The sequence below is a fragment of the Hetaerina americana genome, unplaced genomic scaffold, assembly GCF_022747635.1.
Source record: "Hetaerina americana unplaced genomic scaffold, ioHetAmer1.1.p SCAF_7, whole genome shotgun sequence".
NCBI classification, from domain to species: Eukaryota; Metazoa; Arthropoda; class Insecta; order Odonata; family Calopterygidae; genus Hetaerina; species Hetaerina americana.
This window is the reverse complement of record NW_027287316.1, coordinates 15,960,096-16,021,043: the sequence shown is the minus strand read 5'-3', so window position 1 is coordinate 16,021,043 and position 60,948 is coordinate 15,960,096. Positions and strand designations below refer to the sequence as shown.

The following is a 60,948-nucleotide window of genomic DNA, read 5'->3' as shown; positions in this document are numbered from 1 at the left end:
GAGTAAAGGGAAGGAACAGGATAGGGATGTTGGACGGGATGAAGGGAGGAAGGAAGTACTCAGAGATGAAGAGGGACCTGACGTAGAGTATACTGTGGGATTGTGTTATGCGAGGAGTCACAAAATATTTTTTTGGTAGTTTTGTCCATCCAAAACCTACCCTAACTGATAGATTATTTCATAATAATCTTATATTATACTAATGTAAAATAACGAAATGAAATAATAACAAATTAGTCAATATGTCTTCTTAAACATCTCTCTCTCACTTGCAGCAGTGAAGGCTTTACAATTTGTAAAAGGCTTCACTGCTGCTGCAGAGACCATTTAGGAATGTTAAGACCTGGGTAACTGCAAAAGATAGGGGCACAGAAAGCCAAGCCTGCATGTAATGAGCCACCATAAATATGCAATACTCATTATTAACATCCTCTTTAAGCTTTGAGAGGTAGATTTGACTCTTAAATATCATGATTTATGATCATCTGTGTGGCGGCTACCTTTCAATGGGTCTCATTAACTGCTCCTTCTGTTCTCGTAATCATTATACATTAGGTGTAGTTAAATACTCTACCTCAGACCTTTCATTTACACTTGTTTTGTTTCTGAAAAAATCATATATTATTTTTAAATCTCTTCTTTGCTCTCCTATTATTTTAGTTTGGTCAATATGTCTAATCCAAGTTCAACCATCATTAAATTTTATTTCACATTGCACAAATTCCCACCTTCTCTTAGATGTAACAAATTTCCATTTACATTATTCTGTGTACATGTTTCTTAGCTTCTACTTATGAATCTTGCTCCAAAATTTAAAGAAATAATTTGTAATCATTTAGGGTACCCTTTTTATTTGGTAACATTAACCCTTATGCTCTCTCTGCTACTTACTGCAATTGCTGCTTCTGAGGGCAAAAGTAAAGAAAAAGTACCTAGGCATTAATAGGGTCTTCCTTTTGCTTTGAAGAAAGGGATGCTCTCTGTCACCTTGCTTCCACACACATTTGCAAGCAAAACATCAGGGTGCTGCAGCTCAAGAAAAGGGTCAAATGGAAATTTACATGCACAGTTTAAAGAAACCTGAATATTGAAAGGGACATTTTTGAATGGATGTGGGGTAATCATGAATAAAATTGTATGAACTAAAAAATGTTTAATTCATAGGGTAACTCCCTATGAATACAATGCCCAACTTCTGGAATTTTTAGATGATATCCGAAGAAAACTCAATTAAAAATGTAGTTTTCCTCAATTTACATCACCCTAGTCCAAATATGATTCAATATAACTTCCAAATCAGCAAATTACAGTTTTTTGCTACCACCAAGGCATTTAAGCCAAAAGCTGGGAACGAAACACTCAAAAACAAATTTTGCAAAAATTACAAAGTTCATTTGTAATCATTAATCATAATTTAGTCAGTTCTTACCTTGGATGGAGATTAATTCTGATATTTTATTCTGATAATCTTGAGCTTCCTTTTTCAGAATTGCAAGCTGAATAGTTTCTTGCTTAAGTTTTACTTGTCTTTTATTCAACTCAAAAACCAAAGGAAATTTCTGATAGATAACCTGAAATGATCAATTCAAATATGTTAGTGCAGAAAGAGGTTCTAAAATTATAAAGCGGAATCTATTAAAATTGGATGATACTCAAAGAACATCATGAATGAGTAGCACAAATATTTCATAGCATTAAGGTTAATGCCAAAAGCAGATACCTCAAACTAAACTCATCTACAGTAATTTCATTGATGCATTTTGACCTATTCTTCATTAATGATTAGGCTATGTCAGAACATATTTTTCGGGTCCATTTTTGGCCTTTAATGCTTAGTAAAATTATCAATATTTATGGACTGCAATTTCATCATCACCACAATGCTATGTATTACTCAATATGACTTATGAGCTCATATAAATATCCATCTTGTCAGGTTACATGGAACATCCCAAAGCGAACAATTGACAAAAGGAGTTTGGGAGACCTTGATAAATTATCTTGGCCAGCACTTCAAAAATGAACCTAGTAGCACTCAATTTTTTTTCCTTGGTCTTAATGATACTGAACCTCCCTAGTATCGAGTCAAATTATGGAAAACCTTTTCTCATTAACATTTTCTCAAGGTTATCTTTCGCCAGGCCTAATTAAAAATGGATGCTGGCAGTAATTCACAAGTGTAAATATGAACATTTATATCGTAAATCCCATTGCTATCAATTAGGGAACATAAGGAATGAGAAATTAACTCGGGAAAAGAGTATTTCCTCTGAGGGAGAAAACAATTCCTCTGAACATATTAATTCCCCCCACCCAAAATACAACATGATGATATGATACAACCAAAACAGGGAAGAAAATATTTGAAATAATGAAAGTTTTACAGCAATATCATAACATAATGATCATAAATTAGCAGGGTGTTTGAACGTGCAATTGCTAATTGAAAGTGTCACACTAGGAAGGTTATACTTATATGAACATAAAATGCTTCCAAAATGAATTAATTTTCTGGGTTGTGACTTTGTTTTCAAATTTTAACAATGCAATGTCTCTTAAGCATTTGTCAGAAATATTTCCTGAGAGTGATTTCAAATGTGAAAGTTTGAGAGTTGGTGAAATACATGCAGGTAGTTCTTTCAAATTCAGTGCACCAATTAGCTTAAAACAGCATCTTCTTTCAGATGATATTTGGCCAGTTGAAGTGAAGGTGTGCAAATTTTACCCCTCCAAACCTTGGAAACTGACTCTTCTTACTCATGAAGAGTATATTCCAGACTGTGCAGCTGCGGCAATAAATCGGGGTAACTCAGATTTGAAAAATTGTGATGCACCGGTATCCAATTCAGCAATGACAACACAATAGAAAAGTGTTCATTAGTTCAGTATGTTACCCACCTCCAAACGGGAATATCAAAACCAAAGTCCTTCTGAGTAGGTAGTGACATTAATTTATATGAAATTTCTACAAAATAAGATATCTGAGATAGAAGCAGTTGTCAAACATGGTGGCTACAATGTACTATGTCTCAATGAACATTAGCTTACAAAAAATGAAGTTTATGTGTAAAGCAATTGTGATTTTAGCTTGACGCCATTCTATTGCCGATCTGTATCAAAAAATTGCGGTACCAGTACTTATGTCTTGAAAGGCATGCCCTTCAAAGTAATTGCCTTGGACGAATTCTGTATGGAATTGCACTTTGAAATATCTGTAATCATGTTGAAGGACCTAAATCTAGTAATTGCTTGTGTGTATTGCTCCCCTAATGATATATTTAAGCATTTCTGTAATCAACTGAAAATAGTACTATCCCTTTTCTTGACTCTGAAAGCAAATATCATTATTTGTGGAGATCTTAGCATTGATATGACATTAAAAACTAGCAATTGTCAGGTTCCTACTTGATTTTCTGCCTGTCTAGATAATGTAACTACCAATTGTGGTCCTGAACTGTATAAGTGTCATTGACTATCTCCTATCTGACCATCAATGTATATAAGCTTCACTTTTAAGGCTCAAATAACACCAAAGATATTCTCAAATAGAGGTAAAACCATAATCATTAGGCCCATAACAATAGAAGGTTTAGAGAGTTTCAAACTGCTTTTAACTTTTATCAATTGGCATAGTATTTGCACAGACTGCAAACTTTATTTAGGGATGGAATCATGACAGTATTTTGTTTATATCTTCAAAGCTCTGATTCACATGTACATGTGGCTATCTATTACTTCATCTTAAGAGCCTTTTTGAATACATTCATTCATACATGACTTTCTCTTCATCTAAAAACCATGTTCTCTTTCCTCATACACCCATTTGGTGATTTGTCTCTCATTCTCTTAATGCGAGCAAACTGGTGAAGCACACTTCTTCATATGTACTCGTTTTTTATTGGCATATTCAGTCCACATTCTCTTACCATTTCTTACCCAACCTCTACAGCAAATACTCCTCAGGTACTACTGCCCACTGTTACCCACCATACATATTTGGAATTTATCCTTAGTCTGGCATACTCAAATTTGGTTTTAATAAAATAATTTGGGAAAGGTGATGCATTTATATGCTATAATTTCAATTTGATTTGGGCCAACTTCTCTGGATGCAATATCACCACCTAATGCATTTGCCTAGCAATTACACTCCACACTATTATCATACTACAAGGTATTGTTGCTCGGAGACAGTCCCATTTAACCTCAAGGTTAGTCATATCGCAAAAGAGGTCCGTGAGGATTTTGGTTAATGCTAACAAATTTACCCACTGTAGAGTTTTTTTTAAAGAACTGTATATTCTGGATCTTATACAGTGTATGAGAACAGCATCTGAATATTGGTTAGACTTTGAACAAGGATATACATATATGCTTACATCACTTGGAGGAGTAGTAGTGCCGTCCGTCGGATGGGACGTTAAGCCGCGGACCCCTTGGCGCCTTTCGTAAAGAGTAGGCTAATGCCGACGCCGGGTTTCTCTCCACCCTTCATCCTTTCCTGTCCTTCCCCTATGGCGCAAATGACCTTAGCTGTCGGTCGCCTCCCCTCAAAACTACTACTACTAGGAGTAGTAGTATTTAGGGGAGGCGACCGACAGCTGAGGTCATTTGCGCCATAGCGAATAGACAGGAAAGGATGAAGGGTGGAGAGAAACCTGGCGTCGGCATTAGCCTACTCTTTAAGAAAGGCGCCAAGGGGTCCGCAGCTTAATGTCCCTTCCGACGGACAGTGTACTCTCTCAAAGTGCCCTCCACAAAGCACCTCAAGTAGGGATCGAGATACCTCTGAAAAATATTCAACACTGCTGGGATTTGAACTCGAGCCTTCTGGGCAGGAAGCCAGTACAATAGCCACCACACCAATCCCGATCCCCATCACTTGGGAGGAAGAACAATTTTAGGATAGTGTCCCATAATCTTTTATCTAGCCGACAGTCCATCATGTTGGCTGCACATTCTAAAGTCACCTTTCAACTGACTTCAAATGTGTTCATTGCTTTCTATCTTTAAAAAAAATTAAAAAATTTTTATAGTTAAATGCTTTCTACTTGGTGGAAGAATTTTTATGCCATTAATGCTAGTTCTTTGGCATGTTTCCCTTTTCAATGAGATTTTTTCTGTGTCTTTTTGATGTCCTGGGACCAATAAAATAATGACTACAAATTATTTATATACTTCTTCTCACAGACTATCAACAAGATTATTCTTTATTGCATTTACCCATTTGCCATTCACTTGTCCTATTTTTTTACCCTTTTCTAGCCCTTTTGTCTTCTCTCACTATTTAATTTCTTTGAATAACACAAGCATGAAATACCTGTATCATTTTTTTTTTCACCTTATACACTGCTTGCTATATGCTATGCTTCCTGCCTGCAGCTACTGTCATCATCTTTTGTTCTCCTTTCTTTGCAGCCAAAGAATCTTTCACTTCCTCATTCCACCTTTCAGTCTTCTAACCACACCTTTTCCAGGTACTCTTTCAGCAAATTCAACATTGATTCCTTTCACACATTATCTACACTTCCCTTGTTTATGCATATTTCCCAATCTACCAGATTCAAGTTCAGCCTATCCTCTAGCATGCATTAATAAACATAACAATACCCTATCAATATCCTCTATTTATGGATAGCATATTTTCAAATTTTATTCTGTTTCTTTTGCACTCCAATCTTCCTCGTTACCAAATTCCTGTTCAAATCTACTTTTGAAATAACTAAATAGTGACATTTATCAATATAAATTTTTATTAAACTACCATATTTTTCCATCGATAACGCACGCGTAATCTATACAAAAATGTTCAGATGATCGAAAAAATGACAATACACGTTATGTAATGAAAATTGAAAAAATCCCAACATAAGTATTTTTACACACACACATACGATATAGAAGATGCGCGGCATCTATACACGTTCAAGATAACTATGAAGCCCTGGGTGCACAGTATCTATACAAATTCATGACAACTACGACAAGTTCTGGGTGAGCGTTACACATAAGGTGAGCGTTTTCGATGGGAAAATACGGTAATTAATAAGTGACATTCTTTTGCCAGGATCTCACTCATTTTCCCACAAAGTTCTTAAGAACTCATCCTTTATTCAGCCTCACCAATTACAACTGCTAAACAAGCTACATGTAACATCATGTTGGAATAATCATAATCTCTTGATGAGTTAATTATATAATCCATACTGCACATTTCCAGTGGCCTTGGTCATCTGAGGCTTTTGCTCAACTCAATTGAGTGATAAAAGATTTGAGTAGATAAGGTTACTAGCCATTGCAGTGCCTGCACCAACTACGCTACACTAACAGTCAGTATTTTTTCAAATTTGCCATGACTTAAACCAAAGTCTAATAATACTTCAGACCAGCTTCAATTTCCTAAGGAAATACTGTGATAGTAATTATTCTGTTATTAATGCACCGTCACTAGATAGTATACACAGTGTACATTACAGATTCAGGTGTGATGAGGTGGAACTGTACAAACCTGGCCGTGAATAAATTTTTATTCAGTGAAAAATTGTAATAGTCTTCATTTCTGTTGCTATACACAGTGTGTCCACTTACCAGAATGCCACAAAATTATAAATATGGATAAAATGCTGGGCAACTATCAATTTCCAAGCATTTATAATCTCTATAGGATGTCTAAAAAAATAAGACAGTGTTAGTGCATAACAATCATATTAACTAAACACAACTAAAATCAATTTAGTTCATACATTAAAACTACCTTTTTAAACGTTAAAAGTTTATTTCTTCCATCTAAATTACTAAAAGACAGCAAACTATTTCCCTACCCATCTACACCATGCATTTCATTGGAGAAGCTGTCTTTATAGGCATGAATTATCAAGGACTCATTATTCTTGCTAATCTAATTTATGGTCTCCCTAATCTGATCAATCCGAATTGCTTGAGAAATTTTTCAGTGCAACACATGTAATAATAGATATTGAAAATGCACTGCTTTACTTTATTGTCAGGGCAATATAACAGTATAGACTGTCATGTGGCTAAATAGAATTGTTAATTTTAGTGATTTAAATAAAAAATGAAGTACCCTACCTTATAATTTTCCCATATTTCTTCATATTTCCTAAGTGTGGCATCAAATTTAATACTTTGTTCGGTGGTTTTGATTGTCTCCAGTTTTAACTGCTTTAAGAGGTCTCCCTTCAATAACTCTACCATGGTGTGGGAACTTTTCAGACTGATAAATGGAAATATCATCAAAAATTAATCCTATACATTCAAATTAATAATATAAGTAATTCTACAACATTGAGACTATTTGACAATAACCTCTATAGCACTATTATACTAAAGGATACCACAAGTTAACTGTTGTCCTTAATTTAACATGCATACTATTGTTGCAACAGAGTTATTATACATTTTGTAATCTCGATGACACGTTATCAAAATATGGTATGTGTACTAGGGTGAAAATTGACATGCATTATTCTCTTAGTTTAATAGAAATCAAATATCTTCACCAAGTGACGCTCGAAACACTATCCTTTGCATACAAAACTGATCATTTGGAAACTATAATGAAGTACTAAGGTTGCAAGGATTGTAAGTATAATGCTTTACACCTATTATGACACTATAAAATTTTTTAAACTTTATTTACATAAAAAATCAGGGCACATGCAATGGCAATAATTATGAAAATACCACCACATAATAATTACAACGTTACTAATGCAGTGTGTATTCATTTAAAATATATCGTCAGTATACTGCACTGGAGATAATACTAGTTATTCCTTTGGAACCGATAATGAATAAATAATAACTACCTTTCCAGGCTAGACTTAAGTAATGATCCTTGGTTAATGATGCTGTCAAGTTTGCTTTTAGTGTTGGACGTTTCATTTTCCAAAGATGAGATTTCCTCGTCAGATGACATAATTAAAGTTTCTAATGCTGAAATTAAGAAATTGACATCGATTAAACAGAGAAACTTTGTTTAGACATTCATATTTTAATACTCACTGGAGCAGTACTCTTTTTCTTTGGTTATTAGCCTTTGAATATTAATTGCTTCCAGAGTCACATTGTCTATAACTCTAAATTCTTCTCCCATCGACAGAGCCAACTTTTTCAAAGTACCGTAATCCATTTTTCGGATAATCTGAGGCCAATCTTATAGAAAAATTAAGCAATATTCTAACTAGATTGAGTCTGCAGCAATATATTTAACTGTATCTAGGTTCGTACCCTATCAGATACAATTTCAAATATCGATAGGAGCGATTACGAAAATAACGATATATTCAACAGCCACTGAAGAACTCATTTGTTTTCATGTGGCATATCATGGTATTACTTTGCCCATTGATACATAAATATTCGTGTTAACTTCGTCTCAGCGAGAAAGTAACTCTAACAATTATTCTCAGGGCGCCTAACAAGATTAGTGTATTTTTAAAGTGTCATTCGACAGGGTTTTCATGAGATGCTGCCTTGGATGCTATGAAAGTATGCCACAGACCCGCGAAAAGCGTAAAATTATTAATTTGAATGACCGAGCGATTGCTTTTGGTCTATTATCTTAGATTAAGGAGATTTATAACCTGTATTAGACTATGAATATATATTTTTATTTTTCGTGTATAGTATTTCAACTTATAATAATTCTTGAATACATTTTATTAAGAAAGAGGAAATGTAACTCTACCTCTTCCTTAATAAAATTTCTGCATTTTTTGCTTTGTATGGTACTCAGAGGTTTCTTTGGGTGGAAATATACCATATGATCCGACGTTTGTTTGAATCTAAAAGTAAGGACCTAAAATTGAATACGTAGAATATTTTCCCCAAGATTAGTAAATGGAAATATTGTAAGCCAAAAATTCACGAGTGACCATTATTGAAGTCCTACTGAGAAATAATTACCAAATGATTAATATAAGACTATCATTTTCCGGCTATCATTAATTTTTCTCGAAGCGATATCCAAGACTTTACCATCCACTTATTGTACTTCATTAGGAGTCAATTTTACTAGTGATAGAAAAATATGTCACATTCTGATGCATTGGAAAGCATAATTGAACTACAACAGCTATTTCAAACCATGAGGCATTTAATGTGCCCAAAATAGTGACAACAGTTCTCAGTGCAATTGGTTTTCCTACCACCCTTATCTATGCTGCTTTCGACCACGTACCCAACAATGGTATATAAATTATTGTGAACAATGCCGAACTAGCAGGGGACATTTCAATATTAGAGTTTGTAACAATGAGTAATATTATTGACCTGAAAATCGTCGAGCCAGCGACTTCCTTATAGCCTAACAATGTACCCACTCATTTGCGCACAAATATGTTAATTCAAATGAAAACAAACTCGCGCAAAAATTGAGTCTCATATTCCGTCATGCTATCGATTACTTTTTTCAAACGGAAGTGGAGGATTATGGGATATTTCCTTCTGCAACTTCTACTGCTGGTTGCTCGTCGGTGATCTGAGATACCAGAATTTATAATACTATTGGCCATTTCGCATATATTTTAGCGTCATGATGCTTTCCAGGGTTGTGCAACCGACGCTAAGAAGAGCTCTGGGTGCCAGTTGTAAGTAATTTCTTTAAAACTTTTGTATTTTTAACCCCGGTATGTTTATACGCTGGTCCGTGCAACGAATCTTACTTACCAGGCTTTGAAAATTGTTTTACAGGTGGAGTTAGGTCTTATCACCCTCCTAGTGATTTTAAAGAGTCAACTTATAATGACTTACCAGTACCCGAAGGTAGCTGGCAAATGGCTTATGATGCCAAGCAGAGGAAATACAACATGCATTTGCTAATGGGCATAGGATTTTTTACGGTCACCTTGATTTCAGTAAGTGTAAAGGTTTTGAAATGTTACCACTATTTTCGTACTTTCCATAATACGAATTTTTATCTTTCAGTGCAAAATGTCCGGACTGATTGACTTTAACTGGGCGCCAGAAATGAAGAATAAGTGATCCGACAGCATTTAAAGTTGAATTTGTAGATAATAATTTGTGGAATGGTAATATGTGGTCCATTACTTACATTCAAGATTTATTTTGATCATTTTCACGCCAGTTACAACAGGGATTTTGATGCTTTAATGGACTCAGAAAAAGTTGTCACGGACGAAAATAGTAACCATTTATTTGTCGTGTAGTTAATGTACAGTTGTAACACAATAAATAATATTGGAATGAATTATTTGGTTGTTTATTTTACGGTGAACTTATTTTATCAGTGAGATCTGGCAATTTCAGAAAAAAATTCAAGTATGTCACTAATTGTGAAATCCAAAGTGATCATCGATCCAGGGTAACACCGTTGTATAAGTTCCTCTATCGACTTGTATTGCTGTATAAATTCTTCTTGCATTGCTCGCCACACCACCTGCAAAATTATTAAGACATTTTAGAAACTTCTCGCTCAAGTGCGCTTGTTTTAAGTATTGTGCCTTCATTTAAACTGTAGGATTAAATGTTTTGATCACTGGCAAAGAATAGCCATTTCAAAATAGAACATTGTTTAAAACGGCAGAACACTAAAATCATTGCAATTACTTAATAGTTAATTTGGAGAAGGGAAAATCCACAAGTCGCAAGTAGTTTTGCCCGTTTCTTGTCCTGGCCAGTTGTTTGTAATGAAGTCCTAGATTCAATTTCTTTCTCAGATTTTAAATACATTCCTAAGGTATTAACCCAGGATTTGAACCCTAATACTTAGTCAGTATCTAACTGCTCCATCCACTAGATACCATTAAGAATGTATAGAATTAAACATTGGTATGAAATTTACTGAGTAGCAACATTAACAAATTTGTCCATAAATTAGTAAATTAGATCAATGTTTCAACAATATAACAATTGTCTTTCAGTTAACTGGGTTTATGCTTTAATAACTTCATAGCAAATATTTGCCCCAGGAATAGTTGTAACACGAACAGTTGTTGGAATCATTTAATTCCCTAACATCGAAAAACAAGAACTTAGAATTGTTACTTGAGAAACCAGCCATAACTTCGTGTTCACTATTCAATACTATGGTAGGTATTTTTCCAATTAAAAACTACTCAAGATATAGCAGATAATTTCTCTCATGTTAATGATAAGAATCTCTCTGACAAAGTATATCAATTCTACCCAAAAGCATCAAAACTTCAACCTTGGGAACCAATTTATGATTAAATCTGACAATCAATAAGCTCATGTAACTAAGTATTAAAAATGCAATCCAGATGATATTTTCCTGGAATAGTATACAGTACTGTTGTTATCCAATTCTTATGCTTCACATGTTGGCACCAAAGATTGGATCAATTACAATTGGTAGCTAGCTGTCCGGCAACAAAAAGTTCCTCTACTAACAATTAGGTAGCAGTTGAATAACATCTTGCTCTACAGTTATGAGGTAATAACCACTTTGGATACAAATCCTCATTTTAGTTTCAATACAGCAAAGCCTTGTTTAGTAAACAACTTAACTCTAAGTCGAAGTTATCAACCAGAGGGCTAGTTTGATATGCGAGGGTTGAGTTCCTTTCTCTGCACCACCTGTGATTTCCCATGAATATCTGGTACCTGAAAAATTGCATAGCTGAGGGTGCCAGAGGTGTCACTCAGACCCCTCCATTCAGTAGCCCAGCACTCTACCCACTGGACTGCCACTTGCCCTAACTATAGAATGATAATATTTTTCCTTTTCAAAAAGTTTTATTTATTTTGAAAACTATTAATCTCTAGTGACTTAACCAATAATTACAAGAGATATACATTAAAGGAAATTTCAATAAACTGATACTTGAAATAAATGCTAACTTATGACTGTGACAAAGCCCAATTTTAATTCAGATTACTCTATTAATAATAATTCCACAAATGAAAGTAACTAGCTGCTTCAATGTTATTTGTAAGGCAAAGGTTACAGAATTTCTTTATTATGTCTATTTAATATTTATCTACTAATCTACCATCCCCTCTCATAAAGAATATCACAACTAGACAAACTTGCTATGTATCCTTATCACAGAGTTGAACAATGGTAAAGCAAAGTTGTAAGTTTTGAAGTGCTAACACACAAATTATGCATTTGAATAGAACTAAGTGAAGTAAGTTATTTTTTATTAGTTTAAAGTAAAACAAAGGCCAAAATAATGACCAAGTTTTTCAGTTAATCTTTTACTCCTACTAATAATATTCTATCACTCACCTTCTCCTGTTTACTACACTTCTTCCTACCTTTTTGTTCCATACCACTGCTACCCCTCATTGGGTCTCTTTACTTCTATTGTATTTCACTCTACAACCACCACTATCTCTCCACTACACCATGTGCAACCCTAAATTATACACACTCCCTCTTTCCATCTCCCACTTTCATTTTATAAATCTCCCTGTCCTTAACATCGATCTATCATTCCAAGTGCTCCATATCCTAACTGCTCTTCTTCAATTTTTCCCATTGATTTCACTTTTACAAGGATTTTGCAAGACGATAATCACAGAAGCCTTGCCTATACCACAGCAGGGCACGACATACTGCCTGGTCAGTTGGGTTCTGTAGTTACCAGGACTCATCTCCATTATGTGTGATAAGTAACTTAGGTGGTTTCTTGGTGCCTTCCTTTTAGAGCATATTTAATGTGACACTACAACTAGCACTATACAGGGTGTGGCTACATAACTTCCTTTTTTAAATGAGTTTTATTTATAAAAGAGGAAGTTATGTTGCCACACCCTGCAGATAACAACAGTAATCAATCAGAGGGTTAGTTTGATGGGCAAAACTAGAGGTCACCAAGAACTAAGGCTTGCACTATGTGGAATTCACAGATAAGGGTATGGGGTCAGCTTCCTTTCCTTGTACGCCCCAAAATATCACAGCTTGGGCTACGCTGAGGGTGCTCAAAGGTGTACTTGGTAATCGAACCCAAGCCGTCTGGTCAGTAGTCCAGTGTTTTACAGCTAGACTGCAACTTCCCACAAGTAAAAAGGTAACTTAAACAATAATTTCAATTTGCCTGTTTCTCCAGTTTTCTATTTTTATAAAAGGTGCAAACTCATTTTACCATCTACAACTGGAGCAAAATAATTTTTTCATCCTCAATCTCTAATGGGTTAATGTTGACTGTAACAAGATGTACAGGTCTGTAGTTCAACACCTAAATATCTCTTCTATGATGGCCTTAATAATACAAATTGATGAAAAAATTTGCTTTCCATAAATGAAATATTAAATAACTTAAAATTATATATTGGAGTGTTTTTTTTTCCAATTGATTAGAATATTAAACAGTGTATTTCTTTTTGTATTATTTTTTTCAACACCAGAAGTGCTACCAATTCTATTATATCTGCCATTTAGTTTTGGCATCCCTGGAATGACCATGGTCTTCTCATTATATGTAACAGCTGATAACAGCCTTCTTCACTTCCAACCAAAATACTTTGTGCCACCCTAATTCTAATGCATATTGAATACAGTTATGTGAACCATGAACAGTACCTTCCCTCCTTCCTCTCATCAACCTTGGCCTTCGCATGAACCAGGGGCATGGTGGACCTAACTACTGAGCTCGATGAACTGGTCAGGTAGAATATTCATCCTGTGTATAGTATATTCATACTGATAAAGGGATAGAGACACACATGAAGGACAAACACAGTAGTCCAGTCAAGGAAACTTCTGCTGGGTATCCACACCCTTCAACCTTCCCCTCAGCTTCGTGTTTGCTTTTTATGTGTGTTTTCATCCCTTTCCCTTATATCTATAACCTTTTGAATATGTGAGGATGGGGATGGTGGATACTATCCATGGCTTGAAGAAAATCAGGGACAGAAATAAATAATAACATGCAACAGTAAGCGCTGCTGAAAAAACCAGAGTATCCTGAATCCTATTGATTTCAAGAACCAGGTATCTTGGCCTTCTTGAACAAATTTCATTGCTTTTTTTCATTGATTAAAATACATTTAATATGCTTGAATATTCAATGGGTGGAGAGGAAGAAGGGTAAAGTGATGTAGAGAGAAGGGTAACAAACCTAGGTTTCTAAATACCTGTGGACCTGGATATTTTAAAACCAACCCACCCAAATTTTCAAAAAGCCCACAACTAATAAAAAAATATTTATCTGTTTTGCAAAAACTAAGCGAGTTAATTCAATGGCATTAAAAATGAATCTTTTATGGACACAAATTTGGCATTTTCTAGCAAACTTCCCCAAATGCAGTGTTCTTTAGTTGTGTTAAATAGAATTGATTATCTTTGGAACCAAAACTAAGTTATATCAGATTGCTCTTCTACACAATTACATTGAATACTTCATTACACTAAATTACTATAACGTAACTTTACAGTTATACATAAGAACTCAGCCGCAATCACCTGGGAATACCTGGACAGGTTTAGAAAACAAAATGATTTTGCGTAATGCGCTATGCAAATCTAGGGGACCAGATTATTTCACAGTAACTCTAATCAAAAATATTATGTACATATTATAAAGTGCCCTCCTAAAACTAACCAACCTGCAGCAAATTTTCCTCTTCACAGAGATGCTTCTCCACCTTACGGTAAAGACTTTCTAGTCCACGCTTAACTTCTCTAGCAGGATATTCTCTTATCACTCGCCTCAATTCTTGTTTGCTAAATGCCATTTGAAAACTAATTTCAGATTCTTTGACACCTTGAGAAACTTTAGCTTGAACTCCCTCAAAGAATTGCTGAAAATAAAAAAAGCATTAAATTTATTGGTATTTTTTAAATAGATTCACCCTGAGTTATTAAAATGGCCAAAGTGTTAAATATTATGTTAGAAAAATTGTCTTTGAAAACATAACTAGCAAAAAACAACCCAATATTTGCATGGTCATATTTTATCAACATAGCTTTTCATTACTAGGAGCTGAAGAGGCCAGAAATTTCTATCATTACAAGTGAAGTTCTTTGGTTCCAATGGGAAACAACATTGAGAATAGGCTTGATAAATGTGACTAGATCAGAAATGACCTTGAATATGACTTATTATTGGTCCTAATCAACAGCTGTCTAATTTTGCTATCACAGCTATAGCAATTAGGCAAAAGTGCAGTCTATCATCAGAAGTTTGTTTTGAAAGGTGAGGGTACAGTTCACTAAGTACATACAAAATTACACCTAGTAACCTTGCATATGAAATTCATACTTTCAGGTTAAGGAGGTTTTTTTCATAGCACCACAACCATATTTTTCAAGGAAGTTATGGTGCTCATAAAATAAAAATGCTTGAATTGAGCTGGTGGTGCCCTAAAGACAAATAACCTAAATTTGAAACCAGCACCCTCTGTCTGTAAGCGAACACTGTAAACACTTGGCGACCATGCTGCCCTAGTGCCAAAGTGATGGAATAAAAAAATAAAAGAAACTAATTCTAGGTTTATATTCATGAGTAGAAATTTGAAATAAGCTCACATTTAGCTTTTCCAATGGTCTTCCAAAGTATTGAGTTACATAAGCTTTCAGTGCTTCGCTGTATTTTTGCTTAGCATCCTTGCGAAGAGTATCCAAAACAGCAATTTTCAGTTGAGAAAGGAGGGCATATAAATGATGGAAATTCTCTAAAAAAAAGAATGATTATAGCATTAAAACATAAAAAATTACTCTTTTCAATAATAAATTGAAAACATTTTCAAATACTTTCAAATATTCAAAATTTCACAAGGAAATATATTCCACCCTTAAAAAATCAGGAAAATAAAGACAAGATTTTTGGAATCAATTACTCTGAATCCAATGAAATAAAGTTGACCAAATATATCACTGCTAAAAGTATTTATATCAAATTCAAATAGAAATTCTAGTTCTACCTACACATTATTTCAATAAATGTATTAAGAAGACCTTAACAATTACACCACCCTCTTGTGGCTACCTGGTGTGTTTATTTATGAGTGGAGATACCTATCTGACCATAAAAATAAAGTTTATTTCCAAATATTTCCTCTTGATAATGCACATAATTAAGAATTTTGTGTATTGTCAAGCTTTGTGTACATATTATCAATCAGCCTCTTGAGCTACCAAAAAAACTTCTTCATACAAAAATATACATTTAGCTTCATTTTACTTTGTCAAAAGCAATGTGAGACATATTATCGAATATGATATGAATGAAAGCAGCATTTCAACCCTGAAATGTTAGCCCTACCTATTATGGATTTCTGATTATAGCTTAAGGTTGTTTTGCCATCAGTCATTCAACTGAATGCATGGCTTGCTGAAGAAGAATGGAAGAGCTTCTCGAACCCATATTGATTGATGAATATTCCATCCAGATGCATGCATTGAGCACAGGAGGAGTAAACACTGAAATCATTTACGATGCCAAGTTCCCAAGCTCATACTGAAGCCCTGAGAATATAACATAAATGCTACAAGCATAATTACCAACTGTAAGTGTTAGCAACTTTTTATTCAAGTTCCCCACATCCTCTAATATGAAGTTGTGGATTGGAGAGGGAGAGAGCAGCACTACATTGAATTCTGTCTCAAGCACAACACCTACCCTTCTCTCATGTCTGAGAACGAATACATCAAATTACTTTATTTATTAAATTCCGTGGCATTCATGATTATTAAATATTGAAATATGTAGACAATATTTATTAATGCTCTTTTTCAACTGTACATTGATGCCTTCCCGTAAAAGGATTGGTTATATCCATGGCAACGGCCACATTTTATAAGCAGATGATACAAATGTTATGCTCAGGGCTTCTTCAGTTACAGACTTGATGACAGGCTGCAGTGCAGCCATTACTTACTCAGTGCTAAGAGAACTCATTATATCTCAATGCTGGTTCAAAATCCCAGCTGAGTTACTTTGGTAATTAAAAGAAATGAAGCACAAAATTTCAAGAACACCCTGGAAGGAAATGGATCCCATAGATATCTTCTAAAAAATTTCTAGGAATTATAGTTGATAATCAATTTTAATGATTGGAACACAAAAGGACCCAAAGTAATTAACTCAACTATATTTTTTATCTTCTAAGGACCATTAAGGCAACATCATTGGCTTTCACTTTATTTTGAAGACTTTAATCTCAAAGTAAATTTTATAATTTGATACTTCTACCCAGTCAGGAAAATTTTGCAATTACAAACAATGGCCAACAGACTAATTGCCACACTGTTGCCCTCTGTTTAAAATTTTAACATACCACCTATGCCTTACATATATATGTGTTCACTGCACTTTAAAAACAGTTATCATCTCGAGTGAAAAACCCAAAAGGTACATTTCAGTGATATGAAAGCTCAGATTAATTTCCACTTACTATATGTACATACTCATGCTACTGCAATGGGACCAAAAGTGCTCCTTCAAATATTATTGAGTGATGCACTGAAAATTATTCACAACATTTTACTTTTCAAAAGCAAACTCAGGAAACTCATTATGTAATTTCCTTCTCTATTCAATCCAGGAGCTAATGGAGAGTCAGATGTAATGTTTGCATACACTCTTGTTGATTATATTGATTGCCTCTTTATTGCCATTTTTGAACTTCTTATACCCTCTTGACTTAGTTTTAGCGAATCCACAACCAATGGCGATCTGTGCCATCAAGACTTTTCACAAATTCAAGTCAATTCTATGGTTTAACATACTGTTTAAGGAGTAAGCCACATCATTGAGCTTCACTTATTTATAATAAACTGCCAATGACCATAAAAAATAACTCCACTGTGGTTACTTCTAAAATTGAACCAAAGAAGTTATTACTCCTCACCTCAAGTGTCACTACAGTAGAGAGGAATTTTGGGTGACAAGTTGTAATTAAAATGTTTTCTGTTGTGTGATTCTTTGTACCATGTATTAATATTATTTTATTCCTTTTCCTCACAATACTGACCATGTTTAATGTCATGTATTTGACCAAGAGATTATTAAAGTATTATTATTATTAAAATATATTTTAAGGATTTACACCAATAAATTACAATTCCTCACCCATTTTCACAACTTCAGCAGGAGTACGATGCTGTTCAAGAGCAGTTCTGGGAATGGCTTCAAACATTGCACCAACAAGTTTTGTATACCATTTGTCCAGATCTGCTCTTCTTTCTGACCCCTTGAATATGGATTCGGCAGTCTTGGCAAAATCCTGGAAATGAGATCAAAAGTTTCAGCATAATTCTACATTTGAACTTTTGAATACCAGATTTTCTTGTCATATTTCATGCTTCAGGCAAAAATATTGTTCAAAGTTGAAATTTGAGTGCCCACTGAGATCAATTAGGAAATATTCTATTTTTGATGAATGAAAATAAAATCTAAACATCACTTTTTAGCCGAGGACTTTGAACTCAAAAGATACATTAAACCAAAATTCAAATGCATTGCTGTAGAAGAGACAATGTGGATGAAAAGCCCCTTTGTGTTTTTCAGAGCGCCCAGCGAATATGATACATTGATCAAATTAATGATGAGTATGTGCTCTGGAATATGACCATTGCCACGTTTCTACTTTTAAACAAAAACAAATTTGGAACAGAAATAGAACAATGAGACAAAAAACATGTGGTGGAATAAAACCCATCTTTAAGTTCAGTGATAAGGAGCAGAAAATGTACCATGAGAAATGAAGCACATGATTGAAACTCTTAATAATATCACATAATTATTTAATAATTTAGTAGGAAATGGAAGATGGATTTTCTTGTAGAAGTTTTGAGCAATCAGTTTTACAGGGAGTATACAGTAGACCATTGATTTACTCCAGTTAATACTGAGCAGTAAACATAAGGACTACTGTAACTTTAACTCATTTGACAAAGATGGTATTAAGAACCATATATACATATTTGGAGAATAAGAAAAGTAGCTACATATATAAGTGAGATCACTTTGGGTTTATAAAGGAAAGATGAATGAGTATGACCCAGCAGTAATGAGATCATGAGGTTCATGAAGCTACTAATTCTGTTTCCAACTTCCCATCATACATAAGAGAAGCCAGTCTTCAAGCATCTTTACTTCTCCTTTAACTAAATAATACATTATTATCCTAAAATTTAAGGGAAGGATAAAATGCTTGCGCCCAGACAGTAAGTTATGCGATGGGCATGAGCCTAGCCATGGATTCAAATTTCCTTTACTTGAGGGAGGAGTCCTAACTTAGTTGACCAACTGCAATATTTAATAAAAAATGAACAAAAATATTTGTAATAGATCTAAGCATTCAAGCTTCACATGCTGCATTAGCTTGTAATATATCTATGATCCTTTAGTGGTAACAATTGATTGAACAAAAAGTTGTTCGTTTCAAGGTCAGTCATGTGTTCTTGGATGAAAGAAATTTTGGAAAAACAATACTTTCATCACATATACAGAAAAATTTGTGCAATTAGAAATTTTGTGGAATTTCACGTTGGTGAAAAAAATTCCAAGAAACTGCAGGAGATGCCGTGACAGACACATGAATTGGTATTGCTACATGCATTCATATTATTACATGTATTCCTATTATTAAGCATTATTATTCGTATTCATACATACAATGTCACTGGCACTGACATTGTCTGCATGATGTTTCATTAGAACATCTTGTTCCTTTAAAGCCCCCCAAATTTCATACTGTACGAGGACACTTTGGTAGCTCAACTGACTAAAGCACTAGGCGGGACATCGAGGATTGTTCAAATCCCAGTCAAGGCAAATGATTTTTACACTCTGAAATTGTTGCATTGCAATGGTGAAAAAAATTTGTGGAATATCACAATGGCGAGCAATAATGCTACAAATCATCAATATGCACAACATTTCATACCTCAAAGTTTGCAACAAAAGGAAGTATTCCAGTAGTACGATTTGAAGAGCGTCTCATTGCACTTGCCCCTCCCCCTGGTGGTCGAGCCTCCTGAATGGAACGTAACTGTGCTTGCATCAGGCGGTCAAAGCTACGCTTTGCATGCACAAGAGCTGTGCCAAAAGTAACAGTGAGGAAAGACCCAGCATCTTGAGCTGACATCACATGCTGCCCCAGACGAACTAGAACTGACATGCAGTAACTGAAGAAAAGAAATAGAAACAAATAAGTGTTGTGTGATGAACATTTATACGAAATAAAAACTAGGACTTGAAAGACAAAAGGTTTGACCTTCTATTCCATTCCATTTCAAGGAAATGGAAAGATTAATCTAATGCTAGATGTGAATGGACCGTAAGTCAAAGGGATGAGAAAAAATATAATTCAGATAGTTTAGAGACCACAAAGTGCTCATTTAGAAGAAATTTGTAATCCTCTTCATATTTCTGAGAAATTACAAGATATCTTTGGCTGACTGAATACCTTAAATTGCAGCTTGAGATTTTTCACTTTGAGGACTACACACACAATAGTAAATGACTAGTCAAATCCCGGCGGTGTTGAATATTTTTCAGAGGTATCTCGATCCCTGCTTGAGGTGCTTTGTGGAGGGCACTTTGAGTGAGTACGCCGTCCGTCGGATGGGACGTTAAGCCGCGGACCCCTTGGCGCCTTTCGTAAAGAGTAGGCTAATGCCGACGCCGGGTTTCTCTCCACCCTTCATCCTTTCCTATCCATCCCCTATGGCGCAAATGACCTCAGCTGTCGGTCGCCTCCCCTCAAAACTACTACTACTAGTAAATGACTAGATTTTCTTCAGTACAGGAAATAAATTCATTTATAAAACTCTCATGCAGAAAATGTACAAAGAGATTCAATGAGAAATTGATCTTAATCACAGATTTAGGCTTGAAAATAAGATATGCACCACATTTTTAGATGGTGAATTTTGGGAATAAAGGTGAATGAATCGCACATAACATACATATAATTGTAATGAACAGGGACATTTTCTCTCATGAAGATTCTTTTCCCTTGAAGTTCAAAATTATCAACTTCACTTTATTATTTTATGATACTTTACATATTTTACAATTACATTATTTTACAAGTTACATATTTTAAATTTATTTTTGTCGGTTTTTTTAAGGCAGGGAGAGAGATTTTACTGGAAATAAAATTTCATTAGAACAAAATTTTACATCAACAGGTCCACATTGAATTCAACTTAATTTTTATCATTAAGAGGGCAGTTTCCTGGAAATATGTATTAAACGTCAATTATACTTACAAACTATCCACTTTTTCATAGTGAGCCACAAAGGATATTAGTTCCTGCTCAAGGGATGCAAACAGTTCACCCATCATTTTCCGCACCTCCTCATTCATTAGCTTCTCTGCTCTCTTCTGAGGGAGAGGAAGTGGATTTGGGCTTGAAGAAACATCTTCCAATGCTTCAGATGATGGTGCATCCAGCGTTGTTTGAGTATTCTATTTTGTGCAGAAATAAAGAGAGAAAATTAATTGGAATCTTTCTGGAATACCATATTATGTACAGGCTGATTGATACCTATTCACTCTCTTAAAAATGGAGAATCATTGAAACACAAGTTACTTTTCAAGGATTTAGTCTACTTTTTGCTTGTTTGTTTGAATGTTTCACATTAAAAATAGGGATAAAATTCAGACATAAATTCATGGAACCCCAGAGAGTTTACGATAAACTTCACTAATGCTTTTCTTTGCGACAATATTTATCGAAGTAAAACTCAACTGATCCATCCTTGTTTTAGAATTAACAATGAAACTGGTAACTAACAATCTTATGGTTATAAAGTTGAATTCTGATACACTAATGGCTCTAAGCAGAGGTGTGTTCATCATACCTTGAGTACTATGCTTTGGGAAAATTCATAATTTACCTTCTCATTTGGGAGAGAGATATGTGAAGCAATAATTAATGTTTTAACTCCTGGTAAGACTACGTAAATTTTAATTCTGCCTTTGGTGCATATCTTCATTTTTTTCCCGTCCCCAGGGGATTGGATTGATGATGGATGGCTAATATACCATCCATTACATGGGGGTCCAGGCTCAAATCCAGATGTTGGCAGAACTTTTCAGAGATATTCTAATCTCTGCATGGGTGCAAATTAATGACAGAATTTTACCAGAGTTTAGAAAAGAATTTGAGTGACTAAATACGGAACAAATATTAAACTAATTTAGACCTAAAATTTTACACTTGGAAAATAAGGGACTCAAGCTCGACTGTTTAGAGAAATTTGAAATATTAAGAAATGTGTCCGGGTCAAATATTCTCCTTAACGATGTTATAGACTCTTCCCATTCCCCCCTCCTTAACTTAGGTAAGTACCTAGGTGCTTTACCACCTGTGGTGCCTCCCCTCCCCTCTCCGTTAACCGCCGTACCTTCCCAAGTTGGACACTCATCTCCACACCCTAACCCTTTCTCCCTCTCATCCCAATCACCTCCTAACGATTTTTCAAACCTCCCTCACCCCCTCCAGCCCCCCCCCCCCTCTCACAGTTTGAAAAATGTATTTAAACCTAGACTGGGAATATTCTGTACCTGATGATGTCGATCTTCGACGAAACCCGGGTCGTACAATAAAGCTCTTCTGTGGGATAACATAGTGTATTTCATTTTGATTTGAAATATTAAACTAATGGGTTATTTAATAGCTTATTCTATGTAAATGGTTTACCTTGTCATTATCAGGAGTGGCCACATCTAGATGGAAGAATCGGACACAGAACTTCTGTTCTGAGAGGCAAACCGGCTCCAGGGCTGCAAGGGCCCTGTCAAGAACTTCATCAAAACGACGCCGGTCAGTGACACCCCCTCCAGAACTGCCATGGGCTGCTGATGACCCATCGCCGGCCCATGTCTCCCTGTCTGATCCCAAGAGGGGACCTCCACCAGCAGACATGTGTCCAGGGGTGGCTGCGGATGCTGTGGATGAGGCAGAAGAGGCGGAAGAGGAGGAAGGGGAGGGACTTGGGGCAGATGTGCTGCCACCTGTTGTCCCCCCACTACTCCCTTTGCCCCCCACTACCATCCCTAGCTGCTGTGTGGTTTGCTTCAATTTGCTGCTAATGTCTTGAGCTGATGGGATGACCTTTACTGGGGTGAGTGGCAAAGGAAGGTGTTCAAATTATGTATTTCCATAACTGTAGAGATTGATTTGCTGTCAACCCAAATTAGTACCATGCTATTAGGATTAAATAATACAAAATCAACTATAATATTTCAAAATCAAGTTTCTTTGATTAAATTCTATTGTGCATGGGGGAATGGCATGACAAACTAACTAAACATGGATTTTATGAATCCCATTAATTCATTTGCAAACAACATGTATTTAATGAAGGATCTCATCTTAACATGTATTTATTTTGGACTTATCTTCAGGCAAATATTATCACAAAGACCCTTCTTACCCACCTAAGTATTCATAATTAAAGAGAGGGAGGAGTTTTGGGTTGGATATGATTATCTATCGAAGCCAAATCAGGGATTCCGAGGAATGGATGAACAATCATTTTGGTTTTAATTACAATTAATTGTATGATTTATCCTGGCTTACAATGGCACCTAACTGAGATTGAATTAATCTTTCTCCTTGATCAAAATTGTTTTCCACTATTGATAATGGGAAGTTGTTGATGATATAATACAAACCTTCATTTGAACAATACCTTTACTGAGAGCCACAAAATCAATATTTTTCCCAACTTTGCAGTACCATGTATGGAAAAAATAAAGTGCATTCTCTCCCTCCCTCACACATACCCTTGCTCTTAGTGTCCTATGTTTACTGCAGGCATGATTTCAGAGTGAATAGTGCCACTATTTTGATTGATTTGCATGTAGAAGAATATGCATGCTTGCTAGCTTGTCCTCATTTCTTGTTTCATCTCTCCCTTGTAATTATTTTTTTTCATTTCTCAGAGCTACTAAAAAGAAAAGACATTGGTAGTTTCCTTTTGAAACTCCCCCAAAGCTGAATCCCAAGTGATACGTATCTCCCATTATATCCTCGCAGATGGTAATTTTTTCAGAGAGATATCAGATTACACTGCTTGCCCCTCTGGAAAGGTGAGGATCTCAAGTGGATACTTGCTTACCAATACATACTTACCATAATGGTTATTATTATATTCAGCTAATGACTTTCCACTATTTTTAAATCTCCAACAGTAAGTAAAACAATGTCTCAAACCCTTCTATTAAAGTAACATAAGACTTTTGTACCATATTAGGATATTTGCTGACTTTTGATATACCAAACTAGCAAGATTTCCCATATTCATGGTTCATGCTCATCAAAGGCAACAGTAAACAATTGTTGACTCAAGTCTCTGTGGGCAATGAAAACTCTGTCGGCTCATCCTCTCGGAAACTCATTAAAAGTAGACCCTTAACAGGATTCCAAGAATAAATGGGTCAATAGAAGCATCCATGAGAAAACAATGGTGACTCATGAGGCCAGACTGTGAGTATTGGATGATTATATTGGATTAATTAATTAACCAGGTGAAGATACCCTAGCTTATCTTTCAACCTCATTATTTAAGGTGATCATCAACTCCAAAGAGATTACATAAAAATTAAAAGATTGAAGTGGTATTTCCAATCCTATATGTACTGTATGTTGCTTCAAGTTTTCACAATGACCAGACAATCTTTAGGATTCTGAAAACGAAAACAAAATTTCAGCTAAGTAGGACATGACAAATGATGCATTTATAGATTACAGTGTTTGTCAGTTGCAGGTACTTCCAAATTTTGACTCAATTATGTATCTCTGTAAGATTGTTATGACAAGGATTCACTACTTGGAACAACATGATGCAATTGAGGACATCTAATGAGACTTCATAATTGCTGGGGCAGAAATATTTCTTCCCTTCACATGATTTTTTTTCATTCAACAATTTCACACAGTATATGTATCAGATATGAGCCCAGATTTCCTGACCAACTACCAAAAAAAAGATTGTTATAAAAACCATTGCTATCCCATGAATTAAATGGACCTACAATTATTTTTTGGCCAATAAATTCCCGAATTTTGACGAGAGTAAATAATGGTTCAGCTGCTCATACATAAACATGTTAGCTTCATTTAAAATAGCACCATTCACTCCAATAGCACTAAAATAGCACCACACATCATATTCTAATTTACCCCAATGTGAGTACCCTAGGGTTAAAATAATTGTACCCAATCAATACAAACTTTTTTTCTCAGTCCCGGAACTTGCTGATCCTGCCACTCCAGATGATGCACCAGGACCTCCAATGGGTGAATCAGATGCTTGAGATCTTGCCTCTTCAAAGAGACGACGAAGGTCACGCTCATAGAGTTTTCCCAAAGAGGATGAATAAATTCTAGCTAATGCTGCATAAGCACGTCGATCCATAGCCCTGGCCCAACCAAGAAGTGGTCCATAAGGTGCTAGTTGAGCATGGTGCTTGGGGGGCACATGGGCAGAAGACCCCTGTGGCCAAGGTCGTGTGAATATTTCTTCAATGGGTGGGCTGAATGTTTCTGCAGTATCATTTCCCTGTAATTGATTCAGCAAAGAGAATGGATTTTAGAATCAAGTAGCATTTGTCTTAAGATTAAGATCAAGCATTGCTAAACTTAAAATTATGTATATAATAAAAGTGAAACTCCAATAGCCGTAAACAGTTAACTGTTTACGGCTATTGGAGTTTCACTTTTATTATATATTACTAGCCGTAAGAGCTCATTTCTAACAATATTAAAATTATGTACTTATAATGTTATAAATTGTTCACAGACCAATGCATTTATATATACTACTGAAACTATTTCACTCTTCACTGGAAGAGTAAAGACCATTTAAAAGAAGGGGAAAGACAAAATCACCATACTTCCCAGCCGATAAGATGCAGTGCAACTTTTCAGGTTAGAATTTATGAAAAATCATTGGATCAGGCCGAAAAGATATATTTCTTTGGCCAAACATTTTCTTGGCCTGATGAGGGAAAAATACTTAATAGTAAGTATTTTTCCTAGTGAAACGGCTAGCAGTTCATGGGGTGAAGTCAAACCTGTATACCCTCAGCCCATAAGATGCAAGTTGGTGTTAGAGCACATTTTGGAATATAAAAAATGCATCTCATGGGCTGGGAAATACGGTAAACTATTATTGTAATTCACATTTTAAGTTTCTATTCCAACAAAGTGGTATAACCTTGATAGATTTCAAATATTTGGAATTTGGCATCATAGATGTCAACCAACCAAAGGAAGGTATAGTATTTCAGGGAGTAGACCTATTTTGCCTACCCAATCATCAAGAAAAACATGTAAATACCATTTGACACCACAGACATTGACATGGTTAGGTAAGTGCATTGATGGGAATTGAACCTTAAGAGTTCATACAATGAAAGACACGGGTGACATCCTATGCCACCATATCATTTTTAATTTATAGATGCATCTTAATGAAAATAATTATAATCACCAGATGAATGAATAGATTGTTTAAATGCCTGGAAAGATTCTGAGAGAATTTTCCCTTCAACTTCTCCAGACGCCGCCTTTGACCTTGCACAGCTCCAAGTCGTACAAGAGCGGGGTGTATTTGGGCATTCAGTGCTGCACGGAGGGCTTCAGAAGCCAGTAGTGCATCCTCAAGTCCACGTGGCTGGGAAAGATCCGCTTCCATAAGTGCGTTTTGGTGATGATGGTAGAGGTCCAGCTGGTTCTACAAATAATAACAAGAATAAAAATAGTAAAAAAATCAATTATTTGCCCATTTCATGAGTCATTGAAAAGCACAAAAAGGATGAATATACAACTAAAATTTTAGAAATTAGTCAATTGACCCTCACTATCAACGGTTGATGTAATAAAACATTGATACTTCTATTGAGATGGAAAAGTGTAGGACAAAAATATGGCTCAATTTGGAAATTAAAGATAAAGGGACCCAAAAGGTTGAAACAAAAAAGGGGAATAACATTAAAATATCATGAAAATTTCATGTCAAGAGAATGAGGTTTGGATATAGTACCCAAAGCCCATCGATTAACTCAAATTTCACCCTTTTTGAACAATAATTTAAATCTGAAAAGGAAACAAAACTTTCAGACATTGACCAAATTATTTGTTTTTCTAATTTCAAACTTTCTTCGACAGTCAACTCAAGGTTTTTATAAATTTGAGGCTTTGAAATAGAAAATTTCACCAATGTAATAAGGAACCACAGTTTTAACTTCTGGCTGATTAATGGTTTAATTCTATAATTTGACTACTTCATAGGTCACTAAAATATGCATGCAAGTTGAGCATTAAATTTTACTTCGATAAAAATGCACAAATTGAAGCATGGATTAAATCTCCAGCAACTGAAAGTAAAGAAAAATATCAGAAGATGAAACCAACCTATATTTTGAGACATTGTGCGCAAATTTCCAATTCTGAGATGTTATAGTTAGTTAGGATTTTGGTGATCTACATTCAATTCATATTTTAGATATGCAACCCGATGAGAAGTTCACCAAAATGAAATGTACTCGAGAGGGAAAATTTCACTAATAAGAAGAAGATTTTTAAGAGCATGGAAAATCAAGGGCTGATAAATACTTACAACTACATTTTCCAGTTCTGCCAGAAGGCTACGAGCATTTCGATCAGCTAATTCTATGAGAGCATTCTTTTGCTCCACTTCCTGTATTGCACGGCGAACACCAGCCAAGGATTGCTCATAATCCTCGAGCCGCTTTTCAATTTTATCTGTTTCTTCAATTGCTTCATCAAGGGGCCCGCCGGATCCAGTGAGAAGCCACCTTTTACTTTCACCTTTCTCTGAGCCACTAAATATATCTTCTGTGGCAAGGACACTATGAACATTTTCCTATACATGTAAAGAGATATTTATAATATTTAATTTTTTAAAGTACATTGATGAAACCTGAAACAAAGAATCTATCAAAGAATGCTACGTACCCCATCAAGTATTGAAAGATCTCTGGCTAAAACCTCCATGAAAGCATCTGCGTTGCTAATGGCAAACTCATATTGAGAAACCATTTTTTCCAGATCAGCTTGCTCCTTTTCAGTGAGACTGCGATAATCCCCAGCATCATCAACGTCATCAGCTTCTTCACTCACAACACCTTCACCACCCACAGTTGCAGAAGTCTGAGTAACATTTAAGCCAGCTTTGAAACAAAAGAGGGATCATGATTTTATAAGGCTAATAATCATTAAAACTGCATCTCATCTCAATATTAAATTAACCCTTGAGAGTAAAATAAATGGAAAAATAGATTTCAAGTACTATTTTGCTATTATTGTAATAAGATACAGGTAGAAAAATGTCATGGCTACTGCAACAGTATCAAGACTGGCAACATGTAGTAAACATAAATCTCCAAATTCCACAGGAATGATTCTTCATCAAAGGTTTCCATCAATAAACATTCAGAGCTGGTTTGAAATTTATGGTAATTCATCTGATGTGAGAAAATTGAGAAAATGCATGCATTAATTAAAGAGCATAGAATTTAGTAATTACATGAAGACACCAAATATTATAAATGTATCACCATTATCTACATGCAATTTCTTTACACAGATTCGGGCATTATTTAGATCAATATTTTATGATGTTTTTTCTTTAATAACTAATTGGAAAACTTACCATATGTTTATTTATATAAGATATGGAATTATATGATTTTAAGTGGGAGAATTCAGTTAAGATAGGAGGAAATTTCTCTGGTAGAAATAACTGTAAATACAGATTTTCAAAATAACTATTTACCATATGTCCTAAAATCAAGTTACTTGGGGTCCCTCATTGACAAAATTTGATGAAAAATATTATAAATGTTTAACATGATTTTCTAATTTTCCAAATCACTGACGTCATTCAAAAAAGTATTCATTACATCTTACATACTTTTAATTTTTTGCAATCTGAATTCTACACATTACTTTGTGTACTTCACTGCCCAAAACTCTAAGAGCCACTCTATTTTCCAGTATTATAAAATTTTTTGATCCTCTCAGAAAAGAAGATGATTAGCCGGTCAAAATCTTTTGACATATTTAGGTATCTCTTTTGGCTGGGTTCTATTGAGATCTGAAGGCAAACATTTGAACTAAAATAAATTAATCAACTAGCTGAGTGCTGAAGGTATGTACAATTCCAAAAAAATTGTTTCGTGCTACCAGTGATTTATCACAAATATTGCAGTATCAGTTATTTGCCATAATATGAAAGTAAGTGAATTTTCTGGATGGTGGCTTGATTGAGCACCATCACTTGTGCTTTACTACAATTCACTTTGTTAGCTTAGAGATCTGAGAGGTGAAAATCTGCTATGAAAGAATATAAGGGGTAAAAATTCTTGAGAGCATCTTGAGACCAAACGACACTATGTTGGGTTCAATTCATTGAAGGTTTCAGTGGCACTGAACTGCTTGTCTCTGCAGTTCTGGGTTCTCCATTAGTGTTTGTTTGTCTTTGGGTGACGACAGTTTTGCTAGCCATCCTTCCAGTGTCTTCAAAGTGAAGGTATTTTTTGAAGCTTTCTTTTCTGCCTTATAAAGGGCAGGAAGTCAAGTACAGCGCTCTGATTGGATAGCCCTTTTTCATGCACTATTTAATGGATATCCATTGTCCCCACTGATATTTCATTGTCTATTTAGAATTTCAAGGGCCTTGCAAATTTGCCAAGAGAAATAGAACTTGTCCTTCACTATTACTTTCACTCCCTCAAAATTCATAATGTGTCCCGGCTCACTCCAAACATGCTTAGCGATGGCTGATAAGTTGAATTGTTTCTTTTCCACCACCTTGCGATGTTCTTTAATCCTTGTTGTGAGTGATCAGCAGGTTCCCGACGTAAGATCTGCCACAGGAGCATGGCACTGAGTATACGCATTCTGACAACTCCTTAGGGATATTGTCTTTTGGTCCATGCTAGAGGCTGTTTATTTTGGTCACGGTGTTGAACCTTGCCACCACATCATATTTGTTGAGGATCCTAGCTATCCATTCAGAGGTCCCCGTGACATATGGCATGGTGACTCACGCCCTTAGTTGTGATGCTTCTTCCTCTCCGTTGTCATGGGTGGTCAGCTGATGTAATTTCTTTTCCACTTTCATGGTCCTTTTTAGGAGAATGTTGGTCATGGATCCATTTCTGTATGGTGCAGTCGTCAGGTGTTTCAATTCTGTCTTCAAGGAATCGGTGTCAGATAAGGGGTACACCTGGAGCATGAGAGTGGACATCAAAGCAGCCTTTTGAGATGGATGGATATGCAAGTTGGTATTGAAGTACCAGTCTGCATAGGTGGACTTCCTGTAGATGGCGTGTCCAAAGTTCCCATTGCTTTTTCTCTTTACGATCACGTCAAGAAATGGTGATTTTCCTCCTTTTCCCATTTCCATTGTGAACAGGATGCTACTGTGTTGTGTATCTAGGTGTTCCAGGAACATGTGCAATTCTTCTTCACCATGAAGCCAGATGATGAAGGTGTCGTCTAGGTTTCAAAGCCAAAGCATTGGTTTCTTGTCACAAGTGTTAAGCACGTTCATCTCAAATCTCTCCATGTACAAGTTGGCTACCATTGGCGATCCCACTGCTGCTCCTTCTGTTTGTTCGTAGAAATCACCATTCCACAGGAACAATGTATTCCTTAGACAATGTTTCACCAGTTCCGGAAAGTCTCCAGGTATGCCTAAAGTGGTGAGTCCTCTCACGATCTCCACAGACTCTTGGTTAGGCTGGTTGGTGAATGGTGACACCATGTCAAAACTTGTCCTCCTTTATCACTGAAGTCTCCTTCAGGATTTTGACAAAGTGGGCTGAGTTCTTTATGTGCAAGGACATTTTTCCCATGTAGACTTGATGCTGGGCCAGATAGTTGGCTAGGTGACTGGTCGGCGAGTTGATTGGGCTTACTATGGGCCTCAACAGTATACCCTCCTTATGAACTTAGGATAGGCCATAGAACCTCAGAGGTTTGGGTGCCGAGGATATTAGACCTCTTTGTTCTTTCCAAGGAATTGATGAGTTCTTCATGATGGATCTGATGTCTCGGTCACTTGGGAGGTATTACCAAGTATTGAATCTAGAGCCTCCAATCACTAACTCACTGGACTACCACATCCTGAGAGAATGTACTGAGAGATAAATAATCAACTTAGGCAAGAAACTAATGGAAAGGAAACCAAAGGAAATAAAACAGGGAAGATATTAATGGAGCCAGAAGATATTCATGGATGGCGGAAAGAACACATAATGAGCTTTATAGTAAAGATACTAGACCAGGCAGATTATGAAAGGAAATGCAATGTCGGTGAGGATAGCTTGGGTCCAGTATTACTAGACAGTGAAACAGAAAAAGTCAAAGGGAGACTAAGCTGAAAGAGGCAGTGAAACTAGATAATATTCCCACAGAACTATTAAAGAGTTTAGGGTAACATGGAAGGAAGGAATTTTAGCAAGGGGATTTCTTTAGATGAATTTTGATCACATCCCAAAAGAGAATAAAATAGCAGTATGCGAGGACTATTGGACAATAAGTTAAATTTCACATCCAGCAAAGCAAAGAATTATCAAAGAAGGTAATATAATAACTACCAAGATGAAGATCAGTTTGGCTTCAGAAAATGGAGCGGAATGTGTGATGCCATTGCAGTAATTAGTACATTAGTAGAAAGTAACATCTATAAGGAAAACCAGGATGCCTCTGTGTGTTTCCTGATTTAGAGAAGGTGTTCGACCAAGTGGAGTGGGCAGATTGCTATAAATGTTGCAAACAGTAGGAGTAGGCTGGAGGAATAGAGGAGACCAATCTGAAACTTGCACTTGAATCGACATCACAATAATGGATTGCAGAGGTAGAATCAAGATGAAGGAAAAAATAAGTGAAAACACTGATGGGGAAGTGAGACAGGGTGGCCCATAATTGCTGATACTTTTCAACATACATTCTGAGAATATGTGAAGTGTGGAATGGAAAGGGCTTGAGCTGGAAATAAAAGTGGGAGACAGATTAATTAAGTCAGATAGATTTGCACTTTACTTATAGTACTTTGGAGGAACATCCTGAGAGATGTAGGATGAAGATTAATCACAAGAAAACCAAAGTACTGAGAATCTTGATAAGTAAGAAGAGAGGCAAAGTAGTGGGGACATTAGGAGAAGAATTGCATAGGTGGAGGAGCCAATGCCAAGAAGAAAAAAATAATGATGAGTACAGTAAATGAAAACATGAAGAAAAGATTAGTAAATGCTATAGTATAGTGGGCAGCACTGTAAGGATTTGATATCTGTCCTTTGAGTCAAGAGAATGAGCATAGATTGGAGGCTTTTGAAAAAAGGGTATGATGAACAATGGAGAAAATAAGTCAAATGGAGAAGACATACACTGTAGTTTTAAATAAGGTGGGTGAAGTGAGAAAGTTACTGGGAGAAACTCGAAACAGGCAATGAAGGTGGATGGATAGTTTTAAGAACAACATAGGCAGGAGGAAGTTATGAAGAAATGAAAAGGACTAGGGCAAACAAGTGGAGGTTTTCACAAAACACTGTAGATGATAGGCATTGGACTATCCAAAATTATCTTAGTACACAGCATCACAAACCTGACACCTAAAGTCAATATATGGGGCGTGGTAAATAAAGGACGGGGACAGGAATTTTAAGTTGAAAACACACCAGATGATGTAGGAGATCCCAGATCAATTAATGGATTCACACTGGCAGTCCAATCTTCTGGAAGATTTCTAAATGGCGGTTTCTGCTTGGGTAAATGCTTGCAGCAGAGCTGAAATGTAATAGAGTAACTTAATGACACATACAAGGAGGAATATTCCATAGAATAATGCTAATTATGCTTACCTTCCACAGCATCAGCAGGAAATTTTTCCTTTCCTGCAGACTTATTGCATACCATCGATAAGTCTTCTCAAACTGTACATCAAACTCGTGATTGTCCTAAAAGTTACATAAGAATATATTAAGGTTACATTGTATAAGCGGACCTTAAAACTATATTTAACGAAACTTCAAATACCTCTGACGCTGTTTTTCCATCTACCGATATAAGTTCTGCAATCGTCCATGTGTTTTTCTTTTTAAAAGTATTTTTATCAGTCTTTTTCACCTGGTGGATATGAATGGTAGTGGGTTTTTGATTTGTTGATGTGATACATAAAAAACTAGTTTTCTTTTTCTTGAGAAGCTTGGAGACGTTAACAAACGATAAGAGAGATTCTTCACATGGCTTAAACACTTCACGCTGCAATGCATGCCGAATGGTTGCCATTCTGTGTACAACGTCTGACGGGACACATTAAGTTTAAGTGTAGGCGTATCAGTGTATTACACCAACTCACTTAACGTCGGATGTTTATTGTCACTGATATTCATGCGTAATTGAAATAATATATCTTAACTTAGGTTCGGCTTATTCCAAATATATTTATGTTAACAAGTGCGAGTACACATATAAAATTATTATTGTTCTGACATATAATATAACTTAGTTACACCCCTTAACTGCTCCAAAAATTTTCGACGAAATTAGTGTTTCCTTTGTCATAATTCAAAAGTCCGCCTTTTTGAAGTCTAGTTTCAGCGGGCTGATTTTATTCCATTTGCATTTTGGCGGAAATATGGAATTAATATTCCATCGTGAATTGGTTCCATATTGATTACTTTATCTAGAGGTTATTTCAAGTCAATAGCTCCTTAAATGAACCACTTTCGTCATTGCAGTGTCGTTATTCTACAGTAAGCGTTTTTGGCGGTTATTGGCTAGTCGCGTTGATTCATGATGTCGTTAGACCCACGGTCATGCTATTTAGTCACTTTAAATTGTATTCATATTAATGCTTTATTTTTAATTCAATGCTGATTTAATAAGCTCAAAATTGTATGTTTTCAAAACAGTTTAAGATAAAAGTCCTGTATTTAGCTGTAACTTAAAACGGAAGGATATTCAAACTAAAAGTATTAGGTCCAAGATCATTTTTTAGTGAGGAAGGCAACAACAGAGATTGAACTAAGATTAAGCAGAGTTGAATTCAACAAACTTGGATTAAAACACTTATCAAAATGTAGAATGGGCAAGTAAAAGGTTATTAAAAGTATAGTATGTGAATAACATAGACGAAGAGCAGTTGTAAAAAATGAACTGAATAATTGAAAAATATAAATAGAGCTCAATGGGATAATTTGTCTTATGACATTTTATTTTGTATTTTTTATTGTAGGTTCATTCTTCATGCAGATTTCAACTTTTTATTAACATCTGTGCAATAATTGAGCAGATCCAGTTAGTGTGAATAGTTACAGGTATGTATGTATCACACCTGTATGTTAATTATTTCCCATCAAGTTAGAGCTTATTCATGATCGAGTTTTAATGTAAGGGCACAAGTTTCAATGTGATTTTTGGAAACATGATTTAAATTGGGAATTACGGTATGTGCCTTTTATGATAAATGTTCATGCTATTCACAAATCACAAGTTTTATATTAGTACAAACAATTTTAAGCATAAAATCTCAATCGTAAATTTGGTGTTAAAGCATAGTATGAGAGCTGATCCTTGCTTAAAATAATGGAAAAGCCATGAATTTAAACAGTTGCACACCGCATCAATATTTTCATGGTAATAATGGCCTGAAATATTATCCCTAATTAAAGCTGGATGCATCCAACAGATTCAGGTGAGATGTAGTGGAAGTTCGTCATTGTAAGAAAAACAAGTTTGCACTTTGTCACAGATTTATTTGTAACAAACAATGCGTTTGAGTTCATCAAACCAAAACCAGGTTCACCAAACCATCTTCAGGTAAAAGACGTGAAGATGGTTCGATGGTTCTTATACCTGAAGATGGATCGATGAACTGAAACACATTGTATGTTGCAAACAAATCTCTGAAGAAGTGCAAATTTGTTTTTCTCATAATGAAGCTCGGTGTTCTAGTTGATCCATTTGTGTGCATTGTTACTTAATTAGTAAAGTCATGAAGATATTATGCACTTGCAACTTGTCCATATTTTAAACCACATTGTGAAAGAGCTCTGAGGATATCACTTTTACATGTTAATACTCTTATGACAAAAACAGTTTCACAGAGCTCTCTGAAAAAATTGTTTTGCATACAATAGGTAAACATTTTTGAATAAAGTCCTTCGTATAGCCCTGATACACCTAAACAAATATTCAGTGTGATGTCTACCTATGTATACCTATTATATAGTGGGGCATAAATGTTTGGTGGATCATTGTAGTCATTTATATTCGTTCATAAGCACAAATTCTCTTTCACTTAAAGTAAAACATATTACTTAAATTAACTAATGTATAATATGCATGCCATAATATGTGATCTTTTCAATTAAATTCTTTCAGGCCTATATTTATGCGTGTATACATGCACTTAGAAAAAAAATAAAAAGGGAAAGCATACAATTGAAAGGTTCGCTAGGCGATAGTTATGAATCAGGGCTTGTGAAAGAGACATGCATTGAAGAAAACTGGTCTATTCTGAATGTCAGAAGAAGCATAAGAGCATATTCTTAGATGGTTAGTGATGCCAGGCTTCCATGGATAATTCAGTAATAAAAGGGCTGATGGAAGAAATACAGGAAATGGAGAGAGGCCTTCACAAGAAGTTATGAAACCAACTTGTACATGCACAGAATTTCTTCAATTCATGTGATGATCAATACACAAAAATAACAATGGTACAATTAAAAAAACACAGCAACGGAAAGGGAAAATCAATTTTAGGTAAGCTCATTAAACATAAAGACGTAAAGTTTAATTTATTTAATGTAATCTTTGTCAACTCACATGAGAAGTGAATATAAATTCTCATGAAAATAAAACTGCAGGTACCCTGGAAAAATTGGTTTGTATATTTTTATGAATCCATCTTGGTAAACTTGTTTGTTTGTTGCAGTTTAGGTTAAACAGAACATTTTCTCAGAACCCAACCAATATATGTCATTTGGATTCAAGGCTTGTCTTCTTTTATTTATGTCTCATATAGATTCAAGGTTTAGATTTATTTAGGTTTGCATGCCCAGCATTTATGTGAGACCATATGCGAAGGTAGGTTGGTATGTATACATTTTTTCGCCCATTCATCACAAGGTTTTCATAGATATAAATGCACATTGACTTAAATGTCGACCCAATATTAAGTCAGCAATCCTGTCTCCAAACTTTTACTTTAGGTTTTAATCCTCATCCTGAAAACTTTACATTTGAAAATATAGAAATGACCTTGATTTCTTAAAATCCAATTTTAATGTGCATGCCCTTCACTTTATTTGAGATAAAATTAGTACAGTGTAGGAAATGGTACTTATTTTAGGTGATAAGAATATGAAAGATGGGGACATTCTGGTTTTATGACTGATTGATCCATATTTAAATGTCTTATTATTTGGTAACTTCTTCATAATTTAACTAATTAGATAACAGCGTGTAAAGATGGAACAAGGAGAACATCCAGCTTCATTAAGGGATAATATTTCAGGCCATTTTTAACATGCAAATATTGATATGGTGTTCAATTGTTTAATGCCATGGCTTTTCCATTGTTTTAAGCAAGGATCATCTCTCATATTATGCTTTAACATCAAATTTAAGATTGAGATTTCAATGCTTAAAATTTTGTTACTAATATAAAACTTGTGATATGTGAATAACATGCAAATTTTAGCATAAAAGGCACATGCCTTCATTCCCAATTGAAATCATGTTCTCAAAAATCAAAGTTGAACTGGTGTCAATTCAATCATTAATGCACCCCAATTGATGGGGAAAATGGACAAAAGTCTTCATACTAACTGAATCTGCTCAAACATTGCTCAGATGTTTGTAAAATGTTTAAATTTACATGAAGAATAAACCTACAATAAAAATGTTGTAGGACAGAAATTTTCCCATTGAACTCTATTTATCTTTTTCATTTATTCAGTTCATTTTTTACAACAGCTCTTAATCTATGTTATTCACATACTATACCTTTCGAAATCTTTGACTTACCTATACAATATTTTGATAACAGTGTTTAAATCTTAGTTTGTTGAATTAAGCTCTGCTTAATTTTTATTCAATCTCTGTGGTTGCTTTTCCTCACTGGTACATGTTCTTGGACCTAATGCTTTTAGTTTTAGGACTTTAATCACAAATGGTTTGGAAGACACAATTTCAAGCTTACTAAATCAGCATTGTATGCATACAATTTAATGACAAAATGGGGTGAAAAAAAATTTTCCTCTCATACTCTTAATATGATTTGTTAGTGGGATGTTCAATGGCTAATGATAGTGAAGTTGGAAGAGATGAGGAGTGGGTTGAGGGAAGGGTGAGGATTGATGACTCACGGGGCTCAATCATTCGCTCAATGGGGTTCAATGGCTCGCTGGGAAATCTTTCAATATCTCACTTGGTATATCTAGTATCAGCTGGATATTAGTGGGATTTTCAATGTGTCTGAGCATCAATAGATAATTTGTGGTCACCAGGATTATGGATGAGTGCTGTGGAAGGTAGGAAACGAGTAGTTAGGGGAGGTGGCCAACAAATTTGGTCATTTGCTGGGCTGGGTAACAAGAATTACTGCTAATGTAACAGTGTGAACACACTAGTTTCATATTAGGGAATTATTGCGGGGCACTGGGACCATACTCTCATTAGGGTGTCATGTATTTAATGGCATCAGTTCAATTGGTACAATAGTAATATAAAAACAAAGCCTTAAGTAAAAGAGGAAAACCTATTAACTTATAGCACACCATCAAGAAAAGCTAATCCAAAAATATGAAACATCATTTCTCCCCTCATCAAAATAAAAGTATAGAACTGATAAAAATTATTCATGCATTCATTTCATTCATTTTTGAGAATGATATAAATCATTAAAAAATGTTCATCTTAGCAACTAGATAATACTAGTACCCTTTAATTATGCAACCATGTTGTGCATAGACTTTCATGTGATCCATTCAAAAATTTTCATGGAATAAATTCTTTTGCCTAAAATTAGTCCAGTCAGCAAAGATAACATACATTTTTGTCTATTTAGCTAGTTCCTCAACTGTTCATTTTTAAATGTTTCAAGCAAATCAGATTCCTCGAAGTTGAAGCCATACATTGCACATATTGTATATATGAATAAGTAATCTTCATTTGCATTTCATTCTGCAATTATATATTTAATTTTTTAATTTAACCCTTAAAGATATAATGCAGAATGATTCATCCACATGGCTGACATAAATGAACACATTTTTTTGAGAAAACATTTGAACAAAGAGTTAATTATCACGGAAGAGTAAAAATAAATGAGCATATAAACCCTGGTAAAAGTTCTTGACACCGTCCACAGATGCATATGCCCCCTTGCCAAATTTCTGCTATCTCCTTTGAGTTGGATATTAAATCTGAGAAGCAAATGGAATGGGTTTTTCTGAACCACCTGGATAGAGATAGAAAAAGACAGCTCCCACCTCATTTGGTGAAGCATTAGTTTCTAACACGATTGATAATATAGTAGAGCAGTGAACTCTAAAAAGGGAATCTTGTATTTCCTGTTAGATTGTAATCAAACCTGGTCCCTAATTTTTATCCAACTAATAAGGTACACCTTTTTCAAAGATTCATGAAAGGAATCAAAATTAAAGCTTAGATATAAAAGAAATAACTGTAGTAATTAACAAGATCTAAGAGGGATATCATTTCAGAGGAACTCCAAGGCGTTGAAAATTTCTGAATAGACTACAAGCAGGCTTATCCAAAGTAATCATTTTATTACCTACAATATTCAAAATGGTCATTATGATATTCAACTTCTCCCAGATTCACTGTTAATTAATTCTCTAAAAATATGGATAAAATGAATTCCAATATGAGGCAATGAATTTCATCAAAAGGGGCGGTGATTTTAATATCATCAATGTATACCTCCACCCCATATGTGCTTTTGAGGATGATTTCAATTTTACACAACCATAAAGAAGTGGCTGAACATAGGCTGTAAGCATATCAGTCTTGCATTTTGATAAAGCATATCGTAAGTATTTTAATTGCTTACCTCCTGACCCTCTGGTCTCAAAGGAAATTATAGATAGGCCTGATGTTAATTAATTTTAGAAAAAAAGCTCTCACCTACCATTGGAGATAATATGTTGTTTATCTATAACAGATAAAAGATGCTAATTTACTTTCAAAAATGTATAAACTGTATTAAAAGCTAGCATGAAAATATTGCAATGAGGTTCCCTAAATGAAAAAATAGCCCATTGGCATGAATTACCATTTATTAAAATTCCTTGTTCCTCCCAGAAGAGGACTACAACAGATTAGGCCACTGGTCTGAGCTTAAAGGTTAGGGGTTCATATGCCTAGTAGGAAGTCCAACATCATGTAAAATTTACACATCAGATTTGTGCATTGGTTCCTTGTGCTACCTATGGTTTCTCTGTAAGTAATGATACCAGAATTCACACAGCTGTGAAGCTGATGGTGCCCAGATGCATCCCCTGGAATTGAACCTAGGCCCTCCACTTAGTAGCCTGGCACTCTACCCACTTGACTTCCAGAGTGGTTGGAATAGGCACATGGAATGTCAGGACACAGATGAGAGCACAGCAGCTAGAAAACATCAAGAGAGAGTTTGAGAAAGGAGGTATGGATATGAATATTCTGGGAGGTGAAATGAAGAGCAAGTAGAGTTTATTGAAGTGATAGTTACAGAGTAATTTATAGTCAAGGGGAGGAGGAGAGTCAATGTGGAGTGGTTGTAGTAATGAATAGGAAACTGAAGAGAAGGGTAGTGTGTATAAAGCAGCCGAGTGATAGAATTCTATTGGTACGGATAAAAACAGAGCCAACCAATCTAGTAGTAATCCATGTTACACGCCAAAAAGTAGTTTCCAGGAGGAAGGAATAGAATTTGTTCACTCAAATAAGAGAAGCCATTGAGAACATTCCAAATTGGAAGCACCAGGTATTAATGGGGGATTTGATTGTAGTTTTAGGCTAAGGTATGGTTATTGGAGAGGAAGGAGAGCACACTTTAGGAATTTGAAATTATCTCAGAGAGAGAGAGGTTGGGTTCTGCAGAAGAAGTGGTTTGATAATAACTAATATTTTATGATACATGTGTATATTTTGCTAAACCTTCTAGTAGTTCCGTGGGAACCTCCACAGCCATATTTGATTTCAATTCCTGTAATACCCTTTCTATCTCACTGTTCAGTAAGCCTGGACCTAAGCTATCTTCCTCTAAATCATACTCTCTTTCCATATCTAACTTTGTTGGCTGAAGTTCTTTACCATACAGTTTATCTATATATTCCATCCATCTATCTTAGATCTTTACTGGTTAAACTAATATTTTCCCCTGAGCTATCTCTGATTATTAACCCAGATTTTCCCTTCTTGCTTCCCAAAAGAAGAAGTTAAAGATATTGTCAGGATGTAGAAAGGGGGAACGATACCACCCATGAGACAGGGAAGTTATCAATGGAGCCAGAAGAAATGCAGAGGCAGTGGAGAGATTATTCATAAGAGATATATAATAACAATATTAGGCCTGACAATTTTTAAATAGTGATGGAAAGCAATGTAGATGAGGATAGACTTGGTCTAGGAATACAGGAATATAATATAGTGAGACAGAATAAGCACTAAGGGAAATGAAATCTAAAGAGGCCGTAAAATTAGATAATGATAATACAATTTATTTTTCCAGCGATCAAGTAGTTACAACTGTTACACTTGATATAAGACATATCAGGGGAAAGTGACAAAATACATTCGCGGATACAAGACATATCAGGCATAATCGAGAAATTCAGCAATTGAATAAAACATTTTTAATTTTCAAACCTAAGTAGATTGACTTTAAATAGAGCCCCAATTTTATGGGCCTTAATCTCTCCTGGGAGTTTATTATTAAGTTGAAGGCCCATAAAATTTGGGCCAGCACCTGCATTTTTTGTACGCACATATAAAACGTGCAGCTGCTCATTCCGCCTTGTAGAATATTTGTGGATATCACAATTTTTCACATACTCAAATAGATTTCTTTTTCTAAGTACTCCTACATAAAAAATAAAAATACATGGCACTGGCAATACATCCAATTTTTAAACAGGGTATGGCAAGGGGCATTGTGTTTTGCAAAACTCATTAGCCAAATGAGCCATTTGGATGGCTCATTTTTGTACCCTGAAAATAGCCAAGGCCTTAGATGATGAACCCCAGTAAAGGATACTATAGGCTATGTGAGAATAAAATTCACCATAATATAGTGCACAGAGAACAGCCACTGAAACTGTGGACCTAATGGACCTTATTAAAAAGCAGGCCAAGCTTAACTTACTAGTTAAAGTACTTATGTGTTCATCCCAAGAGATTTGAGAATCAATGTGGAAACCCAAAAATTTGGTATTTTGTATCTGTGGGATCACTTTCCCATCAACTTCAATAGAGAGTACTTTGCTTGCCTTATTTTTATTTGCAAAATATAGTAGGTGAAACTCTTCTATATTCAGATCTAGGAAATTATTATGACACCAAGAGAGTAAGGTGTGACTAACCTGTTTAATACTAGTATTACCCACAAAATTATTAAAGAGTTAATGAAAAAATGGATAAAGAAGAAATACTTTGAATTAATATGCAGAATTCACAGGGAAGGTATGTGGCCAGAATATTTGGTCAATTTTGATCCCAACCCCAAAAAAATGTAAAGCACTTGTGGGCATAAACTATTGGCCAAAAGCTTAATTTCACATGTGGAAAAGGTAGTCCTGAGAATCATCAATAGAAGGTTACAAAATAGTAAAAAGCAAAAACCTATTTGCCTTGAGAAAGGGCAGTGGAATGCATGATGCCATTGCAGTAATTAACCCATAAGTAGAGAGGAAAATCTATAAGTGCTAGGTCAGAATGTGCTACATGATTTTGAGAATGTGTTTGACTGAGTAGAATGGAGGCATTGCTAGAAATGTTGCAAAAAATAGGAGTAGGCTGGCGGGATAGGTGACCAATCTGAAGCTTGTACATGAATCGATGTCATAATTATGGATAGCTGAGGTAGACTAAGGGTTGAGGAGGAAAAATAAGTGAAAACATTGATGGGGAAGTGAGACAGGGTTACCCATTTTTGCTGAGATTTTTCGACATATATGATGGGGATATGTAAATTGTGGAATGGAAAGGCCTTGAGCTGGAAATAATAGTGGGAGACAGAATGATTAAGCCAGATAGATTTGCACTTTACATTTAATACTTTAGAGGACAACCTTAGAGGTATAGGATGAAGATTAGCCACTAGAAAACAAAAGTGCTGAAAATCTTGATAAGTAGGAAAATTGTGTTAAAAGGAAAGGAAAGTAGGAAAAAGCATTAAAATAGAAGGGAATAGTCTGGAGTGGGTGGAGGGGTTCACGTATTTGAGCAGAATTTAGAGGAAAAGGGGCATAGCAGTGGGGACATTAGGAGAAGAATCGAATCCGTGAAGGAGGCATTTGCAAGAAGAGAATTAATTATGGGTACACTAAGCAAATATGTGAAGAAAAGATTAGTAAACGCTACAATATGGTGTGCAGTACTGTAAGGAGTTGAAATCTGTCCTTTGAGTCAAGAAAATGATCATGGATTTTGAGATGTGGCTACAATGAAATATGGAGAAAATAAGTTAGGCAGAGAAGATTTGTTGGTTTTAAACTGATTAGGTGACATGAGGAAATTACTGGAGGAATTTGAAAAAGGCAGGTAAAGTGGATGGAGGAAATGTTCACAGGAAGCAGTATGCTGATGACCATGATAGTAGGGAGAACATTGGGTAAACAGGGTAGAAGAAGGAGGAGAGTAGACTTTTGGACAACATGAAGACAGGCAAAAGCTATGGAGAAAGAAATAAAATAGAGCAAAGAAAAAGGAAGTTCTTATGTTCACCATCCAGAAGGTAACTCTAAATAGATGGAATTTGGTGAAAGAATGAATGACCCCATTTAGGCGATGAACCCTACTCAGCATCCAACTTAGAACCAATAATCCATCAAAAATTTGGGGGTGGACAAAGTCCTCTAATCTGTAATGTTAAAAAAAGCAGAAAAACATTTAAATACATTTAAAAATAAATGTTTATATCCCAATGATCACAGCATAGTTTTTGATGAATGCCTATGAACATAAAATCAAAGAAACAAATGATTGAATTTAAAAAATTAAGTGCGTATGACTTCTTTTGAATTTATTTTCAATATTGAGGCGCGATATTAAAATATAAAAAAATATTAAAAGTCCAATATTGTGAAATGTCAAATGAAAGCTTATTCAATTCTTAAAAAAGCGCCTTGTTCAGAGAGATATCTTGAAACTGGGCTGAAATATGAGGTTTCTTATGAATGTGCACACACACAACTTATAAATTTGTTTAAAACTTTACAACCTCATCAAGTAAAAACAGAATAGTATTCTTATTCGGACTTGAGTTCATCGTCATTAGGTTTTATAGAATGAGATAATTATAAGACAGAAAATGATATGGTAATTTGAATTGAATCGCTTGAAATGGAATGTGAAATCTTGGAATACCATATTATGAAAGTTGTTAGAGATTATGCAGGATCAATGAATAAATGTTTATTTAAACACTGTTAAATTAAATAATTTTTCCGGAGCATTTGCTTCATGATTATGAAGGAACTGGAAATAATTGACAGAGTAACATCAAAATAGAAAGAGACACAAGTGACAAGAATAAACTCAAATACTCACAACCAATTAAAAAAATAACAATGCTATGAGCAATCACAAATAGCACTCGGATTACAATTTCAACGCTTCCTCTAATCCGACAATATTTCTGAGCTAGATTAACATTTCTTATGCTTAACACAAGTCGACCTGTTAATTAGAACTTTGGCTAGCATTTTGCCTGTGGACATGCACATAATCATTACATGACCATCATCTATAGACTCTAAAAGTCATACTTGATAATAATAAGTTTAGTGCTTTCAATAAAAACTGGCTTTTCTGACAATTTTATGGAACTTTGATTGTTGCCATAAATTTTAAGAATATCATCCACATTATCACTGAAACTGGCACCTCCTTATCCTTCCCATTCTTAAAAGACTTCACACTAATTTTTGAAGATATATGGCTTCTTTACATGTCTCAGTAAGTCAAATGCATTCGACTCTATTTGAGGAAAAAATTCACTGTTTTTTACTTGCCTATGAAATTACGCTATTTCCCATTTTGAAGAAATGTCCAGTATATATGACTTGTGATCAAGTATCGACATCAGCAATTCCAGTAAGGCTGATTTTTTTCTCCAGTTACTTTTGCTGAACCTCAGACTGCTGCTTGTTTCTTTTAGATACCTAAATACTCACTTGGTACAATGCCAGTAAATATAAATATAATTGGAGTCATAAGGCACAAAACACTTGTCAAGTGCCTCAGCAAGTATTGGTTGCCATGTGCAGAAGACATCCCATTAAATTTTGATGGCACTTCTCTAGATCTTTTGTCATTGCCATAGCCATACCACTCCTTGTAATTATTAGCTCTCACTGGGTTTGTGACATCTTTACACTCCATCACGTTGAATTTCTTCAAAACGTTTTTGATATACCGTTCATAATCAATTATTATTGACTGCTCTATTCCCTTTGTCCTATCTGATTCTCATTTCCAAAACCTTCTGAGGTTCACCCAAAAATTTATTTTTAAACTCATGCTCAACCTTTTTGAACCAAATGTTTATCTCTTTAATATTATTAAGCACATAGAAATTGCCCATGTAGAGATCAACAAACACAAAGGATTCATCGAGCCTTAAAATATAAGCACAAGTATCTTCAAAAAGTTTACTGTAATCTATTTATTTGAGCATCCAAAGTGTCTTTTTATTCCATGTGCATGATCATTGCTTTAAACCATTTATTTTCTTGCCTAATTTAGACAATTTTTCAAAACCCTTTATCACAAATACTTAGACTGTGTCATGAAAACAGCATTATTCAGCTTACCATCTAAAAAGGCAGTTTTAATATGGTAGTAGTAGTTTTTAGGGGAGGCGACCGACAGCTGAGGTCATTTGCGCAGTTTTAATATCCAATTGGAAAATGTTTAAATATCTGTTATAAGTGCCAACTGAATTCTTGTCGTGGACCATCTATCTCAGGTGAAAAAGTTTTAAAATAATCCATAAATTGTGATTGTTTGAACCCCTTTGCCTGGCTTGGTCTTGATCTGGCTTAATACTGGGGAGTTCCATCAGCCTTGGTCTTCATTCTAAAAACTCATATATTCCAACAATTTTTGGAGATAGCTCTAGCAGTTTCTATGCATTATTTTCTTTAAAGAATGACATTTCCGCCCTCATTGCATGCCTCCAATTCCTACCACCAGGACTGGACATTTCCTCTTTCATAATAATTGGGTCATTCATATCATTGAGAATTTGGTTTGCAACAAATTAAATGAAATTCAGTTGTTCCTTTTTCTGCCACTCCATGGTGTGATGTATTAATTTAGGTTTCAATCTGTGTCTGAATATGAATCAAACTCAATAATTATCCTGGAAAAAATTCTGATAATTATCATTTATTCTCACCAGGTGATCAGGATGCAATAAACAAGGAGTCAATTGTGCATAATATAAGGAATGTCAAATATGATAATACGCAATGTACGTAGAACTGCATAGGGAAAATACACACCACCCAGCAATTTGTAATATTACTTCAAACTACACAAAAGTAAGCAACAGTTTACAAAAATGTTGTAATAATGAGTATTAAGGTATTCCTTCACAGAAAAAAACCTATCCTTTAGCAGGTATTCCATAAGTTTACTTTTAAGCTACCAACCCTTCTATTTTATTTCAATGATTTAAATAATTTATTGTATAATTTTATGCCCATTTCCTTGGATTCAATTTGTAGCGCTTTGACTGTTACACTTTTGAAATGTATGTAATCAGTACCTCTTGTGTAATAGCCATGCATGTCACTGTTTAGGGTGAAGTTGTTCATGTTTATTTTGACATTGGTAGTTAAGCTTTGTATATAGCATAGTAGATGAAGAAATTTGAGGTCCTTGAAAATTGGCAGGGATGGGGAATCACATAGTATCTGAGACAATCCTCAATTCCTTTTTTTTCAGATTAAACACTTTCTATGATTAGTATGAATGGCTTGAGAAGGGAATATTATAGATAACAAATGAATAGAAATCACCCCAGTAAATATCTATTAGCACTGTTTTAGTGGTTGTGTGTCTCAGATGTTATAGAATGAAGCATGGGCAACTCAATTTGTTACAAAGAGATGTAATATATTCTTCCCACGAGATATTTGAGCTTAATTTGAAACCTAAGAATTTGATATTATTATTATTATTTGGGATACATTGCTGTTAGGCGATAAGCCGGGTGGCAATGACATGATATAACAAACAGTAGTCATTCTTAAAACATATCACAGTGTCATTAAATAGTCGTATAGTAGACTTACAAAATAAAAAAAATGAGAAAAACAATATATTTTGATACAGCCATACACCTTCTGCCGTATTGCATTTAACAATCCCATCATGTATACCTTTTGCATTCACGCCTAAATGTATAGACTTGCTTTATGGATTAACCATTTATATTCACAAGTAAACTTTTATCAACCGTATCATTTTACTTGTTTGTATGTTGAGGTTAACGGTATTATTGCTGCACCATCTATTCATGAGATCTGATAACTGTTATTGACTGTAGAACTAGGTTGTCTGATGAATTTGATGATATAGATAGATAGTGGTCTTTATTTGGGCGAAATTGAGACCAAATGGTCCCTATATCAGGATGTTTGTATCATCTGCATATAGAATTGGTTTCACTCAAGGGACACTGCTCATAGGTATTGGTCAGAGTACCCACACTTATTAGTTGTTGGTACACAAGGATGATACAGGAGTACCCACTTTTTGCCTATTACCTTCATCCATCTCACTTTCCTTAGTAGCCTTTTCAATAACGTTATAATTAGGTAGTCTAATCCCTAGGTTAGTTAGGCCATAGAAAACCTACTGAAGCCTCCTTTGCCACATTGACCACATATAGTATATTCAGACCCTCTGTATTTCCTGGTTCATTCAAGTAACTAAAATTTTCCATAAAACTACATCCTCAGTCTTTGTAATTTTTCCTTGCTTTTTGAAGTCAAGTAGCCTATATGTACTCTTTAGTTCCTTAGAAATACCCAACACACACCAGTTTCTTTGACTTTGGATCCCAGTGGTTACTTAACGGACCTGGTAAGTGAGCATAAGCAGGATGCCCAAATCCCCTAAGATGTTAAAGACTTTCTTCCTTACTCAAACCATTTTTTTCAGTAATGTCAAACTCCAAGGCACTGTGAGGTTTTCTGTTCTTAACAGATACAGGGGTAGCACAAGTTTCAACCCACAAAAATTTTGACAATCCCAAATCAAAAAGGATGATTCAGCCATTTCACAAGTGGTTGGATTTGTTCTTTCTGCAACCATATTTTGCTAAGATGTGTATAGTACAAATAACTGATGTTCAGGGAATTTTTTCTCTCACTTTTGCCCCACCAACAGACATGTGATTCGAAAAATACAGATATAGGTCCACAAATATTCATATGAATTAAGCCCAGTACTCTTGAGGCCACAGTCCCACCTGACTTGTTGAGAGGAAGTTTAAATTGTTTGCCTTAAATAGATGATGCACATGAACCTTCACCATCTAAACCTTAACATTTTTCAACAACAAAATTCCTTTTACACTTAAATGGCCCAGAAGTCTGTGCTGTACCTTCTAGTGTATCAATGTTCAGAACAGCTAATTCAGTGTCTGCTGTAGTAGGTGGTATGTAATCAAGCCTTTTGGATCCACCAACCTGTGAGCTTGTGAGAGATTAGTGGTCTCTCTTTCTAAATTATTTTTTTCATCGGGAGATAGAGGAGGACAATGCAATGGTAAATACTCTTGCCCTCAAAAACTTTGGTGAAGTTGTTTCACCCTACCTTTGCAGCCATGAGATATTTAACATGGGGGTAAATGGGGGAAGCATGCCAATGTCAATATTTCCATGCCTAACTTCTGGATGACCGTCCTTTGTAGGCATCCTCAGTAATCCCCTTCCATGACTGTTTGCTCTGAAGGATCAGTGCAGCAAATTTCCAGTTCTTGTAGTCCTCGATGCCTTGGAGCCTGTCCAATGGTGTTATCCATTTGGTCATATCCTAAGTGCTATACAATCTTGAACCCATTTCTTGTATTTTCTTCTGGGTAACGGAGACCTGATATGCTAAATATTCCAACTATGGATTCCTGGAGTTCATATCATATTCAACGGCTGGATCCCCTTTTGAAACTCATTGTCTTGCTCATCATTGTAAACATTTTCTCACATCCTTTTAATGGTAATTTTTTTTAAGAGAAGATATAACTAAAACAAAGTTTTGCACCATTAACTGAAACATCTGGGCCCATAACCTAATGGGAGTAATGAAGGCTGATTAATGAATGAGATACATATGTAAACGTTTAGTTTAATAAAAGAATTTAGCAGAGCCCATGTTACATGATTAATAAAGGAACTGGAAGTCAAAAAAATGATAACAGAATTATCAAAGTAATCCCCATTGATTGCACCCTTAATAATGCACCCATTGTATGGAATTAACAAAGAAAAGCTGATATATGTTCCTTTCATGGCATTAGTACGATAAATTTCCATAAAGTTGGCCCACTGTAACAATTGCTATTAAAAGTATTAATTTTTGACGAGTGAAATCATGTAAACATTGAATGACCAACATTCTTAAAATGATTACAAATAATTTTAATGTGATTTCATAGTGGAAGATGAGAAATAGTGAATGCCTAAAATACTTCTGCTTGGTCACTCTGGTGATACTTGCAACCCCAATTCCCAATAACTGAAACTCTTATCACTAAGGGCCTTTCTCCCTCGATTTCTTGATAAGTGGAGGCCACTAAAGAGGTGCTTTCCCACCCTCGTCATTAGCACAGTGAGTTGAATTTGTTGCTTCTTGACCACATATCTGTGCAGTACCCTGTGAAAACATTCAAACCCAACTGCTTTGAATTAAGTCAGAGCTTTTTTTCTTTGAGTAAACTCCTGTGAAACCTCTTGCTCTGCGGCCCAGAGACAAACTTAATACAGACAGCAGTGTCTTGGTATCTTTCAACGTTAAGCAAGCAGCCAACCTCCATAATGCGTGCAGGTACTCGCACACTGGTTTACCACATAACTTCCATTCAAAAGAGGCAAGCGTTTTAGCAGGAGTTCTACAAGGCACTACTTTTCCTAATCTCCTTTCTAGGGCCACTACTCTTCCTAATTTATGTAAACGATCTACCAAACAATTTACATTCCCAAATAAGACTCTTTGCTGACGATTGCATCATATACAGACGAATAGAGCATGTAAATGACCGCATAATACTACAAAATGATATTGATCGCCTTGGTGACTAGGTTGCAAATAATAATATGGGCACTAATATAAGTAAGAGTAAGCATAAACATTTTTCAAATAAAAAGAATGCAGAAAAGGAAATTTACACCATCTTTGGAGAAAGAATCCCATGTAGCAGTCATTGCAAATATTTAGGCATTTACTTAACTAGGGATCTTGGGTAGGGAGTCCAAGTAGATAATTTGACATGGAAGGCATTTAAAGTATTGCATTGGGTAATGAGAAATTTAAAAGGAAGTAGCGTAGCCACAAAAGAAAAAGCCCATGAGGGACTGGTTATCCCTATCCTAGAATACTCGTCCATAGTATGGGATCCATATGAGGTGGGACATATTAAAAAGATAGAAAAAGTTCAAAGAAAGGCAGCAAGATATGTACTCAGAAGGTACAAAAGAACAGATAGTGTCACAGAAATGTTAGATATACTGAAATGGGAGAGTTTGAAAAATAGAAGAAAAAGGAGTAGGTTAGGCACGATGTATAGAGTTGTTAATAAGGACGAAGTGTGGGAAGATTTATGTCAAGGGATAGAAAAGCCTAACTTTAAGGGAAATCAACGACCATAGTTTCAAAATAAAAATAAGGACGCAAAAAACAAATAAGAAAAAATACTCTTTTTTAAAAAGAACTATTATTGATTGGAACCAGCTGCCTGGAGTTTTGTTTGAGCCCTTTCCATCCAATTTTAGAAGTTTTAAGTATACATGTAAAGCAGCCACTGGGTGATAAACTTCATTGTAGTTATTAAAATTGTTTGTATGTGATGTGGATGGCATTTTTTAGGTGATGTGGAAGTTTGTTTGTATGTGATGTGGAAGTGTCATTGTATGTGAGAATATTTTGTCTCCTGTTTGTCTAGTGCGTGTATGTAGGTATTTTTCGTTGCAAGAGTGATCATTGACCAAACTTGACCGTTGCCACCAGGAAAATCGCCTAATTGCAACGTAATTCTTAAATAATAATAAATAAAAAATCGGGTATTACCAGTAGTATCCGGGGGTACCGGAAGAAGATGGCTATTTGAACGGTGATTTGGTACATTTATTCAAATGCTGTCTCTGGTGCATATTAAGTCAAATGTGTTTAAATCAATGTAATCCCCATCTCTCCCTGATGCTGATGATTGAAAATGCTCCTTCCAGCAGCTGGCACCATCGTTCGGAACGCCTTCCCGTTCTGCTAAACATATCTAATGCGGAAGCTGGCTGAACACTGCCTCCATGTGCTATTAGCTCTACGGTTAATATCCCGGGATCATACGTTGTCACAGTATTCTACTGAATGGTGGAGGGGCGATGTTATTTTAGAAATTCCCTCGTTACCACCCAACGCAACTGTAGGAACACGCCAAGTGCACTTCGGGGAATAACATTATCCCTTGGGCGTCAGCTTTCAATCTTACTATTAGAAATGGCTGATTCATTGCTACTTAACACACCACTTAACACCATAAAGAAAGAAAGCATTTATGGTAGGAAGATGAATTTTGTTTACCAGAAGACTTATTCGATATTAATTGAACCAGAGACAGGTTTTAGAGATGAACTCTGTGATTAATCTACCTACAAATAAAAGTAAGATTATACCATTGGCATAGTGAAGTGGATATGTAACTGCATTGGCTTATGCAATGGGAGATTTCATATGCATTTAGCTCAAAATGAAACGTAAATGTTTACGTTTCTATTCATAATATTTGATTGATACGAAATTTTCGATTTTTAACCAAAGGTGACGTAAATATATTTATAATTTCACAAATTCAAAATTTTCATTAGCAATCGGTCGTTGCATCGCGGACAACTATGTGCAAAGAAACCGGATTCGTAGCCCTGGCAACGCACGGGTAGAGCGCGGAAATCCAATTTTAAAAAGTGCTTGAATATTTTTAAATAGTTGACCACATGCGTAAAAACATCACAAGAATAAAATTCTTTCAATCATCGAATAAAGGAAAACTAAGGAAATAGGTTCTCATTTACGCATTTTAAGTGAAAAAACCTTACATTATGTAACGGGAAAACACTTGAATATATTTATGGAGACTTGTAAGTTTCCTTTATTAGGCTCTTATTTCGTGTAATTGATGTACTTATTTTGGTGATGAAATGTGATTTATCGAAAATGAAATCGATTATTGGTATTTTTTCCTTTGAGAGTGGTAAAAGATAGAATAATAGTAATATTAAATATTAACAGTATCAAATAATGGACTATTTTTGAAAATTCATTAGTTATACTTATGTATGATATAGTATTTAATTAACTATGTGGTTATTATTTTTGAAAATATCGAAATTTACAACACCACCGGTATTGCGAGTCGCACGAAGCTCGAAGCGTAACATCTCCAAAGCCTGGCTAAAAATTAAAATTTCTATAAAGTCAATGCAGAGAAAAAAAGAGAGAAATTCCTGTACGATGGAATGAAATCGACTATTTTTGGGAATACATTGTCTTTTTGAGCGATGCCCCTACTTACATTCAGTAGATATTTAGCAGGATCTTCTCGTGAATATTTTTTCACAATTGTGAAATTCATGTCAAGCTAAAGAGAATAATACACTTCCTTATTGTTACTTTTTTCGAAACTTATATGCATGCAAAATTGGTATCCTAAAAGAAGAAGGAATTTTCAGATTCTCTTCGAGCATTATAAACTTCCATTTCCTCTCCTGGCATATTTATGTGGACATATTTTTTGTTGGCATCGCACTATTGTTCCCCTTAGTCTTCCGCGGACTCGAGCTGAGTGGTTTGCCATTTCTGAGAGCGCATGCGCGCGGCACTTCTAAACAAGGTGCGACGGGTCTTCTTCCTTACAGGACGCGATGGTTCTGGTGGAATTTCCAGTTAGGAGCGAACAAACTCGAAGTGCAGACATGGAATTGCAATAATCAAGATTCGTGACTTCTTATTTCGGGAATTCGGCGCAAATATTTCCCTTACAGATCTGTTCGTATTTTGGGTTTGGCGCCATAAAAGCCCATTTTGTTCATTGATTTCAAAGCAAAGACTGGCTAAAAATTAACCGATTTCCTCGACGTAACTTTTACAACCATCATGTGGAAATCCACTAGTTTGCGCTACGCCCCTATAACCTGTCTAGTGTTCTTATGCTTCAACTGTCTCTTCTGTGTTACCCTTTCCTCGCATTATACTTGCGACGATACCGAGAAGTCCGTGGGATACGGAAGGATCCAGCTGATGATGGACAACGTTTCTGCTTCTTTCACAGGGAAGGTGGAAGCTATGGTTGGGGTGGGGGAAAGGGGTGGTGGGGTCGCATGGATTCAGGTGAAGAGGGTATACAAGGGCAAGGAGGTCCTCGAGGACGTCCGGGGAAGGGCAGAGCGGTTGCCTGTTCACCTCCCGCCGGAGGAGTTCAAAAGAGGGCGCGTTCTGGGAGCGTGGCGCCGCTCCCTCCTCCTGTGTCCCCTGCCGTCACCGGGGCGGCAGTCTCCCCCCCTGCGAGTGCGCGACACCAAACTGTTCCTAGTGATCGAGGAAGTGAAGAAGAGAAGGGGGCAACAGCGAGGTATGCACCTCTTCCTGCCGGACTACCGCCACGTCTTCCCAATCACCCTGGAGGTCCTGGAGAGAGCCGCAGCTGCAGCAAAAGGTAGGAAACAACTTCTAACACATATTACGCGTATTTTTTTGACGAAATGAGTATAACGGAAAGAGTAAATATAATGTAAAAAAACCCGAATCCAAGAAGGGATGGAGTTGGATAATTTAGCATTTCCTTTTAAGGTTGAGTTTCGGAGCGAAACTAGAGCATAAAAGAGAAAGATTTACTTGGAAGAATATTTTATTTTTGGTGGTGAAATTTCATCTCAATGCCAATTGATTCAATTTTTATAAGAAAAACATTGTTATGACTTTATTTTGAGGAACTCATTTCGTGAGTGAGATTTACAATCTAAAGGCTACGTGTATTCATTTATGGCATACAAGTTCAAAAATAATCCCTGCCATTTAAAATTACTCTAATTCTACCCTTATAATTTCATGGACAGTTAAAAATTGTGATTATATACATAAAGTAAATAAAACAGTTTCTGGCGTCACTTGGTGGGAATTGTTCATATTGAACTTAAAATTAAACCACTTCGCTTTTCCACACAGAAAAAAATTTTATGTACGAATATACTTATATAATATACTTATATCTCTACTTATATTTGATATACTTATATTTAATATATATTGAGGTATATTAAGGGTATTTGGTATATGAAAGCATCAGCTAAAATGACAGAAACGGCGTTTTGAAATATTTCGAAATGTAAGTCTTCAATTGGGAGCAATGAGTGGTTAATTAAGAAAATTAAATTCAATGAGAAAACGAAGTAAACAAGGAATTTAGTTTCAATTATTCATATTCTCAGAGAATGAAACATCAAAATATAGCACTCAAAGACAAATCACATTAACAATGTCTGTATTGAACCTGTGATTAATGGAGGTGGTTAATATTTAACAGTTCGCGCAAAAGTTTGCGCTTCCCTGCATTGGAGGGTAAGAATCACTAAAATGACGTCATAAGGTCACTTATGTATTCATTTGGGACAGGAAGGCAGGTGATCGGGCCCCTTCTTGGATTTAGGAGGTAGCAGACGGTAGGTCCCAGCCATTGTATTTGTATGAAAGCAGGAGAGACCTTCTACCAAAAACCTGGATCTAAGTAGAAATCCTATTAATAAAAATCTCACTTCTTTGGGGGCAACAGCTTACTTTTTAGTGCATCGAATTATACGTCATTATTTCCATCTCCGAACGAATTTAAATGTAAATATAACTGTAGCAATTCACAAAATATCACGTTGCATAGAAATTTTCCTGACTGCGACGGTAAAATCTACCATTACATACGTGTATGTATATATATATATATATATATATATATATATATATATATATATATATATATAACGATTGTACGGAAAAACTCACACGAGCGGCACAATAATGGGCTGACACAATATAACACAAATAGAATAGAATAGCAACATTTAAAAGGACACTCACACGGTAAATTGTTCGAGCTTTCGGCCCTCTCAGAGGCCTTCTTCAAGAGAGACTGAAAATATGCTGTTGCTGTGGAGAGTAGAAAAGGTATGGGCAGGGAGGGGAGGTGTGGAGGGAATGCTGGGAGGGAAATTAAATATGGCGGTTAAGGGTGGGAATTTTGAAAGAACGGAAAGCTAATGTGTAGGCGGATTCACGAGTTCTCACCTCTATATTGGTCGCTGAATCAGGTAGGGATTCTAGGATGCTGAGAGCAAAACACTAGTCGAATGAAAGGTTGTGGGAATTGGCGTGTGAAGGGATAGGAAGAGAAGAGAGTGAGGCAGAATTGCAGGAGTACCGGTGATTATTCATTCGGATGGATAAGGGGGTAATGCATTCGCCTATGTAAAAGGAAGTGCAATATTTGCATGATAAAAGATAAATAATATTTTTTGAGGGGCAATTAGCGTGAGAACGAGGTGAGGGGGCAATGAGGGGATGTAGGGAGAGGGGAGTAGGTATAATAAGAGGACAGGTTTTACATCGGGGGCGGTTGCAAGTTGGGGAAATATTGGGATATTTGTCACGGGCTTTTGTGACGGTCATTTGTAAAGTAGTCCAACGCTCTACCCCCTGGACTAACACGACCCACTATGTGTATAAACATGTACAGGTATACGTATGTATATATATATATATATATATATATATTATATATATATATACACAATATATATATATAAATACACAATATATTATATATATATATATATATATATATATATATATATATATTTACATATATATTGAAAGTGGGTCACGGTAGTCCAGTGGGTAGGGCGTTGGACTGCTGACCGGAGGGTCGCGGGTTCGATTCCTCTGGGCACCTGCAGCTCCACCCAAGCTAATGTGATTTTTCGGGTACCAGGTCTTCCTGGGAAACCATAACCGGCACTGGGAAAGGAACTGCCCCCTCTACCCTGATGTGTGAATTTTCACACGCCGTATAGGGCTTAGTACTGGGTGATCTCTACTATCACCTACTAAACCGATCTTCGGGTAGATTACTGTGTTTATGGTTTTTATATATTAAAATTCAACTCCCATCCCATTACTGTTGTTGTTAATAAGTATAGCTTTTTAGGTTGTCATCGAAATTGGTTGCGGAGCATATAAAGTGTCGGTAGACAAGTACCGTTTGACTTGACATATGCACTTTCATATTGATCAAGATTTAGCATGTCAGAAGTAACGCGAGAGTTTACTTTTATAGAGAGTTATATTTTTACATAGTCTGGCTTGTCCCCTTCATGTTTAATCTGAAATCCCGTCAGTCTCTTATCCCAGCAGTTATCCTAAAAATAATGGATATTATGTGGTTTTGATCGAATTCCTCAATTAACACTCCAAAAGTTCTAAAACACTCTGAAAAATTCAAATGTGTCCAAAGAAGGCAAATTTTGGATTTTCCCAAACATTTTACTCCAAACATTCAATACGGTGCATTTGTTCAAATTTTGTTATAATTCTTAGTAAACGCTTCTTCACCTGAACCAATCATTCTCTCAATGTCCGCTTTACTTTTACCATTTTGTTCTGACACTCATCTTAATTAAATGATATATTTTACCTACCCTAATTTAAGCTATTGTACCTTAAAAATTGTAGACGCCGTATTCCATCAGGTTGACCGCTGGGTTACTGACCGAAGGACTCGGGTGCCATGCCGGGTGTCGTCTCTGGTCGCCCTCAGCTTCAGCCAAATAATGTATTTATAAAAACTCTTCCCAATGTTACGAAAGGCTTTAAGTATTTCTTCAACTATCTATCACTCATCCGTGTTGGGTTTAATTTCCTTTAATGCCTCGGCAAACACCCTTACCATCGTGTTAACTATCCTTATGAAAAATAATGAATTACCATATGAAGCTGTTAAAATTATAATTAAAATGCAAAATGTTCTCGATTATGTGAAATTCTGCATTGGATCTGTTGAATGCTCATGTGATAAAACAGTGAAATGTTGAAAAGTCACGCCCGTGCACACACTCGCCAGTACACATCGAGCTGACATTTTCTGCGAGTCTGCGGGTGGTACCACGGCTTAGGGTGATAAACCTTGGCAAGAATATGCCACCTTCATTTGTCATCGTGAGACGAGAACTAGTGCCCAAACAGTAGGGAATGTGCACTCCGCTCCCCAGGAAGCATTTAAAAGTGTCGCTTTCACAAGCAAAGACATATTTTTTGCGAGATCGCGTCGAGCTAACCCCAAACATAACTTTTCCCGACACGGCTAACTACCGAGCATAGTCGTGTTCAACGCCCAAACTCCATGCTCATATATCGTTCATTACATTCAAACCACCCGAAATATATCTCTCCATAGTTATGAAGTAATTTTGAAGTCGAATAATGGCAGTTTTGACACTATTATTGCAAAGATAAAATTACTATAATTAGCATAGCTTTCTTTGCTGATAATTTATGATCGTGCCTTTACTATACTATAAATAAAAAGGCAAAACGAGATATAATTATATAACTATATCTTCCCTGGTCAAAAAGATCAGTGAAAATTACTATAGGATATTGAAAAATTCCTTTTTATACATGTAGTAAGATTCAAGATGAAATCCATAGGGCCCAACTCCCCAATATTTATCTATCGTTTGGTATATGGTTAAAATGTAAGGATAAATGCTGACTGGTGTTTTAAATTGACCCCAACATAGAGTGTTATGCTATCATTACATTTAAATTAGTGAATATAAACAATATTTTTTCTCGCCAAAAACACAATACTGTGAATCGAGAGGTCATTTAAATTGATAAGAGGCCATAAAGAACTTTCGAATATGTAATTCTAATACAATTACGGAATACAGCCGTCACCGAAAAGGACCGCTTTCCTCGGTTTAAACAACCGTGGTGAATTTGCGTCAATATCAATTATAATTTGACTCTACTAATTAGAAGTTTATTTCATAATTTCAGTCTTATCATTTCAGCATCATTAATAAAAGGAAAACTTCCATTCACTTCATGCGAATGAAACCTTGACGGAACACTTATTTCCTAGTCTCCAAGGAACTCATAATTATCACTATTGCAAAGTTAACATTAACAATCCTTGAAATAAGGAAAATAATCAAAATTCTTTACTATTATCCCAGAGTAACTTATTTCACTCTATACTGTTATTCACGAATCTATTTTGGAAAACCATAGGCATTTTTGCATGCAAATTCTGGGATATGAATATACCCCGTAATTAGTAAAATATACTCACTGCGATCGAAATACCACTGATTAATGCCTCCACTGCCGGGAGTCCTATCCTCATCATTATGGGCTCAAAGAATTCGATATCTAAGTACAATTAATATCACATGAATTTACTCAGGAGAGGTCAGGTCTATTTTTAAAGCCTGGGTCGTCGCCATTTAAAATAGAGGTAGCGAAAACTTTAGCTGAGGTATGACTGTGAAGATATTTTCCCAGAAAAACAGCAACATTTTTCTCATTCCAATGGCCTCCTCATTTTAGAAAATCCTCCTTCCCGAAAGGTTGGCGAATTTCAGGTTTCAAAATGGAATTCCTTAATCTCCTTAATTCCTTTAGATGATGTAATCATGGGATTCAATGCGAAGCAGAATAATTTTTATAGGGATGAAATGTTACTAAATGAAGTATTTCAATAAAGAAAAATTACGACTCTTCTAATTATTATTAGCACTTCAGCTATTCTGATTATTATTAGCAAAATGTAAATAATAGGTATCCTTTAAGTTTAATACGCGCCCTCCAAAAATAGAAATAACTACTTATTTTCCTCATTTGGATAGGTTTTTAATACCTAAATAATGCTTAATTATAAAATTAAATGAGTAATGCTCGCTTTTATTCCAGCTGAAAATTGTGAAATTTTTAAAAACCGTAGGTCACTCCTTGTGTGCAATGGCTCTTGACAAGTTCTGTTTGATTTCTATAGAACATACAATTGCCTTTCCCAAGTGCTGGAAGTATAAAACAATGGCATTCCGATGGGCGATCACAGATTGAGCCACAATCGTTTCTTTCGGCCGAGTCGTTTGTTTAACGTCCTCAGTTTTATCGCTCGGTTATTTCTGCTTGCCTCCATCCTCGCTGCCCACCTCAACGCCGCTTAGCGCTTCTTTTCCTTATCACGTCTCTTTTTTTTACGAGAGCTGCCAACGGATTTGTATTTGCGGATGAAGAGGGCATTTTTTACGATCATGCGGACGACGTCCGTCCTCTCTCTCTCCACCGTTTCGGAAGATGGAAGCGGCAGGGGAGGGGGAGAGGGGGGGGAAGGATGGTTGATGCGAGAGGGTTGTCCCCCACGGCCCATGCTCGAGCGATGGCCCGACCACTTGTTTTCCCCGAAAGACTGTTGCTTTAAAAAAAATGAAGGTTGTATTTGCGACGGTATTGGAGTGACGGCTGGTGTGTAGTGGAATGGGGTGTTGAATGAAGAAGTACGGAGTGAGGGGGGCTGTACGTTTGAGTGAATACATATTGGAGTGGGTGGAGGGAAAAGAGGTGGTCGCGCCCCCATGATGCTCTTTGGGGCTTCTTGGCCCCCTGGAAGGGGAAAGGGGGGGGGAAGCGGGAGGAGAAAACGGGAAAGAGTTGGATTACACTTTCTGAGAAATAGGCAAAAAGAAAACATTTTTCATCATATTCGTAGGCGTCGTCTTTAAAATACAGAATTTCTTTCCATCTGAAAGCTCTTCTTTACATACGCATACATATGTTTTTACGCCTTTCGCAGGAGAGAATATGAGAAGTGCACTATTTACGACCTTGTTATGCTGGCTAGTCCGAAGGTTATGGCATTTACGCCATTTCTCAGTTAGCGTGTCCTCCTTTGGTGCTCCTTTCGAATGCACAATGTACTTACATGGTAAATATTACTTTGGTCTCCCGTAGCAATAGCGTTATAAGATATGACGCCAGAGGATATTTTTTTAGGTAGGTAGACTTACCTTAGGTAGGTAGATTTACCTTATGGTCGTACGTTTCACAATCTTTACGCCAGTACCTGCTGAATGAAAATGTTGACTAGGGTCGATAGCCTCTTCTCTCTCGGACCGCACTATCAAGTTATGAAGCGATGGCGGGTAGGTACACGTCTCTATAATTATCTCACCACTCTTTCGGTAGCACAGATCAACTGCAAATGGAAGAGGGTATCATCTCACACTCAGCTGGAAGAACCGGAAACCTTTGCGTCTGAATTCCGACTCACGGGCCTGAGCTTTCCATCCTATGGCGTAGACCAAATAATTCAGTCAATAGTTTACAACTCGAAAGATTGGGAAGGGAGAAATAAGAGGCTCTGGTCAAAGGTTTTCAAATTTGTAGGACGACAAACGGAAGATTGCATGTAAGAGTGAATGTCTCTATTGGATACTATGAAATCACAAAATTATTAAATATAATTAAAATGATAATGATTATAATAACCAAAATACTGCAGTTGGCGTATGGTATCTTCGATTTTCAACATGGTTTATGTGATTGAAGGTACTGTTTGACTTTTGAACTACGAAAATTCATGAATGGCAGGCAGTTTTTTTTGGCAATAGATAAGGATTGAGACATTTAAGCATTACTTCAGCATGCGAAAATAGGGGCGTGCGTTCTAGAATGGAAGTACGGTTTGAATATTTTAGCTCGCAACAGCGATGATAGTTGCCTCACTAATCCATGTAATTCGCGGCCTTTGCCGTTCGCTGAGGTGGTGAAAATTTTCCAGGATCCTAAAGAAAATTGTCTAAAATAGGGATAAAAGGTTCTTTGAACATTACTTGTTCCCTGTGGAATCATTACTGGGCATGGGTCTCACGAGTGGGTGGCGCTATTTAATTACTTCGAACTTAGCAAATCATGGATCTCATTTATGGACACGGTAGATCTCAGGAAAACAAAGAGATCAAAGTCACTTTCGTTTATTTTTGCTTGGTTTTTTTATGATGAACGAGGTTTGAAAGAACTCTTTATAAGGCTCTCGCCATGATTCTTAGTATGGGAATGATCCTCAGAGTCAACATTCTTTTGGAAGACTGAATGCTCACTTTCTATGCCAGTCATTTGTTTGGACAAAAATGAGGAATTAGGTATCACATCTTCCTCTTCACATCCCCTTCCATGCCAGGTCAGTATACAATTTTTCTTTATATACTTAATACAGCCTGGTTAAATGCGTCATTTTAAGTCCACATAATCCTTAAAATCACGATACATTTTTTTTTCAAATAAACCATTATTAGTATCAAAGAGAAATTTTTTATGTTTCACAGGTTTTTTTCTGGCCATTTTGCTATTTCACTTAAATTGCCTTTTCACAAAGGATAGTAAAACTTGAAGTAACTCGAAGAAATTCTCATCAATTCTTTAAGAATCGCCCGGGT

General features: G+C 35.8%; 1 protein-coding gene across 2 annotated transcripts; it reads right to left on the bottom strand.

Moving 5' to 3' along the window:
• Positions 1–9,954: 9,954 nt before the first annotated feature.
• Positions 9,955–33,461, bottom strand: Sec3 (exocyst complex component Sec3). 2 transcript variants are annotated; one of them, XM_071595038.1, is made up of 14 exons: positions 32,984–33,461; positions 32,809–32,904; positions 32,626–32,734; positions 27,896–28,110; positions 27,537–27,803; positions 26,409–26,651; positions 25,148–25,475; positions 22,610–23,028; positions 21,173–21,372; positions 19,843–20,083; positions 18,024–18,177; positions 15,479–15,624; positions 14,557–14,751; positions 9,955–10,420 (listed from the first exon to the last, which is right to left on the bottom strand). In XM_071595038.1, the coding sequence occupies exons 1-14, from the start codon at positions 33,233–33,235 to the stop codon at positions 10,268–10,270; spliced, it is 3,018 nt and encodes a 1,005-aa protein (XP_071451139.1). In that variant the 5' UTR covers positions 33,236–33,461; the 3' UTR covers positions 9,955–10,267. The 2 variants fall into 2 exon arrangements, with proteins under 2 accessions (XP_071451139.1, XP_071451140.1); XM_071595039.1 differs by having other exon boundaries at positions 22,610–22,857.
• Between the last annotated feature and the right edge of the window lie 27,487 nt (positions 33,462–60,948).

Excerpts from the sequence above, each read along its gene's own strand:
- Sec3 (XM_071595038.1), bottom strand. The coding sequence starts at position 33,235 with ATGGCAACCATTCGGCATGCATTGCAGCGTGAAGTGTTTAAGCCATGT. Across the intron at positions 32,735-32,808 it reads TCCTGCTGATGCTGTGGAAG|CTCTGCTGCAAGCATTTACC; the intron begins GTAAGCATAATT and ends ATTACATTTCAG. Across the intron at positions 27,804-27,895 it reads ATCTTTCAATACTTGATGGG|GAAAATGTTCATAGTGTCCT; the intron begins GTACGTAGCATT and ends TTACATGTATAG.